The sequence below is a fragment of the Tasmannia lanceolata genome, unplaced genomic scaffold, assembly GCF_043159265.1.
Source record: "Tasmannia lanceolata isolate RefF3 unplaced genomic scaffold, GAP_Taslan_0.1 ptg000020l, whole genome shotgun sequence".
NCBI classification, from domain to species: Eukaryota; Viridiplantae; Streptophyta; class Magnoliopsida; order Canellales; family Winteraceae; genus Tasmannia; species Tasmannia lanceolata.
The window spans coordinates 15,131,250-15,203,338 of record NW_027518697.1 but is presented as its reverse complement, the minus strand read 5'-3'; the positions used below and the strand labels follow the sequence as shown (position 1 = coordinate 15,203,338).

Here is a 72,089-nt window from a genome sequence, read left to right as displayed (position 1 = left end):
TGCATGGAGGGGGGTGTAAGTAACAACCCCACGATTTCATAGGACGATCCAAACCGTTCATTTGTGGGGACACAACGTAAATAGGCTGTACACTGTAAATCATCTTCATAGGATGATCATAACCCTCTTATCTACAGAGGTTTCTATGATGTGCAATCCCTCTACCGATTGGAGGATTACAATCATACTATGAAGTGGGCCCTGTCTACTTTTTTAAAAATATTGGACTTCACGTACACGGCATATAAAATCTGCGTTTCAAGAATCAATAAAGATTCAGCTGGTAATCTTATAGAGAGGAAGCCAATGGGGGAGCCCTTTCACCTCTTTTTTGCAAAGGCGCCCTTCAGTTTAGACTTCCTCTCTTATAGAACTTGGCCAAGTTGCAAAACTCTCTAATATTCTAATAATGATTGCAAAATAAAGGACCCTGTTTGGATTGTAAGAAAAACATTTCTCACTGATATTATTTTCATAGGATTTTTCTTTCTTTCCACGATTTAGAGGGAAATTGTATGAGTATAATTAATTTAGAGGGATATTATCATAAATTTGGTTACAGGTCATTTGAAATGCTACTGAAGGATGCTGACTCCTATTTATAGTGGACCCCACATTTGGTTGATCCAGACCGTACATTTTTTTTTATAGGCAGGCTGGGGTTTGGCAGACCCCCACCAGATGTATTAAACAAGATACATAATTCCTCCCTTCACTATCATGATAAACAATATTTAGTAAAGTGGGAGGTGAAACAAAAATAGGAATATTGATTCCTTTACATAGGCATTCAAACTTACAGAGAAAATCTACTGCAGAATTTTCTTCTCTCCATAGTATGTGAGAGATTTTCCAAACTCAGGAAAAAAATACAGTGGTGTCCACCTATTTGGATGATCTAAACTATTCATTTATTGGTCAATGTGATATGGAGGTCAGGAGGTGGCACCCCAAAAATCTCCTCCATAGGGTGATTCTAACTCTCCAATGTACTTAGTGTAATGGAAAAAAGAAAAAAAGAAACCTCAACAAATACATCTTCACCATCCACATTTCAACAGCTGAAGATATATTAAATTGGATTTTATGATAGTCTACTTGCCATTTTCTTTCAGATAAGGGATATCTAAAAGTAGTTTGAAACTCATCTTCCATCAAAACATTCCCAATTTTGAATCTGACACCCTTGTTTCTTCATTAATTTCCTTGATGAAAATGGCCATTACCCAAGTGACTACACCTACTCGAAAGTGCTCCTTCTGTATTGTGGGCATCAGGCAGTAGAATTGGTATCCTATTCTGATTCCAGTGTTTGGTCATCAAATATTGAATAGAGTCATGGGGCAGCAATGACACCGCGGCAGAATTAAATGGGGAAAAAAAAATGTTAGAATCTATTTCCCACACCAAATGGAGGTATTCTAATTCTGCCCGGATTTTTTAATTATATTTTTTATTGATATTTTTTAATTATATTTTTTATTTCAATTAGTTTTCCATTCTGTAATCAGATTATCAGAATAGAATACCAATTCTGATTCCTGATTCATCGAAGAAATGATCTCAAAAGACATCATTTTCAAGTCCCGTGACTGGGTACTTATGTTAGTGGCAATTATTGATAGAAAGTACAAACATATGTAAAAGACTTTATAGGTAATGTAAAGAATATTGGTACTCCCTTGTTTTAGTAATGTCGCTTCTCTCTTCATCTTTACACTTCTCTAATAAGCATGGGGAAGTGATATATTCGTCTTCTTTTCTCCCCGGGCCACCCCCTCTATTGTATTTATGAGTTAAGACCATGGTTTTAAATTTCGGCGGATTTCGGTCAAGACCGAAACCTAAACGTTCCGAAACCGAAATTGGCAAAATTTACCAAATTTTGTTTCAAATTGTTCCGAAGCCGAAATTGCTGAAATTTTCGATAAAATATTAATTTTTTATTTCTTTACAAAATTTTGGCCAAAATTACCGAAATTTTGGCTCAAAAATCCGACATTTTGGGCACTCCTACCAAATTTCAGCCGAAATTTCAGGATTTTGGCCAAATTTTCAGTTTTGGTGAGGAACGAAATTATACCCGAAACTGAAATTTAAAACCTTGGTTATGACTACTTTTTCTTACACTACAAGGGGGTGGCCCGGTATTAAATCAAGGGAGTGTGATTTTCTAGAATTTAATGTTAAATCACAAACAAAGCACGATGGTACAAGGACACATCTAGTCATAGGTACGTCACATCCAAATATCAAGTGAGATTCAATGGCAATAGGCCTAGGGGTGCAACTCGGGATCGGGTTGAGGCCAACCCTAACCCAACCTGAGCCGTGGGTTGAGGTTGGTCAATTCTAACCTAACCTAACCCAACCTAACCTGAAATCGGGTTGGGTTTAGGTTCACCCATGGCCAAACAAACAGAAAAATACAATAACCCAAAGAAAATCAAGATAAAATTAGAGGAAGGAGCTCAGCCCAAAATTAAATCGAGTTGGCTTTTCCCAACCCATCTTGAGCCCAAATCTAGTTTGATGTGGACGGAAATCACTAAGAATAGTTCGTTTCGTTAGCGTGGAACAACTTTCTTATTTTTAATTTGTATTTTCGTCATTTTATTTGTAGTAATTTTTAGGGCATCAAATCTTGTTCTTTTGGCATAATTTTAGTATTTTTAGAAAGGTTATTCGATTACCTATCTAAAGGTCCCAAGATTACGCAATTTGGACTTGATTTGGCTAATTTATAGACAGTTTTAGGATATGGTGATTTTTATTTATGTTATTTTAGATGGATGGATACGATTAGTTGCTTAAGCCTTAAGTAGGTTTTCTTTTATTATAAATAGATGTTATAAAAGTAATGTAATGGAGTTTGATTATTGAATGAAATTTGCCTTTACGCTTTTGAGTTCTTTTGAGAACTTTTGGTTGCTTGGGTTAGCACCTGCAGGAGTATTTTCTAGTTTCGCTCTGAGAAACTCGATTTCGACGGGCTCAAAGTAAATCACATCCCCTTCGATGGTGATCGAAGTATTCTAATTCCTACGACGGTGTTCGAAGGGCCCCTTTTTTATTTATTTTATCAATCTTGCATCCGCTGCTGCGCCACGAAGAGCGTCCAAATTTTTGGACTGCATCAGACGGTATCAAAGCCAGGTTTCCTTGGGTTGAAGAAAAAGTTGGGTAGTGAAGTTTGCGTGGATTCGTGATGGCTACAGATTATCTTCGATCATTTCAAAGAAGAGTTACTGAATGCCAAGATTGAGAGGTAACACCAGACTTAAAATCGTTTTATTATTACTTAGAGCAGGAAATCATAAATTGGGAATCCGCACCAATTTATGATGAATATTCGGAAGATGGATATTTGATTATTAGTAAAAGTTCAGATCAAGAGTCATTATGTTTTGATGGTGACGAAAAGATCGCCGCATCACTTGAAGCGATGATTGTTGTGCCGCTTGAAATCATGGACAAAGAACCAAGAGAAATTGGATCTGACAATATATTAGGTGAACTAATGGAGTTTGAAGAGATGGGTAAATGAAAAAATAATAAATCAATTTATATTGATCCGTTTTTATTAGATCATACACTCAAGCTTACCGTGGATATTCGTGACTTAAGCCTATTCAAGATCGTGACAGATTATCTATTTGTCTTGAAGATTATGAAGCAGGGTTTGATCCTCGAGGGATTCAATTGATGAATGTTCTTCAACACTTTAAAACTCGAGGACGAATTTTTTTGAACCAGGGGAGTATGATGCACACGGAAATCACCAAGAATAGTTCAGTTCGTTGGCGTGGAACAACTTTCTTATTTTTTAATTTGTATTTTCGTCATTTTATTTGTAGTATTTTTTTAGGGCATCAAATCTTGTTCTTGTGGCATAATTTTGATGTTTTTAGAAAGGTTATTCAATTACCTATCTAAAGAGCCCAAGATTACGCGATTTGGACTTGATTTGGCTAATTTATAAACAGTTTTAGGATATGGTAAGTGTCTATTACGGGATTACTATTTTAGATAAGTTTTACGTTTTATTTATGTTATTCTAGATGGACGACTACGATTAGTTGCTTAAGCCTTAAGTTAGATTTTAGGGTTTCTTTTATTATAAATAGATGTTATGAAAGTAATGTAATGAACTTTGATTATTGAATGAAATTTGCCTTTAGGCTTTTGAGTTCTTTTGAGAACTTTTGGTTGCTTGGATTAGCACCTGCAGGAGTATTTTCTAGTTTCGCTCTGAGAAACTCGACTTCGACGGGATTGAAGTAAATCACATTCCCTCTGACGGTGATTGAAGTATTCTAATTCCTACGATGGTGTTCGAAGGGCCCCTTTTTCATTTATTTTATCAATCTTGCATCCGCTGCTACGCTACGAAAAGCGTCCAGATTTTTGGACTGCATCAAGGTTGAACCCAGATTCGGGTTGAGCCCATCCCAAGTTGCACCCCTAGATAGGCCACCTCGTCCGGTGCTGGGTGCAATATAAATGTGCAGAAACATTACAAATAGTACTCCCTTCCCAGAGTGGTAATTCAAAGAAAAAACACATAAAAGGAGAAAAGAAACCCAGCTTCAACCCGGACCCAAGTTGCACCTCTAAATAGGCCACCTCGTCCGGTGCTGGGTGCAATATAAATGTACAAAAACATTATAAATATTCCCTTCCCGGAGTGGTAATTGAAAGAAAAAACACATAAAAAGATAAAAGAATTGATTTGTAAAGTCCAAGCGTATGATGTTAGAATATTAATCAAAATTTCCCCACTAATCGAATTGTAGTTCCGACCATGATGATCAGATGGGGTCCACAGATGATGTATGCAATTTGACCGTTGAAGACGCTCCCGATGTCGAACACTGAAGTGAACTACCGATCTACCCAAGTCCTTATACTTAGATCATAGTTCAATGGAATCACAAGCGTTTCGTTGGTAGATCGGAGACCTCCCAAAGAAGAACCCTAAAAGCACTTAGTTTCCTTGATTTGCGTTGCTCCCAATAAGCAACCACATAGAGTTAATTTTCCTAATTGTACTAAGTTTCTTGTTAGTGTTTCATTAAAAATATTCTTGTTAGTTTAGGATTCATGATGAGAGTTATACTTAGTTAGCCCAAATATAGTTAAAACATCCAAGACCCCTAATGCATAGGTCATACCAATGTAGGCCACCCTATGGAAACATGTTTCCAATAAGCCATACTTGAGATCAGAAGAGAGCTTGATTGGTCATTCTAATCAAACGAGGGTTCATTATTTGCTATTTTATTTTGACGCAAAATAGGTGTAAAACATATTTTACGCCCATTTTAAAGTAGAAATGGATGTGGATTTTATTTACGCCAATTTATTTCAAAAGAAACAGAGCCCAAGGCAATGTCCGGCGACCATGAATTTTTTTTCATGATAAATTAATTTCTCCATGTGGTGAGAGAGGGGTAGGGTGGATGGCAAAAGGAGAGACGAGAGGGCATGGATAGATAGCGTGGTTTTAAATTTCGGTTTGGTATTGGACTCAACTGAAACCGAAATTCATTAAAAAGATACAAAATTTCATTTTTTCGGGCCAAAATTTCAGCCAAAATCATTGAAATTTCGGCCGAAATTCGATAAAAAATTAAAAAACAGCATTTTAATGAAATTTCGGAGTAGAGAGTGAAAAGAAGCTAAAAGACAATGGAAAATAAATCAAATTTTGGATTGAGTTTTTTGTTTCCCTGTTTTTTCAAGCTTTTCTTACCCTCTTCTCAATCAATCCCTCTCGTATCTACCCCTCTCCCACCCTCCCTCACCATTGGGTAAGCTAATATTCCAAGAAAAAAAAAATTCATGGTAGCCAGACTTGCCCCAAATGATTTGGATCATTGAACAAGTGAGCTTTACTTATATTTCTACGCGCTCATTTTCTTTATCTGAAAAATATGTGCATCCATGGTATAAGAATCCTTAGAAAAGGGAACAATTTCCCAAAATTTCTGTGTCATACTCCAATAAGTACTCATTTATATACGAGAAAAGTACGAAATGTGGGTAGAAGTTTCAAGAAATTACGGATTTCGGGTACGTTTTAAAACAAGCATGAAACACGGGTGATTCTTCAAAACGGGGTGGGGAAAAGACCCCAATACCCTCATAACATCAACAAAAATCTCCTTCAACTTTCTTTTTCATTACTACCCATTAAATTGGCGCGCTTCACAAGGCTTCTTTTGGTTCGTCTGAATGTGTATTTGAACCGACATAACCTGGGGTTCGTTTCTATCTTGGCCGTCGGAAATAACTAGAGACGGATGGATGCTTGACACGTGTTAAAAAACTTTTTGGAACGCAAGCAACTCTATACACAGCTGGTTTGGTTTGGATTTGAAATCCTCTAAGATCTCCACAATGTGAAGGAGAGCTCTACCAAGGAACTCTCGAAATGATGCCACTCACAGCATGGGTGGCGATATAAATGAGATACCTCTTGATTCCGGGACCAGCCCGGAACCAAGATGTACCTATAACAAAGAAGAATCGACATCCAAGGAAATGGGCCCTGGATCCCATACAATACTCTGTTGCAACGGATAACCAGAGATACAAAAGTCCGTGCCTGATGACGAATGGGGAAGGTGTTAAGCGCCCCCAATTCGCCCAAGTGCAAGCACTTGGTCTCTTATGCCATTTTTAATTAATTTTGAAGAGTTTTTGGCTAAAATCATGTGAAATGGGAATGAGTACCCAGAAGAAATGTCTATCTAAGCATGCATGACCCGGGGATGGGCAAAAAAAAAAACATTCAAATCCTAACTCACCGCATCTACTCCTAACCCATCACATCTAGGAAAGCAATAACATCCGCATGCACAGCTACAGCTAAGCAAGTAATAGCAGATATGATAAGCAGAAAAACAGTAAATATCTACAACTAAGCATATGATCATGATAAGTAAGCAAATAAATGTCACAGCTAAGCATGTAAATAAGCATGTGAAACTAAACGCACAAGGAATAAGCAAGCTGAAAGTAAACACACAAGGAACCAAAGACAAACACACGATAAGCTAGAAGATGCAAGGAAAGAAAGGAATCAGAAAATAGACGGTATGCGCAAACCCAAAATGCTAGGGAAAAGAAAATGGGACATACGATAGACTCAGTGAGCGATTCTAAAGGAATCGAGCTCAGTGATCCTGATCCGCTAAAGATCGGACAAGTCTCGCGATCGTCATAGCCTATCGTTGGGCTCAGCGAGGACAATCCCTGTAAAGGGGCCACGCTACGTCGTCGCCCATCCCAAAACCCGATAAAACGTCGGAAAACCGATAAAACCGGCAAACCACGATCAAAATCGGAAATGAAATGAAAAGAAGGCTCCGAGTGACCTGGCAATCACCATCCTTGCCCATTTTGGTTTTTGTATTTTTGGGAAAAGCTTGAAAGATATTTTTAGATGCTGAAATAATTTTTTTGAAGGGTTTAAATGATTTTATTGAAAAGTTTGACTGAACTTGGGACGAAAATCCCAAGCTGCCTACGTACCCTGTGGAAAGGGATCAAGCCAACGTAGTTCGAAACAGCTTTTCGAAAAACGCTTTTGTTGTTCTTTTATGTTTTTGTTGTTTTTGGATTTTTATGTATTTTTTATCCCTTTTGATTGAAAGGGGGTTTGGGCTCAAGAGGTTGCCGTCCGTCATCGCCATAACCCGACGATGTGCTCCCAAAATCGATGGGATCCCGAAATGCAAAGAGAATCCTGAGGAACGTATGAAGAGAAGACCCAAAACTGAGGAAATGAAAGAAACCCCTAACCCTGTAAGAAGCAATGATCCTGAAGAAGACGGAATCCCTAAACCCTCTAGAAAATCCTAGGACAAGAAAGGGGGATAAGAAGGGTAAGGGGCTGGCTCAGGAAACATTCCGTCATCGCCTCCTAAACCTGAGAAAACTCTGAAAATCGACAAAGAACCCTCAAAAATAAAAATTGATAAAATTCTGAACCCGATAAGAGACCTCAACCAAAGCCAAAGTACATCTTGAAAAGGGAGAAGAAAGGGGTATCTGCAAAGGAAGTCTTCTACTTTATTTTGTCTGTGAAAAAGATCCCTTAACTTTAACAACTTGCAATTTACAATCCAAGCTAAAAACCTGATGAAAGTATGGATTAAAATGAGCAATACACATGAAGGCTGTAATGGCTCAAAATTGAAAACAAAAATCAATTTCAAGTAAATGGTTATGGTAAGACATTTGGGAATTTAAACTTAGAAGTTAAGATTCAAATTTTGATAAGCCATTTATAAATTGCAGGCATTAACATTCCATCATGATATAACTACAACCATTCTCTTTTCAATGCAACATCTCATCATGTCTTAGATCCATCAACACTCCATACGAGATTATCATTTTACCTCTAAAATGAATTCTGATGAACCAATTTCTATAGAAAAGACAAGTTCATTGGTGCTGAAATTGATTAGTGCTAATACCACAAGTCTAGGGGCATGGATATGAGCACTATAATGCTTTGATGATCACACTAAATTCACCATGTCCTTTACTATTAGAAGCCATCAGGAGTCATTAAAACTACTTGACCCATTCACATGAGAAATACTAGCTACCATGAAACTGGGAGATGACCAAAGAAGAAACTTCTTCAGTTGCTAGTATTGGGGTCTAGCTACTCGGATCACAGATGCGATCCATTCTTCTAAATTTTAAAATTAAACAAGATATTAACAGAGAGACCCCATACTGCTGATCATTACAAGGAATTTGCACGAACTAAATTTATCAATTCATCTTGATCTACGCTCTAAATGCAAGCTAAAAATGGGGATAAATGTTACCTGAATCACTGTCCGAGATAGAATCAAGATCCATTCTGCGAAATCCCCTCGCCGTTGCCGCAAGAAATGAATGAACAAATGACAAGAGTTTCAACTACAGTGGGGTGGTTAGATCCAAGGTAATTGGGTTTAATGATGATAGGGAATGAAGATGGTGGTTAGATTTAATGAAAAAGAAGGTTTATAACCATGGGGATAGCTGCAAATGGGGAAAATATTGGGAAAGAGAGATGATGTTGGTAGAGGTTTTGAAATGGGTTTCCAAGATCTGTTGGAGAATATGAAGGTGTGAGATGGGTTTCAAGAGGGAAAAGAAATGGCCGGATTCCGACGGACCACCGGAGTCAATGGAGGTCAGAGGTAAATGGGGTTGTGAAGTAAAATAGGGTTTAAAAGGAAGATGGAGGTTGGAAACGATCGTTGATGGTGGTGGTGTTGGCTGATGAGGGATGAGATCGAGGAGAGGTAGAGAAGATGGTCGGCAATGGGTTTGGGGCGAAATGGGTTAGATCTGGTGGGAATAGAAATCAGCACGGAGAAGATGGTGGAGATTTACCCGGAGTTCCGGCAACCTTGCCGGAGGAGAATGGATCTTCTCTCCATGCTTCTCTCTCGGCTCCCTCTCTTTCTCTATTACCCTCTCGTTGTTTTCTTTTTTTTTCGAAAATGGGGATAGTGGTGGTGGAGGGAGTGATGGATGGTTGGAGGTTGAAAAAGGTGATGGGGTTTGTAAATAAAAAAACAAAGATGGGTTTGATGGTGGCGGCAATGGAGGGGTCGGCTGGAGGAGTAGTGGCTGGAGAAGAGGGGTTAGATGGGTTTGCGAAGGGTGGTGGTGATTGGATGGTTCGGATTTCAAAGAGGGTTTGGTGGTGGTTTGAATGAAGAAGAAGGTGGGTTTGGATTAGAAAATGGTGGCTGTGAAGAAGATGGAATGGTGTAAATGGGTTTCGGTTTTGGAGGTGGTGGTTGGAGAAGGGTGGAAGAGGAAGAGGGTTTGGGTTGGTTTGGTCGGATTCCAGCAAGCTTGCCGGAATCAATGGAGATGGTGGTCGGTGGTGGATGAAAGATGATGGTGGGTTTGCCGAATTCCGGTGGGCTTGCCGGAGAAGGATGGATATCTTGGGTTTGGGTAAGAGAAATGGTGGTTGGGAATGGAAATGGGTTAGAGATGGTGGTCGGTGGAAAATGGAGGTGGTGGCAATGGAGGCCGGAAAATGGAAGGAAGATGGCCGCTCCCCTCTCCCTTTCCATTCTCTCTTGCGGTTGCAAAAATGAGGTCTCCTCCTTTTTTCAGAAAATGGGATCCTCCCCAAACCCTAATTCGATGGGGGGTTTTGTAAAGGGAGGTGATAGATTTGCACCCCCCATTCTCCCTGGTACAGCCCCTCTCAAGGGTATTATGACCACTCTTTTTAACCCTATAGGGAGTGGTTCGGGTAAAAAAATGGGCATGGGGATCAGGGCTCGATTTTTTTAGAACTTTGAAATTCGGATCTGGTACTTTATTCAACTTCGGGAATTCAATCGATTTCAAGAACTTATTTGATTTCAGAATCTTATTCGATTTTGAGGGCTCTAGGGTCCGGTCGAAATGGGGTGTCTACAAATGCCCCTCTTTGGCAGAGGGCACTTGTCGCACGAATGCCAAAGCTGAAGAGACAACACATTTTGATCGGCCCGAAATTTCGAATGAAAAGATACAAAATGTATTGGATTTTTTATTGAATGGCAATTCGGACTTTGAACAATCAGGCGGAGCCCACACGCACTGAAAAAAGAATTTTTAGTTAGGCGGGACCTTCACTCACTAACAAACGGGAGGTTTGGTTAGGTGGAACCTTCACACGCTAACCACAGGGAAGCTTTGTTATGCGGAATCCTCACGCAGTAATCAAAAGGGAAAGCTTTGTTATGCGGAACCCTCACGCAGTAACAAGCGATGGAAATTTGTTATGTGGAACCCTCACACAGTAACAAAAGGTGGAATTTTAATTAGGTGGAACCCTCACGCACTAATCAAAAGGGAAAGCTTTGTTATGCAGAACCCTCACGCAGTAATAGGCAATGGAAATTTGTTATGTGGAACTCTCTCTCTCTCTATATATATATATATATATATATATGTGTGTGTGTGTAGAGAGAGAGATGTGTCATCCCTCCCAATATATATATATATATAGAGAGAGAGAGAGAGAACATTTTCTACACACTTGTGTAGGTAAGTTACCTACACACTACCTTAAAATACAGTGGGGGCCCACATTGTTTGGGTGATCCAAACAATTCATTTGAATGGTCCTCACATAGATAGGGTGTCCACAAAAAATCAGATCCATAGGATCATCCTAACCATTCAAACTATGGAGGCAAAAAATGGACTAATTTGTGAAGGTTTATACACGTCCATTTTACCTCCACAAATCGTAGGGTTGGGATAATCCTATGGATCTAATTTTTTGTGGACACCCTATCTATGTGAGGACCATTCAAATGAATTGTTTGGATCACCCAAACAATGTGGGCCTCCACTGTATTTTAAGGTAGTGTGTAGGTAACTTACCTACACATGTGTGTAGCAAATGTTCTCTCATATATATATATATATATATATATATATATATATATATATATATATATATATATATATATATATAGGCGGAACCCTCACACACTAATCAAAAGGGAAAGCTTTGTTATGCGGAACCCTCACGCAGTAACAAGCGATGGAAATTTGTTATGTGGAACCCTCACACGGTAACAAAAGGTGGAATTTAATTAGGCGGAACCCTCACGCACTAATCAAAAGGGAAAGCTTTGTTAGCGGAACCCTCACGCAGTAACAAGCAATGGAAATTTGATCGAGGAGTAAGACTCTTATGAAAAGATTGATACTCTCCTGCTTTTGATTGATTGATTGATTTGGATTGATTTCTTTGGAGATTACTTTGTCTCTCCAAAGAAGCGGAAACTTTTTTTTTCTTTTTTTTTATACGCTTGCTAGATTGATTGATTGATTTGGATCGATTGATTGATTCAGATTGATCCCCTTAAGAATTGCTTTGTCTCTTGCCGAGAAAAAGGGAGTGCGAGTTCCTTTCTGAGGACGGGACTCACATGATTTGCTGAGGACAGGACTCACATGTCTCTCGCCAGCCTGTGGACCCAGATCCCGAGGACGGTGGGCGAGGGACACGAGATCCCCCGTCAGTCCTCTAAGATCTCCACAATGTGAAGGAGAGCTCTACCAAGGAACTCTCGAAATGATGCCACTTACAGCATGGGTGGCGATATAAATGAGATACCTCTCGATTCAAGGACCAGCCCGGAACCAAGATGTACCTATAACAAAGAAGAGTCGTCATCCAAGGAAATGGGCCTTGGATCCCATGAAATACTCTGTTGCAACGGATAACCAGAGATACAAAAGTCCGTGCCTGATGACGAATGGGGAAGGTGTTAAGCTCCTCCAATTCGCCCAAGTGCAAGCACCTGGTCTCTTATGCCATTTTCAATTAATTTTGAAGAGTTTTGGGCTAAAATCATGTGAAATGGGAACGAGTATCCCCGAGAAAACGTCTATCTAAGCATGCATGACTCGGGGATGGGCGAAAGAAAATAAACATCCAAATCCTAACTCACACCATCTAATCCTAACCCATCACATCTAGGAAAGCAGTAACATCTGCACGCACAGCTACAACTAAGCAGATAATCAAGATAAGATGAATAAATGCTACAACTAAGCAGGTGAGAGGACAGATAAGCACAGCAGTAAACTACCAAAGCAATAGAATAAACACACTAGCATGCGAGCCTATGTAAGAGATAATGAAAATAATAATCAATCTCATGCTATGAAAGTAAGTAAGCTAACAGTAGCACATAAGAAGTCAAAGATAAACACACAATGAGCTAAAAGATACAGGGGAAGAAATGAATCGGAAAATACATGAGGACCAAGAATGCCAGGGAAAAGAAAGGGGAGCGAACGATAGGCTCAGGGAGCGATTCTAATGAATCAAGCACAGCGATCCTGATCCGCTAAATATCGGATAAGTCTCACAATTGTCATAGCCTCTCGTTGGGCTCAGCGAGGACAATCCCTGTGAAGGGGCCACCCTACGTCGTCGCCCGTCCCAAAACCCGATAAAACGTCGGAAAACCGATAAAATCGAAAAACCACGATCGAAATCGGTAATAGAATGAAAAGCAGGCTCCGAGTGACCTGGCAATCATCATCCTTGCCCATTTTGATTTTTTGTTTTGAAAGGTTTGAAAGATTTTTTAGAAAATGTTTGAATGATTTTTTGAAGGGTTTAAATGATTTTATTGAAAAGTTTGAAGGGTTTAAATGATTTTATTGAAAAGTTTGACTGAACTTTGGATGAAGATCCCATGCTGCCTACATACCCTGTGAAAAGGGATCAAGCCAACGTAATTCGAAATAGCTTTTCGAAAAACGCTTTTGTTGTTTTTTTATGTTTTTGTTGTTTTTGGATTTTTATGTATTTTTTATCCCTTTTGATTGAAAGGGGGTTTTAATTTCGAGGTTTCGGCTTAATTTCATTCAGGAATTTACTCGATTTCAGAAATTTATTCGATTTTGGGAAAAATGGTCTGGTCAAAATGGGGTGTCTACACCAATATGCATAAACGGTCGGATCCACGACACGTGAACATAAATATGGAACGGTGGCGTCTTCTAATAATACCGCCTCTTTGTATGAGATTCTGCCGACGTACCCCATTATTTACGCTGGCGTACACCCTATTTCCGCTTACACCATATTTCCGTCGATGTACACATTAATATTCTAGCAGTGTACTAGATACATTTGGAACACATGTTTGAACCCAGAAAATCCGGCAGCGTACTCTAGAATCCAGCAACGTTCTAAGCCAAAAGAGATGTGAGAAATAATCTATAATTATAATATAGCAGGATGGGGTTTCACTGTTCACGCTGACGTGGACAGCCTCGCCATCCGGCTATTATCATATGTGGCATCAATATTTTTTTAAATCGTATATACAAAAAGGTAATTTGAAAAGGATTCTATTTTTACTATCCTTCTAAATTGGTAGTAAGAAGAATAATTTAGCAAAAAATCAGCCTGAGATAATATAATGTGGGATCATTATTTTTGGGTTGCAACTTGCAAGTGTATGCACTGTTGTCCACCCCTTACTAATGGAATAGGAAGGAGATTATTTTGCAAAAAAATCAGCCGTTATTGACGGAATAGGGAAGGAGGATTTTTTGCCTAGAATAGAGGGAGTCCATCAAAACGTCTCTCCCAAACCGAATGGTTTTACTCATCAGAGATAGAAATGAAAAAACCTCCTGTTTAGATAGATAAATCTAAGAAGATCTTTACACCTCTCCCTCACCCTCATATTTAGATAGATAAATCTAAGAAATATTTACACCTCTCTCTCTCTCTCTCTCTCTCTCTCTCTCTCTCTCTCTCTCTCTCCATCAATAACCCTTTTACTGTACAACACGCCCTAAAATTTCGGTAAATCCGCAAAAAAAATCAACCATCTTCACATCCATAAGATTAAGGCACACAAAAACCAACACTTCAATAGTCTTGAGAGTATAGATCAAGGAGATAAAATCATCTGATCTTGTAATACTCGGTAAAAATAACAGTTATTATGCATAAAAACTATTCACACGTTACTATTCCCCTTAGTTTTTCCTATTAATCGAGCAGCCGGGAAGAGAAAAGGAAGAAGAAGAAAGAGAAGAGATGAAAAGAATGAGAGAAAGAAAAGGGAGGAAGAGAGGGAGAAGAAGGAAAAGGCTAGGAAAATCACTTCTCCCTGATCGTTGTCATCTTCAAGGTCAAGCATCTTCAAATTCCCACTTCTCAGGTTTGATAAGGCAGGTGATAGCTAGACTCGACTGGTATCTTTTCTTAATGAAAGTGATGGGGATATGATTATATGTTATTTTATTCAGATATTTTTTATCCGTTTTACTTCGAATATTCATTGTTTACATTTGAAAAATATCAAATCATATTTGTTTCAAAATGATGAAATGTGTTTCATTATGGAAAAATGAGATGAAATGTTGGATTTCATATGCACGAAAAGTTTGAACGAAAATGAGAAATGAAAGAAATGGAAGAGGTAAATGTGTGATAGTCTCTCTCGTGTGACGTATTTGTACCTCTGAGCCATCGACTTACCCAAAGGCGGAAGCGGGCCAAGTCCAAAGTGGACAATACGATGGTGAGACGGATCGTTACAGGAAACTTCAGAAATAGAAACAGTTGAAAACTATTGGGCTTTAAATAGTTTGTTTTACTATCTTGTTAAATTGTTTCTATAAAAAATCCTATTAGTATTTGTTTTAAATTCACATTATGTTCTATACAAAATACTGCATATTTTTTATAGAAATGTCTCTTATTATTGATTTCAGTTATCTGTAGAAACTTCTATATACCTGCTCTCCTAACCCACTTTTTCCCACCAGGATTTGAAAATTTGAATGCGGGAGTATTTGTCAATAATGAACATTAGTTATGAGAAGTGTAAAAGCAACTTGAGGAAATACGGAAATGATGAACCTAGTCAATCTCCTCAGATGTAAAAAGGTTTTCAGTATGTCATACTTGGGATTTTTTGTAAATTCAGGATGTACTTTAACCTTCCGCCGCGTAATTACAGAAATAAATATTTTTATTGCCCGTAGCGATCCGTGCAGTAAAAATCCGGGTCGTTACAGATCTCAATAGTCTTGGGAGTATAGATCAAGGTGATAGAATCATCTGATCAAGGTGGGGCAACAAAATTGGGCTAGACATGTTTGGCCGCTGGATCAATGGACATGGTCATTTCCCCATGGCCCACGTAACATGATGCCTAATTTAGGGATATGATGATCCAAACCGTCCATTTTTTGGGCCACACTGTAAATGGGTTGTTCCCCAAATAATCATTTCCATAGGTTGACCCTAGCCCTCGGATCTAGAGGAACTGCTTATTATGGAAACATCTATATATGGGTTGGGTTCATCCTATTGAGATAAATTTTGGGGCCCAACCTATTTACGTTTGGGCCCAACCTATTGAGATGAATTTTTAAATTATTATATAATGAGATATATTTCAACCTGTGCATTTGCACAGGTCATCCCACTTGTGAAATTTTACTTTAAAGATAATGATTGACTTTTGGTTGTGAATTTGTCAGGAAGGGCAACATACGAGGACTCTGATAATGTCAGAAGGGCACTGGGGTCTTTTTCCACCTAATTTTGAAGAATCGCCTGTTTTTTATGCTTGTTTTAAAAAGACCCGAAATCCGTAATTTCTTGAAACTATTACTCACATTCCGTACTTTTCTCTTTATATCCACAGATCTTTCTCTCAATATTTCTTAACAATACAAGAACAAGCTTTAGTAGACTTATAACCCCAACTTAAGTAGATAATAAGTGAGCCTCCATAGTAGTCCCCCAAGACACTTAAACACTCATTTCTAATGGCCCTTTTCTGCGAAAGTCCCTACCAAATCCCTATTATCAGTAGCCTTCAATAGCCTTTTGACAATTGGTTAAACAATGTAAAACAGCCCCATTGACAAAACTTGGTCGTGTGGATATCAGTAGCCTTCAATAGCCTTGTTTTAATGAGATTTTATATCGTGAGTGCACGTGGAGTCCAGTATTTTCCATAAAGCAAGTGTGGCCCACTTCACAAGATGATCCAAACCATTCATTTGTTGGGTCATAAGGAAAATAGGCTGTGCCCACTTCACAGGATGATCCAAACCGTTCATTTGTTGGGCCATAACGTAAATAGGCTGTACCCAGTAGATCATCTCCATAGGATGACCCTAAGACTCCGATCTATAGGGGTTACACTCCGATCTATAGAGTTTTCTACAATGCGCAGTCCCTCCACAGATAAGAGGTTTAGGATCATCCTGTGGAGATGGCCTAAGGGATACAACCTGTTTTCCTTGTGGCCCAACAAATGAACGGTTTGGATCATCCTGTGAAGTGGGCCACACCGTACTTTCTGAAAAATACTGGACTCCGGACGCACTCACCGTATAAAATCTCTATTTTAATATATCATTCATAAGAAACGCCATCAACCACAGCATCTCACATATCATGGACATGAAGATCATTATCTAACTAAAAGACCAAAAGATTCTCATCATGAACTCTCTCTCTCTCTCTACATCATCATAACTACCATTATCATCATCATTATCAAATCCTTAATCATGATTATAGTGGTAGAGAGAGAGAGGCCAACAACTCCAAATCCCTAATCTTGTTTAATTATAGAACCTTCAAACGAGAAAGAGGGAAAGTAAGAAATAAAAATATAGAAGTTGTGCACTGGTATCGATATTAGATATGGTGTATGATCTTTCATGTCTTCCTTCTTTACCTAAAAGCCAATCTAGTGGATCATTTTCCAAAACCTCTCTCTCCCCATGATATTCGTTTTGTCCCATATCATTTTTTTGTCTCACCCCACTTCAATGCACTATCATTTGTGTTTTGTTCCCTAATAACATTATTTATGGTCTATTACATAGATAATGACACAACGAAAAGGTTCAAATGGGACAGTTGCTGAAATATTCTTTGTTTTCTTAGTCAGGCCTTCCAGTTGTGAAGTCTTCTTGTGGGTCAAATAATGCTAATTGCTTTAACACTAATATGAGTTTTTATGGGATGACAAGGGATCGTTTTGGAAGGGTTTCATAGTTCAAGAGCTATACTTTTGTACCAAAAAGGTTAAAGTAAGGATCAATTGATTAGATTTTCTTAATTTTGTTGTTCACAATTCTTAAGCCCGCCTGTTTGTTTTGGATTTGAGAATTGTATTTTAGCCCAAAACTGATTATTGGAATCAAATTTCCACATAACTTTGGGTCTAGGGATTGAGCCGCTTGCTTAATAGTCAAGGCTTGGTTCTTCAACCTGGTGGTGGGAGGTTCAATCCCAGCTTACCTACCGAAAAATTGGAACTTTGAGTCCACTAATCAGTTTTGGGCAAAATCGATTCTCAACAAAAAGGTTAAAATATTGATCAATTTAATTAGATTTTCGTAAGTTCTGTTGTAAATAATCAGTGTAGTGGTTGAGAAGAAGATAAGAAGATGCTTCAAGGCGCGTAAACGCTCTCCTTAAGACGATATTCGCCCCCCACCAGTAGTGTGCAAAGGGGACTACAAACTCGCCTCCAAGATACAATGAAGCCCGGTTCCAAACCGATTGCTTGACGACATTCTGCACTGAACGAAATCTAGCCTGAATCACCTTTGAATATTTCAAGTAATTGAGACCCAAGTGTTCTATTTCTACAGAAAACAGAATACTTAAAGAAAACTTCTAAAATAGTAAAAACATAAACTTTGTAGGGTTTAGAGAGAGAGAATTGTGCTAGAAATAGCAATTTTGGGTATGACAAAGTAGAAATCCGAATTATGTATAGAATGAGTATTTTCTACTGTTTTTATAGAGCTTCTGGTGGCTTTTCCCGTTGGAAAACACCCTTTCTGGACATTCTTTCAGCGGGTTTGAATTCTGACCATTAGATCGTGTCTAATCGCGACTCTACGGATCAGATCAATCCTAGAGTGACAGTTGGCTTTTATAAAAACCCTTCCAACTTCGAACCGTTAGATTGCCCATCCATGGTGCAGATCGCACCCTTTGGGCCTTTGACCAATGAGTAGATGGGACACCATCCAACGGTCATCTTCCACTAACCGTTACACTACGATCCGACGCTTCGGATCGCACCCGCTCACGCACTATCCATTTGAGCCCCTAGGCCTGCTGGGCCAACCGTTGGGCCTGAACTCAGGCCCAACCCGACCGAACCATTCGGTCTACCCACTTGACCGATCCAAGTCGATCTTGATCCAACTGTACGGATCAAATCAGGAAAAATGAAAGGCTCCAATCACTCCTCGTTACGATGCAAAGTGCGCCTAAAAAAAAGCCAATATAGCGCTCATTGCCCAAGCCGCGCGCGTGTGTGCGAACAGTGTGTTGTACCGTCCCGCAGTTCAACCCAAGGCTAAGACCCATTATGCACCATAATAAAGTAGAGAAAAGAGTAAAGCTTTATAAGCCAATCTTTTTCTTTCTTATGAGTCGGTACGTGACTATCTTTTTCACACTACTTTTTCACTCTTCTCTTTCTCTTGCAAAAAACAACTCTTTCGAAAGAAAAGTTTTTCCTTTTCCAAAACACACTTAGAAAACATTTTCCAAACACCGTCTTTTGACAAAAAAAAAAAAAGATTTTGAAAATCAAAATCTAACAAGTTCATTGTTTACAATGCTAAAGGCCCCATTTGTTTTGGATTTTGAATTGGTTTTTAGTCCAAAACTGATTATTAGATTCAAAATTGGACATAAGTTTGAGTCCAATAATCAGTTTCGGACAATATCAATTCTCAAAATCCAAAACAAATACGCCTTCGCGGCATAATACACAGGTTGGTTAATATGCTTTTGTGTAACATTTCGAAGGTATTGTAGGGATTAAGGAATTAGAATCAGGATTGTTTGTATAACAAATCAGAATATTTTTGCATATTAGGGATTTATTTGTAAAAAATCCACAAAACAATTGAAAACAGCTTATTCCCATTTTGAGGCACAAACCAAATTCCATGGCAAAAATTACTACTATACACATAATTGGATAACAATTGCGCCAACATGACTCTCTCATAGTTGTTCTTGCCTATGCATATCTTTATGCTATTATTAGGCCCTATCTGTTTTGGATTTTGAGAATTGATTATGAGTCCAAAACTAATTATTATTGGACTCAAATTTTGGGCCCTATTTGTTTTGGATTACAGGAAATGATTTTGATCATTTTTGGATCAAAATCATTTCTTGTACTAAATAAACCAGGTCCTGGGAGGCCAAAAAGCGCACGCGAAACAACATAAAACATAATAAAATTTAAATTTTATAATTTTGTTAGGGGTTGAGAGAGGGTTGTAGCAGTCTATCCTCTCCATTCCCAACTTAAGGAATATATTTTAATTAGCCCCCTTAAAAAAGTAGGTTAGGCACTATTTATAGAGATTTTCTATGGCGTGTGCGCATGGAGTCTAGTAATTTTCGAAAAGATCAATGGACCCACTTCAGAGGATGATCCTATCCATTCATTTGTTGGCCCACAATGTAAATATGCTCTACCCATAAATCATCTCCATAGGATCCCATGAAGTAGGCCCAGAGTAATTTTCAAAAATTACTAGACATATAAGATCTCCTGTTTATATACAGTATAGATAAAGAGATTAGTTAGTTATTTAGACCAAAATTATGCATTAACCACCCCCTAGTTTTGGTGACGTCCGCATCCTCTCACTCATTTTGGTACAGTGAGGCACAACTCATCAGATTTGTACCAACCAATCCTAAAAATAAAGAAAGAGGTGGAAGATACCAAAAAGAGGCTGAAAATATCAACTTCCATTTAGTTAACACAGAGTTTCCTCTTTCATAATTAAATCATCCACCTGAAAATCTTATCTAAGTAAATATTTATACCATTTATTCCCAAAATACCCCCAAATTCATAAAAGACCCAACTCCCCACATATATCAATGAGAGAGGGTTAAAAGGGGAATATGAGGAAAAAATATATAAAAGCACGTGACTAGACGATGAGCGCACGTGATGAGAGTCGTCACATTAGGACGTGGGTGTGAAAGCGCAAAACAAAAGCCGAAATCACAGAGACAGACAGAAACAGCCGACGCCACGGTCTTATAGTCCAATTTATCAAAGCACGAGATATTGATATATATCGTGATATAACCCAATTGATGCAACTCTGTTTTAATTCAGGTTGACCCATCATTGTGTTGGGTTCGAGTCAAAAAAAACATCTTAGACCAGTAAAAATCCGGTCTAGACTTGTGTTGGGTTCGAGTCTAAAATTGTTAAGTCTCGATACAAAAATTGGGTTTGGTTCAACTTTAGCTTCACTCTATTTGAGAACCTAAACCCAACGTGCATTATGTATGTACAAGGATTTTGGTTATAACAAGTGGCCAGAGTTTGGCTATTGATCATAAAATAAAACATGAGAATATAGGCAGTTTAGGGGTGTCAACGGACCCACTTCGGATCGGATCCACCTATTTCCTAGTCATAGTTCATTCGGATCCTTTTTTGGATCCTACTTCATGAGTCTGGGTTTTGATCCATTTCTATCAGACCGTCCATTGAAGTGCCCTAGGTTCTACTTACATTGTACATAATTAGAGCTTGGGGTTACAATAAGAAACAGGTAGAAGAGAGAGAACCAAAAAGAGAGAGGATGTAATAAATAACAAGGTTAGGGTTGGAGTTGTCCCCACTTCGAGTCAACCCGAGTTTGCACCCCACGACATGACCATCAACCCTTCAAAAACTAGGGGTGCAACCCGGGTCGGGTTGAGGACAACCCTAACCCAACCTGAGATAACATTCCCTCAACCCTAACCTAGGGGTGCAACTCGGGTCGATTTTCCGGAATTCGGGTTGAGCTTTTACCTTAAAATCAAGTCGGGTTCGGGTTGTTTCCAATTCATTTTTTAGCAAAAGTTCGACCCCGACCCGACCCAAGTTGCACACTGTCCTAACCCAACCCTACCCTATATTTCTCAACCCTAACCCAACCTATCTAACCTGAAAGTGGGATGGGTTGAGTGGGGTCGGTTCGGGTTCACCTTGGGCCAAAACAGAAAAAATACACTGGCCCAAGAGAAATCAAGACAAAATTAGAGGACAGAGGTCGGGGTCCGGTCAGGTTGGGCTGCCAAGGCCTCAATTCTAACCCAAACCCGACCGGAGGAAATGCCAACCCAACCCAACCCGAGCCAAAATCGAGTTGAACCTGGAGGGTTTGGGTTGAGCCCGACCCAAGTTGCACCCCTATCAAAAACCCCTTTCCGAAAATGACCGTTGCATTCGAACCGTACTCAACAAAACATATCGCGAGAATTTGAAAAATACGTCAACACAGACGTACTGTCTGAAAACAAAGGAGGATAGTATGATAGTAGTGGTGGTGGTAAGAGTAAGAGTAAGAGTTAAAAAAGAATGGAGAAGAGAAAAGAAGAAGATCCCATTTTCTAATATAAAAAACAGTTAGATCTCTCCCTCTTTTCTCCTCCTTTTCCCTGTTACACAGAGGCAAATAGAGAGAGAGAGAGACAGAAGAAAAGAAAGAAAAATCCCTTCTCCATTTCTTCTTCCCATTTTTCCCCTTTTCAAATTTTTTCCTTCCTCACAAAAATAAAGGGAGAAGCAACAGAGTATATATCTTTCAATCAAAATCTGTGATGGGTTGTTGTGAATCCTCTTTCCTTACAGAAACCCATCCAGAAAAACACCACCAAAATCAAAACCACCAAAACCCTCCTTTCAATCACCCTCCACCTACAGGATCCGATTCAGAATTAGGGTTTTCTGGGGTCCCACCTTTTTCAGAGTTCTCTCTATCTGACCTAAAATCAGCCACTAATAACTTCAGCTCAGACTTTATAGTCTCAGAATCTGGTGAAAAAGCCCCCAATCTTGTCTACAAAGGCCGCCTTCAGAATCGTCGATGGATCGCTGTTAAGAAATTCACCAAGATGGCTTGGCCTGATCCCAAACAGTTTGCAGTTAGGTTTTAATCCATAAAAATTTAGGGTTTTACTTTTTAGGGTTTTTGTTTTGTGGGTTTTTAATTTTTAGGGTTTTTGGTGTTGGGTTTTTCAGGAGGAGGCTTGGGGTGTTGGGAAATTGCGGCATCGGAGGCTCGCGAATTTGATTGGGTATTGCTGTGATGGTGATGAGAGATTGCTTGTCGCCGAGTACATGCCCAATGATACTCTTGCAAAACATCTCTTTCATTGTATGTTACTGTCTGTTCTTTTTTGTCTACATGTGGGGTTTTTTTTTTTTAAATTCTGGTTTGATTTGGTTGATGCTAATCTTCTCTGTATTGATTATGGGATTAGGGTAAAAATTGAGTATTTCAGGTCTCTAGACTTAGCATGTGTCAATTATGCTTTTTTTTAATGGTTGCATGTGTCAATTATGCTATCTTGATAAAATTGAGTATTTAGGATTTCTATGCTTAGGATGTGTCAATTTAGAGAATTTGAACAAAATACAGTTTTTACTCTAAAGAAGTATATATCAGTTCCAAATTTAAAGGCTTTTCTGTTGTTTGCCTGGCATCTGTCTATGTTGAGTCTTGGCATGGCGAGAACAGCTAAACAAATGGGTTACAGATGCCCTCAAGGTTAGAAAGCTGTGTAGAGATGGTTGAATGGCAGTGGCTTGGTCCTTCCACCATCAACTAAATGGTCCCACTTTGTCTTTATGAAAAAGGGTCGGCTTACACTAAACCTTATCTTAATTCTACAATTTGGCTGCCTTGTTTGGTTGCAATATAGGATGAGTTAAGAGATAACATATCAGGAGGGTATGTGTCTTGGTTGACCCCCTTCTTAATATATTCATCATCTTTCAATAATAAAAAAAGTTATCTTGGTTGGGTTAGTGCCTTCTAATATCAATTTTATTGCCATTTTATATGATTTTGTGGTTTCTTTCCCTCCAATGAAAGTTGATTTTTTCTTGCCCTCCAATGAGAGTTGGCTTTTTCTTGCCCTCCAATGTATAGTTGGCCTGCTCTCACCACTTTTTCATCAATGCTGGTTATCTCACCATTATGCTCATATGGGAGCAGAAATTACTTACATGTTGGAGTTCCCTTGCTCACAATGATTGGCCTTTTGACTGTTGGTAACTTATAGGGGATTGGTTTATTTCTCTACAGAGTCCAAAATAAGTGTTATCACTTTGACATGCTTGGTTCTTGATTTGAGGGTGGATTATTGCACTTTGATTGTTCACAATGAATTGCCATTGTGTAGACTGTGCTTTGATCTATTTTCCTTTAGCATAGTCACTAGACTCCCAGCCTATTGTCATCTGACCCGATTGTGGGCACAACCAAATGGAGGTGTTGGTGAGCTTGGAAAGGAAGAGTTTCGATTCCAAGAGCTGTAGGAGAGTTTTTTCTTTCTTTTCTTGATAATACTAGGTTTACTGTTTCTAATTTACCTATCCTCGAACTTGGTTTTTGTTATGTAACCAGTCGTAGATGATGGACTTGAAACCAATCTCCAAGCTAGATAATCAGAACTTGCATACTTTTCTAGCAATTGCTCTTGAAGTTTTATGTATTTACACATCCATGCTCTCCAACACACACTTGAACATGCTACCTTGCTGTTCAGCTTCCAAGAGCCACTTAGATTACTGCTTAACTTGACTTGCTTACTATAACTTTCCTACTATTCTAATAAGAGACCATGCTTTTAAGGGTTGTTTCTTACCCATATGTGCCTTCAAAGCTAAGAAAAGTTGCTATAGCAATTTCTGTGAAGTTGTGATACCAAATTCATTGTTCTTCTTTCTTTACAGGGGAAAATCAAACTATTGAATGGGCCATGCGTTTAAGAGTTGCTCTCAATATTGCCGAAGCCTTAGATTATTGTAGTAATGAAGGCCGGCCATTGTATCATGACCTGAATGCCTATAGGGTTCTCTTTGATGAGGTGATAAAGTTCATGTTTTCCTAAATTTTGTTTATTTTCTCATTATTATGTATTAACTTTAGAATATTTAGTTTTGCGTCAAGTAAGATGTTAATCTAATTTAGATTAGTTATTTCATTAGATGGGAGAAGCTATGCATGATAATCCATTTGTTTGCCCATGTACTGATATGGTCTTCAACTAGCATTCTCCTCTTCAACAACGATATGATTTTTCATTCTTCTTTATATGCTAATATCTGCATAATGATGACACAAAAAAACTATTGTGAAAGAGGGGTAGAAAATAGATAAACTGTAACTCTGTCCTTCATTTGTTGACTTTAAATGATGGTTTCATTTAATCTTCATCCTGCAAGGATGAATTGTCCATTTTGTTGTTTATTGAGGGTGCATACGTAACAACTTTAATTTTTGTGATTGTAAGTGCTATAATGAAATTTATGAGCTCTATCATCGAGTGTCATTCTGCTTCTGGCTTTCTTACATGGTTGATGAATCGGGTTGATGAATCTCTAGTAGTTCTTAAATTTTTTATGTTGAAAGTCTCGACCATTTATCCATCTTGAGTTTGGTAGGTGTAAAATTACTTTTCCTTATTGAGTTACCTTTTTGATCTTTTTATTATTTCCCCTATATTGTTTCTTCTTCTTCACCCCGACATAGCATCAACGTTTGCTACCCCATTGCATCTTCCGTTGTCCTTCCCTTGATCTAAAATCCTAATGCTGGGTCTCGAAACCAATCTCATAGATCTAAGACACTAAACCTTAAACTTAATTAACAAAGCTGCTAATTGTATGGTGGTTCTTCAAAAAGAAAAAGAAGAAGTGTATGGGGATTTTCAATCCCTTAAAGGCTCTTGATTTGAAAATTGCGGCATTTATTAATGCAATAAGAACAACAGTGACAGCATAAAGTTAGTCTCATCAATCATTGAAAATCTTGTTGAACCATGATGGCCTTCCGTTGCTCCTATTGCTCTTGTGGGAATTCAGTTTCTATATGCCATGAGTGGGACTTGGGAGGACACCAAATATTTGCGACACAATTGGTTGGTGGAATCTACACTCAACCACCACGAGTCGAGTTGTGCAACTCTATCCCCTGGAAATAGGAGGACTTCTTTCTTTGTAGTCCTTATGAATGCCCCACCACATTCTTCCAGATGTTGCTTCCCATTGAATTACTCTGTTCATTTCATCCAAATTGTCTACAGAGTGGATACAATTTTTGATAGAACTACCATTACCATTCTTCGCTTCTGCACACCTTTCTATAAGCTCCCCCTGTCCACATAAGGGCAGGAGGATTCCATCTTATGCCAAGCTTCTTTTAGGTGAATAATCATAACTATCTAATCTTATGTTTCAAAACTTGGACCTGGACAAGAACTCGGCCACAATAAAAGTTGACTCAGATGAGTCAATGATTGATGCGGTCAATTTTTCATTTACTCAGGTAAGTCTAAGGAGTTTTAATTGACTTGGTCGGAAAAAACTCGAACTCGAACTCGAACGAGATCTCGGCCAAGGTAAAAGGGAGTCGACTTGGGTGAGCTGAGGATTGACGGGGGAGTTTCTAAGCAGTGATCGATTGTGGGCATGGGCAACTCACTCAAAGATGGCTGGAAGTCAAGTTCATGTTATGTATCACAGATATCTCATCCAAAAGTATGGACATCAACTGACTAGCTTTGGAAGTATATAGTTAGCAAAGATTAGTCGTGCAAAAGTAACCACCCTGAGGTGATAATTGATTTTAATAGAAAATCAAGGTGCAATCCTATCCATTCCCAGTTAAAGTTTCATAATAAGAACATGTTATGAAATTTGCCTGTTCAAGGAATTTCAGTCGATTTTCATTCAAATCAAGTGCTTTTGGAACATATATGGATCACAACACCTATTCTAAGGATTGAGAGCAAGTACGGGGTCTTCTCTTGAAACTAGATCTCTGATGATAAGTTCAGAAGCAGTGGTTTGGCTCTATGGAAGGATATCGTAAGTTAAAAGCATAGTTTCAACGGGAGGATCAAGTTCAAAGTCTATAAAGGAGACCTGGTCAAGTTTTGGATCAACAGATGGTTTTCTGAGGTGTTGTTGACAGAGATTTTCCCTGATCGTTGCATGGTGGCTGCTGATAAGGAGTTTTTGTGGAGGATGTTCTATTGAGTTGAAGGGAGGATCTCTTGGAAGCTTAAATGCGGGCAGGAGTTTTTGATAAGAGATTGATTTTTGATAAGAGATCGATCAGTTTTCTATGCTCTTGGACATTCTTTTTTTAAATGGCAATGCTCTTGGATATTCTTCACTCGTAGTACATCAAGATTACAGGCAAAGACAAAATGGTTTGGATCTGGAGCAATTCTGGTAGATCTTTGGCATCAAGTCTTTTTATCACCACATTGTCCCAGCCTACTTTCTTCTCATCTATTTAGAGTTTGGCACATCTAAGGCACCTTTAAGAATTCACACTTCTGGGCGGATTGCCTTCCGTGATACGATATTGACGGTTGATCAGTGCGCCTTATGTGTGGAAGCAGGCGAGTCTGTGAACCACTTATTTCTTCATTGCAGGATAGCCATAGATGTCTGGGACCGCATCCGGAGGAGATTCGGGGTGTTGTGGGTGTTTCCTTCCAGGCTCCCTGATCCTCGAGATTGATGGCCCTTTACTTTGTGGCCTAGAAAATGGAGGCTTATATGGAGAGTGGGGTCGCTAGCCACCGTCCAGGTCCTATGGAAGGAAAAGAATGCCTGCATTTTTTAAAATGTTGTCAAAAGTCTGTATTTCATCTACTTGAAGGCCATATCACTCACTATCTCTTGGGTGAAGATCATCCTTGACTTTAAGTTATTAACGACTTCTGATCTTAGACGGTGTTGGAGGGAGAATTACTCAATCAAATAGAGGGCCGAGGTGCTTACCCCTAGGTGGATCCCTCCTGGTCGGAGGGAGCTGAGGTGCCCACCCCTAGGTGGATCCCTCCTGGTAGATTGATAGTAGAGGGAGGTTCCCTCAACGTCATTAGGTGGCTGGTTGGGAGCCGACCTTACACGTGAAGGTTCACAAAGAAATTCAGGATCTAGTAGAGGGGTACCCTATCCGATTTCAGCATGTTAGAAGGTTGACCAGTTGTGATGCGGACCGGTTAGCTTGGACGGGTGTGGATAGGGCTCTATTGGAGATCTTTGACTTTCTTACGATTTGAGTTTTTTCTTTTAGCATGGTTTGCTTTGTAGCTTGCATGTTTATCACTTGTATTGACCATCTTGATTATGGTTTTTCCTGTCCTTTTCTTTAATATATTTCTCTATCAGTAAAAAAAAAAGCTTCCTAAAAACTAATAAATAAGCATCACTCATGAATTTGGTCCACATCATCGTATAGTTGTTTCTTAGGCAATGATTCACAGAGTAAAAGCTCATTTATGTAGTAGTGGTTGGATTAAAAATCCACATATTATGAAATATGGTGGTATTGCACACACCATGCCTATGTTTTCTGTTTAATCCCTTAGGATTCTTGGGTGCTAGAGGGTTACATAATTTCTACTCTTTTTTTTTTCATTTTTTTGAGGTTGACTCATTGTATGTGTATGCATATTTGTGCATAAGATGCATCAAATCAACAAATTATGACGATGACTGTTTTGTTTAAGGTTAGTTAGAGTGAAAGTAGAAGACAAGTTAGGATCATAGTTTCGAAACTCCCCCACGTTGTCGTAGACTCTCCCAAGTCTACCTTTGCTACGTTCTAGTCCATGTGTGCATTTTTTTTTTGAATGGTATCCATGTGTGCATTTTGCCCTACGAAGTTAATCAAAACTCCTTTGACTCTCCCGAGTTATGACTGCATCAACAGATTGCTAAGCCGCATCAACCGAGTACTTGACCGCGTCGTGCCGAGTCGACTAGGATTTGCCTTGGCCTAGTTCTGACTTGCATTACTTTTAAAAAAAAGAAGTTCTGACTTGCATCTGCTTTTTGAAACACTGGGATAGGCTCATAATGTTGTCATCATGTCTAGTACTTGTTTCTACCTAGACTTCATGTTTAAGTTCTTGAATGTTTCGTTAGATGTTGTGACGGAGAGTGCAACACTTGGAAGCTCATCTTTGGGTTTCTCATGGTTCGTCCCAGATGATCTGTTCTTTGCGGAGCATGCAATTGTAAGTTGTGCTTAAGAAGGGTGCTGGATTCCACATATCAGAAATTTGTCCAGAGGTGCTATAATGCAAATTTTATGTTGCTGAAATCTGAAATTGGTGGGTTTCTATTTCTTCCATGCATATGTTATGTGTGTGCTGTTGCATCAGTTTGTTTTGTTGTGTCAAAGCAGTTAATGACAGTCTCGGTTGAGAGTGGCCGTATTATATAGCCACTGTGGGGGTATTTCTGCCTTTTCTATGTAACCCCCCCCCCCCCCCCCCCCCCCTCTCTCTCTCTCTCTCTCACACACACACACACACACACACACACACATAATATTTTCGTGTGGGAGAGGGATACACAACTCTCTCCGATCTCTTCTCCACTTCTTCTCTTGTTCTCTACATCTCTTCTCTCCTCATGGAAGATAGGATACTTTTAACAGTCTCCATTTTATGTATAGGGCAGCTGTTGCTTCAGTTGTAGCTGCAGACAAGTCATTATGGATTCTTGCATGTATTTTAAGTTCTTCCAGGTGCATCAGCGAGTTCCTGTGACTTTGTGAAGAGTACTTCGGATGAATGAGGATCTTCTTATCACGGTGGGGGGCAGTTGGGGTTTTTCTGTAAAACCTTCTCCATGCTGGACAATTTTGTTTGACATTCTTTAGTGGCTTCAGAGGAATCAGCTTTACAACTTTGCTTAAGCTATTATTAGAATTGTTGATTGAACGGTGCGGATCATTTGTTGGGGAAACATGAAGGTTTCAAAAATTTTACCTTTCTTTTCAAGAAGACCGTTAGAAAAAGATAAAAAAACATGAGGATCCCGAATAAAACGCAACTTGAGCAAGTCTTCATTCGCATGGTCTTGTGTAGTAACTTCTATTATTACCATAGTTTTAAAACTCTCCTGCATCTGCATTGACTCACCCGAGTCGACTTCCTTTTACATTGGCAGTGTTCCGCGTTTCGCCGCATCATTGTTACACGTTTTGTCCTACATAGTCAATAAAAACCCCCTTGACTCTCCCGAATTATGACCGCGGCAACCGAGTACTCGACCGCATCATGCCGAGTCTCGACTAAGATTTTCTTCGGCCGTGTTCCATGCCGTGTCTGCATATTAAACACTGATTATTACTAAATGGGAGTAACGTGTTTGACAATTAAATACTTAACGCTATAACTAGAATTCTTTACGAACTTATTGGGAAGATAATATGGTTTGAAGAAAGTAAGAATAGAAGTTCTTGATGTGGTTTATGTTATCCAGCCTCGTACGCCTAGACTTTTAATAATGCTGTCTCACTCTTCTTATCAATAGCGCATCAGAAGCTCCTGTGTACAATCATAGTCTTAAATTTCCACCGTAACCAACACAAAACGACTGAAATGCTTCTGTTTCCATCCCCGTCGATACACATCGATCCCGAAACGCATAGCGAAATCAAAACCGTAATTGGTATATTTTACCAATATGTGTTACATAATTATATTTATATAAATTGTATACGAAATTTTGTATATGTATTGCGTTATTATAAACATTACATGTGAAATGTGGTATGTACTGAATTACTAACATGCGGGGCACCGCATGCCAGTAGGGTCTAGGTATATTTAGATTGGAAAGCAAGTAAAATTATTGGGCAGTTGACTTGAATAGAAGTGAGGAGGGTCACTATCTCCTTTTTCACCAAAGGACTAGGAATGAAATGAGACCTGTTCAGATTGTGGATCACAGTTTCAACCTGCCTGGATACCATGTGAAAATCCATTTGAGATTTCCGTAACCATGTAATAAAAAGTACCCTTGTTTTGTTGAATCTCAGAAGCTCTACTAGTAATTATACTAACAAAATATATTTCCTTGTTCTTGTTTGCACATTCTTAAATTCCTGGATGTTGTATCGGCCCTTTAATTTTTAAACAAAGAACAGAAATTTTAACCTTTTCTCCAAAAGATGCTGCTTACAGTATCTCTATGGTGTAGTTAACTGTCAAGTGGTATTTAACATGGAACTGAGCATGATGATTTTCATTTGTCCTTGCAGGTTGGCGATCCACGACTTTCTTGTTTTGGACTAATGAAAAACAGCAGGGATGGGAAAAGTTATAGTACAAATCTGGCTTATACACCTCCTGAGTATCTACGAAATGGTACCGGCTTTTCTTCTAAGACAAATTTTAAATGTTTTCAGGTCATGACTCTCGTCTTATTTTATGGATCCTTTGCTTGCTAGGAGATTATATTGCGTTTGAATATGAGCTAATTGTGCTAAGTATTAAACATTTAGCTCCTTTGTTCTCAGTCTGGCGTTCAATCTATTAATCAGGATTGTTCTTTTTTTTTTTTTGCATTCTTCCTTTTCAGCGACACATATGGTTCTTTTTTTTGAAATGGACACATATGGTTCTTTCTTCTTCCTTTTTTTATTTTTTGTTTTTTCCTCCTCCTCATAATACTTTTCGGTGTATCCTTGTGCTGAAATGTATTCATATTATTGCAAGTTGTATATGCACATCATTCTGATTCAGTGTTTCTAAACGCGGCCGAAGAAAATCCTAGTCGACCCGGCACGAGTTGAGTACTCGGTTGACATGGCTGGGTACTCGGTTAGCGTGGTCATAACTCAGGAGAGTCAAAGGAGCTTTTATTGACTTTGTAGGGCAAAACACGGAACGTGGCCACGATAAAAGGGAGTCGACTCGGGGGGTCCACGATGACGCGGGGGAGTTTTGAAACTATGCTCTGATTGACTTGAACACAAGTTCTTGTACAATATAGAAAAAGGGATGCTGTCATTTACGTAAAGATGATATACTTCCATTTAGAAGAACAACTATTAATGCCTCCTATTGTATAACTTTTTCTCAATACTCAAAAAAAAGTTGTAGAACCTTTTCTTTTTTATGTGCACAAATCAGACTTCCATTAGGGATGTACTTCTTTAGGTAAGTATTTTTGTTCAACACACCCTACCTATTGCAAGAAACCTTGTATCTTGGAAGTTGGAACATATTCTTAAGGTGTGCAATATATCTATTTTCAAGGCTCATGATGCAGGACAATACCTAATTTAGGGAAAATCCTACACTCCTAATGGGATTAAGACTTTAGGACAATTTAGGGCTTACGTGGAAAATTAAAAGAACACTTAACAACTTACCTAGGGCCGAATTAACGCCTAATTAATCTATGGGCAGCAGCAATAATGAGACTTAAATAACATAAATAATTGTAAAGATTGTAATTAAGCATGAACTAAACCTTATTCAAATCAATCAAAGTGATAAAGATTCGTAAGATGAATTGATAATAGAAAGATTAGTCCGAAACTAGGCCTACGCATGCAACCAATTAAAAGAACTAAAAGTTAATCTAAGTACCAATGAAATAGATGTCACACAAGCATGAAAATAATAATATCTAATGAAGAAAAACAAAAAAAATGTCTAGCAGCAGTAAAAGGCTCAAAACGGTTCAGTTTTGGGTTGTAGGGGTATTTTGGTAATTTGGCAGTTCTGGGATTTTGGTTTAATATTGCTGTCCAAATCTTATGTTAAGGTTTAGAAGGTAAAAGAAAGGTTAATCTCGGGTTTAGGCTCTGATTTGATCGTAAGTTTAAGCTATGGAATTTCGGGCTTGAAAATGGTGCAAATTTTCAATAAAGCTCAAAAGGGATTTAAAGTTAAGGTTCTTGGGTTTTTAGGTTGAGGTTTAATCATAAAAACAATCCCTCAAAATCTCATAACAAGATCTTGGAGAACAAGAGAGATCTATGGATTTTGGGTTTTCTAGTTTTAGGGTTCAAGAACAAAGAAAATAGAAAATCTGTTTTACTAACTTTGTTTGTGTTGATTTAATTGAAGAAATAGAAGATAATAGATGAGAGGAGATGAGAGAAGAATGGCTCCAAGCCACCAAGAGGAGAAGAGAAGAAGAAGTCAAGCCACAATAGCTCTCACAAAAGATTCTCAATTCTATTCAATATTCCAAAAGTCTCTTACATTGCTTTCATATGATTATTTATAAGAAAAGAAACCTTAGAAGATAACTTAAAGTTAAAAACTAATCTCAACCATTCATCTAATCCAAAGTAAACTAAGTAAAGATAAAAAACTTACCTAAAATAGTAATCCCGTAATAGACCTTTATCACTTCCTAAAAACACTCATAACTTGCTCAAAACACATCCAAATCATGTGATCTTGGGCTCATTAGATAGGTAATTGAAAAACGTTTGTAATAATACAAAAAGCACCAAACGGATGAGATTTGATGCCTAAAAAGCAGGCTACAAATAAAATGACGAAAATAGAAAGTAAATAATTTAAAAAAAGGCGACAATGTCTGTGACCCACGCTAGAGTCCCCGCCATCAGTCTCGTCCACGTCTACGCTTGTAAATCTTGAATCCACGCCCATTGTTGATGTCCCCATCAGTTTCCCTTGGAGATTCGCTCAGTTCTTTGATGAGATCCATGATAGAATTGATGGTTCGTCAATCATTTTCATGCATGTCAGAAGATCAGCCTATAGTATTGCAAATCGTCTAGCTAGGGAAGGAGTAGAAAAGCAGGGATTGGAGTTTGTTTGTTTTTCTGCCTCATTGATTTGGGGATCTTGTTGTATTTTCTTCTATTCTCTCTTTGCTTTTGGTTTTCTTTTTATTCTTTGGGTTGACTCCCTCAGTAGTCCCTTTTGCTTGTGAATGAAGTTTTGTACCTTTCAAAAAAAAAGAAGGAACCCTTCTTTTCTCCTGAAGATAGTAATCCCGATTTGTACCTTGCAAATCGTCTACACACTTTTTGATGAACTGCTGTGAAATATCAGCAAATTTCAACCTTTTTAGAGGAAAAATGGGCTCTGGTGTGGCAAACACTGGTTTCCAATCTATCATATTCTGTAGATTTCTTCCATTTCAGCAGGTTTTCTGTATAATTATTGAAATGCCTGATCCCCATGATGAAAACCACATATTCAGAATCAGCTGTATTTCATATGGAAAATGGATGATGCCACTATTACAATTGAGTTTAATGATGCCTTGTATTTTTCTCATCCGTATCCCAGACAGTATTCTTATTCTAATTTATCATATGCTGGATTTTGTGAGCTCTATTTGTATAATCTTTCATCCCATTTTGTGTTTCACGTTATCTCTTTGAACATATCTATCTTGATATGTAGTGCTAATCTTTTATCATGAAATTACTTAAGATTGTACTTGGTAGGCATTTTGTTCATCATTCTCTTGGAAGAAGGGCTGATAAACTAACTACACTTTTTTAGTTAGATCTTTGCGTCCTCACACCTCGGTTCCCATGGTATAGTTTGCATAATGGGACAAGTGTTCCATGCCACAACGCTGACTCTCTTTTTTTATTTTTTTTATTTTGTTATCTTTGAATACTACACCAATCTGCTGTCATCATTATATCTTTCTTGTAGGAAGGGTTACTCCTGAAAGTGTAATATTCAGCTTTGGCACAGTCCTCTTGGATCTTCTCAGTGGAAAGCACATCCCTCCAAGTCATGTAAGTCTTCTTATCTAATACACACACATAAATATACATATACATCTCTCTCTCTCTCTCTCTCTATATATATATATATATATATATATATATATATATATATATGAGAGAACATTTCCTATACACTTGTGTAGGTAAGTTACCTACACACTACCTTAAAATACAGTGGGGGCCCACATTGTTTGGGTGATCCAAACAATTCATTTGAATGGTCCTCACATAGATAGGGTGTCCACAAAAAATCAGATCCATAGGATCATCCCAACCCTACGATTTGTGGAGGTAAAATGGACGTGTATAAACCTTCACAAATTAGTCCATTTTTTGCCTCCATAGTTTGAATGGTTAGGATGATCCTATGGATCTGATTTTTTGTGGACACCCTATCTATGTGAGGACCATTCAAATGAATTGTTTGGATCACCCAAACAATGTGGGCCCCCACTGTATTTTAAGGTAGTGTGTAGGTAACTTACCTACACAAGTGTGTAGGAAATGTTCTCTCTCTCTCTCTCTCTCTCTCTCTCTCTATATATATATATATATATATATATATATATATATATATATATATGAGAAAAGTGTAAAATATATAAGGAAAGTGTTTCTAGTTGGTCGGCTAGAGAACCCTCTCTAGTCCGCCGACCAAAAACACAGTGGGCCCATGTTGTTTGGATGATCCAAAGCATTCATTTGATGGGCCCTGGCATAGATAGGGTGTGCCCAAAAAATCAGCGCCATAGGATCATCCTAGCCCTTCGATTTGTGGAGGTTAAAAATGGACAGTAGAGGTTAAAAACACAGTGAGCCATGTTGTTTTGATGACCCAAAGCATCCATTTGATGTGCCTTGACATAGATAGGATGTGCCTAAAAAATCGTCTCCATAGGATCATCCTAACCCTTCGATTTATGGAGGTTAAAATGGACGTGTATGAACTCCACAAATCTATCCATTTTTAACCTTCACAAATCAAAGGGTTAGGATGATCCTATGCGGCTTATTTGTTGGGCACACCCTATCTATGCCAGGGCCTATCAAACGAATGTTTTGGATTATCCAAATAATGTGGGCCCATTGTGTTTTTTGGTCGGCGGACTAGAGAAGGTTCTCTAGCCGACCGACTAGAAACACTTTCCTCTCTCTCTCTCTCTCTCTATATATATATATATATATATCACAATCCTTTTCCTCATATATATATATATATATATCACCATAAGTTTAGTGAGCTTAAGCTCACCAACACTTTCCTCATATATATATATATATATATATATATATATATATATATATATATATATATATACCCAATTGAAGTAAATTAACAAAGCATAGAAGTTAAACAAATCTCCTATTATATGCATGTGAATGTGCTTTCACATACTTGCCTGTATTGAGCATTTGGATTTGTAGAGTTTTTTTTAAACTATTTTTACTTTTAAATACACCCTTGCATAATCAACAAGAGAATAGTTGCTTGATTAACAGCTTTCTGTTTCTTTTCATGAATTCATGGAAGCTTCATAGCATAAAAATTGCATGCAATTCCAGTTACAGTTTCTGTATTTCTTTTGGCTTTTGCTTCATTGACTGCTTTTGTGTGTTTTCTTATTTTAGCTCCTCAAGTTCTTCTTCTCTCTCTCTCTCTCTCTCTCTCTCTCTCTCTCTCTCTCCATGACATCTTGAGCTCAAAGTTTTATAACTGCTGAATATTATCTTTCAGAAGAGGGCGTTATCATGGAAATTAATTTTGAATTCCAAATCTGCGTATTGTTATTTGTGATTTTTCATATAGAAATGACACATGAATGTCATGCTTCCACCAATTTCTTAGGACTTCTATTTGGCCAAAGAATTTGCCATTGGCAAAAGTGGGTCATTTTTTGTGCGAGCCAACAATTGATCTGGGAGAGTTGGAATGATTATTTGGTGGATTAGTCAGGGACAAAATTGGGTCCACTTTGTCTGATGATTGAGCAGGTGTTATTCGTTTTTTGACACCCTCTTCAGCTGAGGCGTTTACTCTTCCTTCAACACATGAAAAAGTTAAATCTTTTTTTTTTAATTTGAATATTATGAAAAAGTTAATCTCTCTCAACAAAATCATGTTTCACATTTGCTACGTGAGCTAATCTCCACAAACCAGGACTCCTCTAAAGGGCTTAAATAATCACATCAGATGAGTACCTTTGAACCAACACTCTCTCGAAACTCCTTAATTAACTAAGACCCCAATAAAGAGCACAAGCTTGTGTTTCATTGAAATCCTTGAGAGCTAATGGACCGGAATAGGCTATCAAAATCTCACATTTGTAATTATAGCTCTCCTCACAACTTGCAGGACTTGGATTCCCCACCCAACTTTATCAAGATTTAGTCTCAGATCTCATCACATCAAGACGTGGCTTCCATCTTGTGCGTTTCTTAATTCTTATAGTTGGTTATTTAGTTACAAATAATATTCTTGTCTCCTCGGGAGATCTGGAGTTGAGTTCACCCAAAATTTGTCCCTTACTAATTCCCTAATGATTATGATTTGAGAAATGATAAATGCATCCCTTTGCTTTACTTGGGACAGGCACCTCTGGTGTATCTATGACGTCAGAGGGGCTTATTTACTTCATGTGAGAGGGATTCAAGGGGCCTGATTGCATCGTACACTGAAGTTGGCTATCCCATGTAAAGAAAAGGGGCAGAATTATCATTTCCCTTGTGATTTGTGACCTCTCATATCTGCTAATGACTCGTCCTCAAAGGTTCTTCTTTCTCCCAACACCACCAAAAGCACCACATAAAGAGTTGCGACCAAAGAACGCTACATTTGTCTCCATATAGCTTGGTTCCCCATTGACCAAAGAGGTGGATGATGGATTCCTGAACACACGTGATACCATACTACTTTTGTACTGCAGCCCAAGCCCTTCTAGTTACATTACAATGGATGGAAAGGTCCTGATCTGCTTCCTCCTTTTGCCTACAAACTAAGCCTGCATTCTAAAATTTATTATTTTTTCTTTAAAACATTTATTTTAGAATCTTGGATTTCCTCAAAATTGTAGATGGGAGATGAGAGAAGGAGACCAGCCGTCGTTTTCTGATTTCTCACCCTTATTTCCATTAGCGAGAGAGTAGGAGATCATCCTGTGTTTCTAGGTTTTACAAATCTCAGGATGGGGGAGAGATTTCTTAAACATGGATTTCTTACTTAAAATCCAAGATTCTAAAGAGAAGCGAAATAGACGGTCTCCTTCTTCTCGTGTCTCCCATTCAGGATTTTGAGGGGGCATATTGGGATATATTCTATCCAGATTTGGCATAAGCTAGGTGTTCCCTTCATCCTTACCAGAGGTTATTCGGTGTTGGAGTGCGGTGCCATGGAAAAGGAAAGGTAAGACCTTATGCTGTGTATGTCTGCTAGCAACATGGTGGGTTATTTGGAAGGAGAGGAATTCAAGAGTATTTGATGGGAAATCGAGGTCACCGTATTGCTTATATATTAAGGTGATAGCGATTTGTATCGGCTTTTGACTTATGGGAAGGGTGGCAAGAGGTATGCCATAGCAGGGAGGCAAGGCCCCAAACGGTTTTAAGATGGGAAAACCCACGTGCCTTATTGTTTAAAGTTTAAAGTGAATTTTGATGGTTCGAGCTTGGGTAATCCAGGTCCATCAGGGTTGGGGGGGGGGGGGGGGGTGGGGGGGGGCTATATCGCAAGGGGGGGTGGGGGGGGGCTATATCGCAATTCTAGTGGTTCTGCTTTATGGGCATTTTCCGTGCCGATTGGGATTTGTTTTGCCACTAAGTTTGAGGTGAGGGCAGTCTACCCAGGGCGCTAAGCAGATGATAGAAATATGATTGATGTGTCCATTGTGGAAGGTGATTCAAAGAATGTGATAAGGTGGCTTGGTGGTTCGTGAGCCCCTCCTTGGAGATTCCTTGGTTTTTTTTATGAGATCTCAGATATTATTTCTGGTTCCTCCATTGTTTTTAGGCATGTGAAGGAGGAGGGGGGGGGGGGGGGTGAATGGGGAAGCGGATCCCCTTGCTAGATCTGGGGTTGGGAGGGTGGGCTTGGAGTGGTTTGATTAGTTATCTACATGATTAGCTTGTACTAGTTTCTTTCGTTCCTTGTATTATTTTGGTGGACTTTTTCGTTTTGCCCTTATTCATTGAATCTTATTTTGCCCCTTCGAAAAAAAAAGGAAAAAAAAGAAGTTCCCCAAGGCTTTGCAATAGTAAATCAAGAGTTGCCTTCCAATACAAGAAGCTGAATGTTGCTAGTAGGCTCAAAAAGAAAAAATTGAAAAGAAGTAAACCTCCTCTGACATTCGGAGCGAATGCAAATAAGAAACGATCAAGTCGTCTTTGAGACCTCTCGTAAAGACTACCCCGATATGTAACCCTTCTCTAAACACATCAACATTTTCAGTATAAACTCCCTTGACTACATCTTATCTATATAGACTCATGAATGCATAACACAAAGTAATTCTACCTTACCACAAATGGTCCTAAAATCAAATACCTACTATTCACTGCCCTAAACCTGATATCCTGCAAAACTCAACTGTTAACACGACAATAGGAAGCCATGCTCCTGTGGTTACACCTCTACCTGAGTCTCCTCTATCCCACCTCCTGTCCCTCTTACCATACTTCTCCGCAAATCATTTTTCCATAATTCCTTCTCCATGCCAACCTTCGAAGCCATTTGGCTAAGAGGGTTTTATTCTATGTCATTAGGTTACTCACTCGTAACCCTTTGTTAGGCAGTACACACCTTCTTCCACGACTCAGAGACTTCTCAAACATTGGTTTTACCTATATCTCAAGTTATAATATCCAATGATAGCAATTAGGCGAGTGGTTGTGGAGATATGGGAAGGAGTTGTCGCAGCTTTGGGCAAAAGTAATTGATAGCAAGCACGGACCGTTAGTGGGCACTTGGGAGTCTGTGGACTGGTTTAGACAGCCTGATACTACCGTGTGGAGAGATATTTTGAAGTTTCTGTATCTATTTCGTGCCGACACTAGACTCATAGTCCATTCTGGTATGATAAGTGGTGCTCTTCCACTCCTTTGATGGAGCTATTTCCAGATTTGTTCGTGGCTTCTTCCTCAAAGGAGGCCCCAGTTAAGAATTTCTTTGAGAGGAGAGAGGGTATGATTGTGTGGTTGCCCGACTTTAGGCTAAACTTCTTTGAGAGGGATCTACGGTCGGTAACCAGGCTTTTTGAGTTATTAGAGGGGTGCTACATAAAAAGGGAGGGATCAAATATAACTTATAAGGGTATGGGTTCGGAATACCTCGGGGGGAGTTCTCCGTCAAATCTTTCTATCATTGCCTTGTGTCTTGTCCTATTGCCCCCAGAGTTACTAGGGTTTGGTCCATCCATGCTCCGCCCTAGGGTATGCATTTTTGGGTGGGCTGCCCTTCGCGATCGGATACAGACTGTGGATTTCTTATGGAAGCGGAAGATGTTGATCATATATCATTGCGCACTTTGCATTGAAGATGGAGAATCAATGGATTATTTATTCATTCACTGTAAGTCAGCTCAAGAGATATGGAGTGCCATCTTGGGTAGATTTGGTATATCTTGAGTGTTCCCAAGACATCTCATAGATTTATTGGATTGTTCGCTAATGACTCCTTGGAGGAAATGCAAGATTTTATGGAACTTCTCCTTCCTTGCAATATTTTGGGTCATTTTGAAAGAAAGGAATGCAAGAATATTCAAGGGATTTACAAAGAGCTTCTCTTATTTATCTACCAAGGTGTTGGCTCTAACCATTGCTTGGGCTAAAGACCCTCCCAAGCTTTAAGTTTGTATTCGTTTTTTATTTATGGAACAAGTGGAAGGAGGTTTGTAATAACTCAGATTTGAGACCTTCGATTGTGCAAGAGTGGGAGCCCATGGTTTACTAAAGCTTAATTTTGATGGTTCTAGTTTAGGAAATCTTGGCCCGACAGGTATATGGGGTGTCCTAAGAGATGATGGGGGATCAGTGAGATGGGCCTTTGCAGACCCCATTGGAGTGGCTGACTCTAATGAGGCAGAGGTACATGCAGTTAACAAAGGTATTAAGTTGTTAGTGGGTGAAGATTTAGATAAAGTTGTGATTGAGGAAGATTCCCTCAATGTAATTTGGTTGTTTGAGCGGTTCCCATGTCTTCCTATGGAGATTGTTGAATTGTTTGATGAGATTAAAGACATTGTTAGCTAGAGGAGGAACACTTCGCTGGGAGGAGGACCGGAAGAAAGGAATTCATACGTTAGAAGAGATGAAGAAAGCATCAAAAGAATACATCCCTACGGAGGAGGAACTCTCCACTTTGAATCTGGACGAGGAGGTATTAGTATGTGAGTTGGTGGGACTTATTCTGGAATTAAAGAAGTCCTCAGCTTAGCTTGTCCCTCCGGGGTGTCTTAGTGATCAAATATGCCTTAGAGACTTTTTGAGGATATTATAAAGGAATTAGGGATAATGATGGTTTTGGGATTGGATGTTATTCCTTGTGCTTGACAATTGGAGGTCTACTTCTGCATTAGAAGTTTTACAATTTACATCACAGGTTTGCTTTGTCCGATGAAGTTATCCTCCTCTGGTTTTAGAGGCTCTTGCTAGGAGATCTAATTTTTGCGAAAGATGTAGCTGATTTTTGTGAAAGATCATTAGTAGGAGAATGCTATGGAACAGTTGAAAGAACTTTTGTATTTTACCTTTTGGTTTTCTTTGAATTGGTCTTGGGTATGCCCATGCAAAAACATGTTAATATTTTGTACTGCAGGATGGGACTTCTGGTCCCGAATGCTTTCAAAATATTAATGACTTTTGTCAACTTTCAAAAAAAAAAAATTAAAGACATTGTTGGCAACTTGAGTATCTCCTTTCGGCATATCAGAAGATCTGCTAATGGCGTGGCGGATAAACTTGCTAGGGATGGGGTTCCCTTGGAGGCATTAGAGCAGTTCGATTTTCTAAGGCCTTGATGCTTTGTCTTTGTCTCGCTTGCTTGTAGTTTGATTATTTGTGTCTCTCTCTGTTGTTTTATCATTTCCATTGCTTGTATTTGACCTTCTCAATCCTCTTTTTTATGAAATTTTTGACCATTGAAAAAAAAAATGTCCAATGATTGGATGGGTGAATATGCATTTTCCCTTCCTAGCGAGAAAAAAGTCATTTTCAGGAAATGGCAACGTTGTTAATTGGTCACCACAATTATTCATCATTCTTGCTAACCATGAAATTGTTTTGGTTGATTATAATTTTTTATTCATCCTTTTTAATCCTTGTATCTTTTATCTTGGGATTTAATTCTTTTTTTTATGACATTATATTATTTCTCTCTTAGCATGTTACATATTTTCTCCAAAAAAATAAAAAAAACAGAAAAGGCTATTTTTCTCAGATTATGTTATATTTTTTGTTTGAGGTGGCAATGCTATCGTTGCCATGTAACTTACATAAACATTCGAAAGCCACTTAATATTGTGAGTCCGATTTTATTGCTACTCTGTTTTAAGGCATTTTGGTGCAAGCACGTAGATTGTTTTTGGATAGTCCAGAGTGGAAAGCCTTACTGTGATGGGAGCTCCCATAAATTTTCCACCATTAACAAAAAAGTGATGGGAGCTCCTTCGGCAATCTAAGTTCATAGACAGTTAAGTGAAATCTGTTAACTAACCAACTTCTCCAAAAGCTTAAGCTTGTAGAGAAAGGCGTTATTTATCTTTTATATTTTAACACTCCCCCACACGTGTGGCCCACTTGGAAAACACGTGGCACATGTGGTCCCACTTTGGGCCGACCAACGCATGTGGATTTTTGCTATCCGGGAGGATTGAACTCGAGACCTTTGGCTCTGATACCATGTTAACTTACCAACTTCTCCAATAGCTTAAGCTTTTGGAGAAGTTGGTAACTTAACAAAATCCAATCCCCAAAATAATTTGATCTATGGAACATCATCATTGTGGTAAAGGTCACAGAGAGGGATGTCATAAGCATCTATTCCGTAATATTGATTTGTGTGTTTGTTTGTTTGTTTTTGGGGTGCGTCCTTCGGCAATCCAAGTTCGTAATGCAGTCAAGTGAAATCCAATCCCCAAAATAATTTGATCTATGGAAAGCATCATTGTCTTAAAAAGGTCACAGAGAGGGAGGTCATAGCGTCTATTCCGTAATATTGATTTGTGTGTTTGTTTGTTTGTTTTTGGCTTGTGCGTGGGTGGTGGGGGTGGTTTGGGGGTTACGGACTTACGGGGAGTTACGGGTTGGGATAGACTGGTAAGGTAGGAAAAGTGTTATGGGATCTGATTGTTGGCTGCACAAGCAAGGCTGAGACTAGGGCCCTTTACTGTGCTTTTGATCTTTAGCTGTCGCCTAGGAGGGAGAATCTTCACTGGGCTACATCAAATAGCCCAAGCCTGTATGGTAGCCAGAGTATAACTGGTGCTGCTGGGATTATGAGGATCTGAATGGTTACATTGCTATGGCCGTGTTCGTTTGAGATTGTGACAATTGATTGTGAGCCCCAAACCGATTATTGGACTCAAAATTATGTTTAATTTTGTCTAATAATTGGTCAGATGCTCACAATCTGTTGTCACAATCTCAAACGAACAGGGCCTATATTTTATTGGTTGCTTCATGATCATCTGTATTCTACATCTCTTTCCCATTCTGTTATGTGTTTTTTTTTTTTTTGAAATGACAGAAGCATATTATGAAAGGGAAGGGGACCGAGATGGACCGCACCCAAAATTACACGGAAAGAAAAAGAAAAAAGAAACAAAATAACAAAAAAACGAAAACAGCATAATCAACTACGGAGGGAGAAAATCGAACCATTCTGTTATGTGTTAAATAAGGGAGATGATAAATGTGCCCCTTTTCATCACTTGGGACACCCAGCAGCAGTGTATCAATGACTGCAGAGGGGCTGATGTACTTCACGTCAGAAGGAATCAACAGATTTGATTGCCACGTACACTGCAGTTGGGTGTCCCATGTGATGAAAGGGGCGCATGTATCATTTCCCTAAAATAAGTTTACCAGTTATGATTCGTTGGCTAAGAAAAGGAAGCATTGAAGGTTTGCATTCTTCAATATTTTGGTACCAACTAGTGGTTTGTCTTCCTCTATGCTCTTACAAGTTCACAGAGATGCAGATAAGATGCCAGGATAAGGTTGTCTAACTTGGACTCAACCTTCCACCTCTCCGTACCTTAATCCCTCTCTACTTTCCTCTTAATTTGTAGCGTAGGGAATACTTCCTCCTTTTGCTTTTCATTTTGTTTTTTTTTATTTGAAGATACGTTGCAATTTTCTTCTTATTGATTGATGTATTTGTTACATTAAAAAGTGTTGGTACCTGCATTGGGAACACAATGCCACATATATGTCACTGAGAATCTCAGTGTAGTAAAATGGTGTTACAAAGTAATCTTATCTCATTCAATATAAGAAAAAGTGATGTTATTTGTCAGAAATAACGAAGTGAGATCTCTAATACTGCGGCCCTTCTTCTGCTTGTATTTTAAGCATGCAAATTTTATTATTTTGTGCAAAAATCCAAGCAAGTGTTTTATTTATTTATTCCTGTCCAGGCATGTATTGGATTTTTTTTCTTTAGTTTTTTGGGGACACATAGTTGTGCAACATCTCCTCACAAAACATTCAAACTCCCATAAATTCGTATAATGAAGGTGACCCAATAGGTCTATCATTTAAACACCCCAGGTCTAAATCCCATCGAAATGATTCCAGTTTATTTATCATTCATCAAATGAGGGTAAGACGAGACAATCCTTTCTTGAACAAATGGACATGAACCTGTAAATCAATTCATATTCCTGCCTTGTTTCATTTTTTTAGTTCTACAAAATTTCCAATCTTCAGGTAAATCATGGTATTCGTTCAGAATATGTTGATGACTCTGAAGGATGTGGTTGGAATTTTGATGTTAATATTCAGCTAGCCCTTTTCTTTCCAAGTTACAGCTTTAGAAAGTGGGTCCTATTTATTCATTTGGTTGTTCTGCCTACATGTAGGCTCTCGATATGATAAGGGGCAAAAACATCCTTCTCCTAATGGATTCACATTTAGAGGGAAACTTCTCAACAGAAGAGGGAACTGTTCTTGTTGGCCTTGCGTCTCGATGTTTGCAATACGAACCTAGGGAACGGCCCAATCCGAAGGACCTTGTTGCAACACTCGCGCCATTACAAACCAAACCGGAGGCAAGTTCTTACATTCAGCTTTCTTGTTGAGGGTTTCTGTTTTCTAAGGATTGTATATGCCTTTAGAACTGCTAAATTTCATATAGCATTTGTCTTTGAACCATTCAAAAAAAAATTAAAAAAAGTATCCGTCTTTGACATGGTGCCATTGTGCTTATTCCTGAACGGTTATCTTTGAAGAGCATCGTTTCTGCTTTCACAAGACCAAGGTTTAAAATTTCGGTTTCAGTGTCGGCAGTGGCTGAAGTGAAATTTCGGCCGACATTCAGTAATTAAAAGGCACTGTTCCAAAATTTCAGCCGAGAAAAAAAAAAGAAAAAAAGAGGAAAAGGATCGTACGCTCGAGTGTACCTAACCTTAGGTACACTCGAGTGCCAAATCACATGGGTCCCACATTTTTTGTGGTCATCTAAACCATTCATTTGCAAGGCCCCATCATAGATAGGGGGCGTACCAAAAATCAGCTCCATAGGATCATCCTAACCCATCCATTTGTGGAGGTCAAAATGGACAGACAGTGTTTGTCCACAAATCTGCCCATTTTGCCCTCCAGTTTTGGAGGGGTTAGGATGATTCAATGGAGCTGATTTTTGGTACACACACTATCTATGATGGGGCCTTGCAAATGAATGGTTTAGATGACCACAAAAAATGTGGCACCCATGTGATTTGGCACTCGAGCGTACATAAGGTTAGGTACACTCGAGCGTACAATCCTTTTCCTCTCTCTCTCTCTCTCTCTCTCTCTATATATATATATATATATATATATATATATATATATATATATATATTTTTTTTTTTTCCTCTCTCTCTCTCTCTCTCTCTCTCTCTCTATATATATATATATATATATATATATATATATATGAGAAAACGGTTTCTACACACAAGTATAGAGAAGTTATCTACACACTAGCTTAAAATACAGTGGGGGCCCACATTGTTTGGGTGATCCAAAGCATTCATTTGATGGGTTCTCACATAGATAGGGTGTGCCCAAAAAATCAGCTTCATAGGATCATTCTAACCCTTCGAACCGTGGAGGCAAAAAATGGACAGATTTGTGAAGGTTTATACATGTCCATTTTACCTCCACAAATCGTAGGGTTGGGATGATCCTATGGAGCTGATTTTTTGTGGACACCCTATCTATGTGAGGGCCAATCAAATGAATGGTTTGGATCACCCAAACAATATGCCCTTGAGTCCTTGACTGTATTTTAAGCTAGTATATATATATGAGAAAACGGTTCCTACACATATGTGTAGAGAGTTCTCTACACACTAGCTTAAAATACAGTGGGGCCCCACATTGTTTGGGTGATCCAAGCCATCCATTTTAAAGGCGCTCACATAGATAGGGTGTCTACAAAAAATCAGATCCATAGGATCATCCCAACCCTACGATTTGTGGAGGTAAAATGGATGTCTTTAAACCTTCACAAATTAGTCCATTTTTTGCCTCCAAAGTTCGAATGGTTAGGATGATCCTATGGATCTGATTTTTTGTGGACACCCTATCTATGAGAGGGCCTTAAAAATGAATGGTTTGGATCACCCAAATAATGTGGCCCTCACTGTATTTTAAGCTAGTGTGTAGATAAGTTATCTACACATATGTGTAGGAACCGTTTTCTATATATATATATATATATATATATAATATATAAATGGCCGAAATTTCGGTTGAAATCTGGGCAGTGTCGGCCCCGGCTGAAATCCGAAATTTTGGCCCCGAACTGTCGCATTTTGGCCGAAATGTTAAACTATGCACAAGATATTCTTGTTTTATCAACTGATGATGGATTGTTGATTTGTGGCAAGCAGGTTCCATCTTATGTGATGCTGGGAATTCCAAAGCATGAGGAAGCGCCACCTACTCCGCAGCGCCCTCTCTCCCCAATGGGCGAAGCCTGTTCCAGGATGGACCTTACAGCCATCCATCAGATCTTAGTGAACACACATTACAGAGACGACGAAGGAACGAATGAGGTACGCCATATTCATTGATCCTGAGAAAGAGATAATATCTCGAACAGGGATAGTCTTGAGAGATGCATAATGGTTTTGTTTTGGATTTGGGTTCAGTTATCTTTCCAGGAATGGACCCAACAAATGAGAGATATGCTGGAGGCAAGGAAACGTGGCGACTTTGCATTCCGTGATAAAGATTTTAAAACTGCCATTGACTGTTACACCCAGGTATGTTATTTAAACTTCTCACATTGCCCTCACACTTGAATTCTTAGGTGCGTGACTGTCAAGACAGTTTTACCTATACTTCATGAATCTAAGGGTGTGTTTGGTTGCACAAAATCCCGGCAGCTGTCGGAATTTTGGTTGGATTTGGGTTACCGTTCCTTGTTTGGTTGCCAATATTGCATTGAACTCCCCAGAGACTCCTTGGGATATATCCAAGGTAATTTTTGCATGTCTGCCGAGGTGGAATTCTTATTCCCGCCTTGTAACTTTCCCACCAAATTTGCCCAAAAAGGTGGAATTTTGCTTGAAATATCTTTGGAATGGTGTTTTCTCTCTCTCCTCTCTCTTCCCTCTTTCTCTCTTCTCTCTATATTGGTAATGACACCCCCTAATTATTCCCCTAGTCTCCGAGTCAATGCCGTGCAGCCAAACACTTCTCCGAGGTAATTCCAGGCAAATCCAATGAACTTCTTCATGTTGACTTCGTATTCCATGACTCTCCTAGTCTATGCCACGCATTGTAACAGACATAATGAACCCAGAAGCAAATCATGTTCTTTGATGTCAAGGAGGAGCGTAGGGGAACTATGGAGTTTGTATAAGCTAGAAAAGTTATACAACTATGGTGTTTTCATTTGGTCTTTCTACTTCTCTCTCATGCAGTTCATAGATGTTGGAACAATGATCTCCCCAACAGTCTACGCGAGGCGTAGTTTGTGCCACCTTCTCTGTGATCAACCAGATGCTGCTCTCAGAGATGGAATGCAAGCTCAATGTGTTTACCCAGATTGGCCCACAGCTTTCTACATGCAGGCAGTGGCCCTTGCAAAGCTAGACATGCACAAGGATGCTGCCGACATGTTGAACGAAGCAGCTGGACTAGAAGAAAAGAGGCAGCGGGGTGGAAGAGGTTCTTGAAGAAAAAGAGTGAATAATAATGGTGCATTGATAACCCCTTACTACTGTTTATGCGAAACATGCCGATTTTTACTGTAATCTGAAGTTGGGATCTTACTTCTCAGCTAAAATGTAATATAGAGAGAACCCTTGTTACATTAATGGATTTGGTTTTTCAATTGATGAAATCTCTGGTCTCAATGTATATGAATGTACAATGAAACAGAAGGGAGGAGCACTGATCACGCCACATATAGCTCGGTCTTGCCGTCGATGAAGGGTTTCACGAATTCTTCCCCACCTGCATTCTCCTTTTCTATTAGGAGCGGAGCGGTGTATCCTATATGTACTCAAGTTTATTCGAAGTATCCCAATGGTGTAACGCCGTAGACTTATTGGGAAAAAGGAGGAAAATCACTTTGTTGACTTATTGGGGAAAAAAGAGAGGAGGAAAATCACTTTGTATCTCTTGGTTTAGAGAAATAAGTGGCTCAGGTCAAAAAAACATGATTCCGAAGGAAGAAAAATCATTCAATTTAAGCCAGGTTGCGAGGCCGGAATAGTAGGTATGAATCATTGTTCAAAGGTGCTGCTAAATGAACAGAGACGTGCTTGGACAGACGTGCGTAGAATTAGGCCAGAGTTTAATCATATGAGAAGGTTAGCAAATGAACATGCTGATAAATTGGCAAAGGAGGGAGCTGAGAAGTGAAGTGGTTGTGATTGGCTCACTATAAGAGGTGAACAATTCAGGATAGCTGTGAGTGAGGGTTTATTTTGGTTGTTATATTTCTGTACCTCGTGGGACGCGTTGTCCCTCCCTTGGACTTCGATGCTTGGTTTTAATAAAATTTCGTTACCTTTCAAAAAAAAAAAAGTGTGGTAGATAATTACGCACAAACCCATGAAGGGATTACCGCCAGGTCTTCCATTGGCAACTTGCCGTATCTTTTTACTGAAACCAATTCTCTCAATCATATGTCACCCCATCCATAGACCTTTATGAAGCAGCTCCGACAGTGGAATAAAGGGGAAAGAGGAAGAATAGAGGTGAAGGAGAAAGAGGGAAGGAAGAAGAAAAAGGGAAAGAAGAAGAGAAATAGAAGAGAACTGTATTCTCAATTCATTAGTTCATACAAATTCTACAGTATGTCCTACACAAGGCCTATATAGGCAATGGAATGAAATTCCATGGAAATAAATGAAAATCCCTAACTCTAAATAATATGGAAAATAAAATTCTCAAAACTAAATACTAAGAAAATAAAAATCCTAAAAAACTAAATAATAAGAAAAAAAATTCTTAAAAAGTCTTAATGGACAAATATGACACTTACTGGGCCTCCAATCCGCAAAAGGCAGTCACATGCTTTTATTCAAATTATCTAGGGGTGCGACTCGGGTCGGGTTGAGGCCAACCCGAGGAACTCATTTTTCCAACCGGACCCGACCCAACCCGATTTCCAACCCGACTGGACCCAACCCGATTTCACCATTTGTTTGATTTCTCCATTTTATTTTTGTATTTCCATCTCATCCTAGTCATTAGATGTTCCCCAACAAGAGGGTTAATTAGGACAACTTTCACCAAGTTTTTTATTTCTTTCTAGATTTGAGTTATATAATGACAAAACAAACATAGGAGTAAAAATTTTCTACATATCGGAATTGGAAATCGGGTTTCGGGTCGGGTCGGGTTGCCTGACACCCCAAGCCGTGACACCCCAAGCTGACCCAACCCGATTTCCAATTCGGGTTGATTTTTCCCAACTCAACCCAACCCGATTTTTAAAAGAACTTAACCCAACCCAACCCAAATTCGGGTTCAACCCGTCGGGTTCGGGTTGAACCCGACCCAAGTTGCACCCCTAAAATTATCACCCCTTCAGCAACCCTGTGTTGGGTAGAGAAATGAGAGAAAAAGAAAAGAAAAGTTATGTATTACAACGTTCATAAAATTGGATCTGATGACTATTTTCTAAAACGTTTTTACTGAATTGAAGGGTCAAGAAGACTTGGATAGATTTGAACACGCAGTTTCCGTAAAGACAGTCAAATGTGTGTACAAAGTGAGAAATCCAAAGAAGGGAGGGGGCCGTCTGGAGTCCCTTTACGGCTTTACCAGTTCAATATTTTACCACCTTACTCCTCTTTTGTTTTTTATATTGTATCTGATTTTTTATGTTCTTTTCTTGCTCTCATGTATCTTGGTCCTCGTCTTTCAATGAAATTTCGGCCATTCAAAAAAATATATATATGGGGCAAGGTTGCACTCAGGAAATGTGAAGAGATTAAAGTAATATGTCACTATTCTTCTTATCTTCCGAAACTAGTGTATTCTTTTCTTCTCAGGCCCACTAATTATTCTTTCAAGAGTGTTCGAGATCTTGTCTTTGCTTATCTCTGTAAGTTCAAACCTGGCTGCAAGAATGGCTGCTTCATCCATCGGGTTTTTTCAGACCGGCTCTAGTGAAGCTCAGGGATCTTGTTGCTACTTTTTTGAAGTCAACTCCTCGGCAAGTGCCTTACCTCTGGAGTTCATCTGTCATCCAGTGAGAAACAATAGAAACACTGTCTAGTTTAGCAGTATAAGAGCAATTCAATAGAGAAATGCAGATAAGTGCTCTCAAATTTGGTTGTGATTATGGATTGAAATTTTCACAAAAACCGATACAAAACAATCAAAATATTCAAAATCCATCGACATCGTAACGCAGACCGAAATCAAAACAGTTACAAAAACTGAAACCGTAAGTATATTAGTGGTATACTATAGCCATATATATTATATACCTATATTTATATAAATTACATGTAAAATATGGAGTATACATTATGTATAAATATGTATATGAATTAAATGTAAAATCAGGTATGTACTGAATTCTAAGACTTAGCATGGTAACACATGTCAGTAGTTGTTTCATATTGTTAAACAATTATGATACATACTGAGATTCTTGAACCATCAATGACTGAATTTGGAATTTGACACTTATTGGGAACATTTCCATCAAACAAAACAGTCGTGAACAGAAGGGAGTTAGAAATGGGCAAGCTTTGAATTTTTACAATGCTTTTCCAGTATAAAGTCATCTCTTCAAGGAGCAAAAGTAAATCACAAAGATTAGCAGCTATGGTGGGAGGCCGCTGCTTCTGTGAAGATGGACCCCGGACCTTCCCCTCGAGAGACTTAGCCTCAGCTCTATTCCTGTGTGGATAAGACTCCCTGGACTTCATTTGAAGTTCTGGACTCAGAATGGTTTAAGCAAAATAGCCAGCAGCCTTGGCAATCCTTTATACATGGACACGCAAAGTGATGCTACCAAGCAAAACTATGCAAGATTTTGTGTAGAGGTCGATGCTAGCGCCGAACTCCCAGATTCCATCAAACTGAGAACTCCCACTAGAACCATATATCAGACAGTGGAATACGACCGGAAGCCCTCTCCTTGCACCACCTGTATGAATTTTAGCCATAGCAATGCCAACTGCCCAAATGAGCTTGATACAAAAACAGGAAGCAAACAAGAGAAAGAATGGCGCCCAGTCCAGCCAAAAATGCTGGATAAGGCTATGGAAGACTCTCAAGAGGCCTCTGACATTGATGATCTTCTGTTCACAACCTCAGAGCAGATTCCTCCGACCACACCTATTCAGACCAGCAATCCATTTGCAACTCTTGCTGAGGAAGAAAGTGATAACCATGACTCAGATGCAATGACAAATGATGAAGAGAGTGAGGAGGACATTGGATCAAAGGACTACTCCGAACCTGAAGAGGTTTCCTCCTCATTAGAATCCTCCTTAGAAAAGGAGGACAATCCAACAAACACAGAAGGTCTCAAAGATTCTCAAAAAAAGAATGTACCCTGGGTGGATGAACGTAATCAAGTCCACTTGATCCCGGTCAAGCATGAGGATAATTGTGAAGAAAAGAATCCAGAACTTGAAGAATCAAATGAATCATGGCGAGAAGTTCACAAGAAAAATTGGCCAAGACACTCACAAAGAGCCCAACATACCCCTACCAAATAAATTTGGGGATTTTATAATTCACAAGTATTGAGCAATTAAATCTCGTAGGCTTAGTGTTTTATGTAATTCACAAGTATTGAGCATTTAGATCTTGTAGGCTTACTGTTTATCGCTCATATGTGCTGAGCCTTGGTTCTACCTTTCTCGCATGTTCCGAGTTAGGGTTGGTTTTGTGCTTATAATTGTATCATCTTTCTCTTTATCAAATAAATCGGTATAGCAGCACAGTGCTTAGAACAGTACAGAATAAACCAATTATTAAGAGAAGTGATGACAATCAATTTGTATATGTAAGACCCTGTTGCGCGCACGAGAGAGAGAGAGAGAGAGAGAGAGAGAGAGAGAGAGAGAGAGAGAGAGAGAGAGAGAGAGAGAGAGAGAGAGAGAGAGAGAGAGAGTCACAAATCAATATTTCCATGCACCCTCTTGGTCTTTTTTTCTTTGAGGAAAAGATAACTATATTGAAAGTGAGAAAATTTACACTAGGTCAGTGGACAAAGCTTGCCCAACATGCACCCTCTAGATCTTATGTTATAGTCATCTACAATATTCTCTTTTAACTTCTCAGAGAAAATCAATCTCTCTCCCCAAAACCAAAGAAAACCCATTATTTTCTTCATACTAATGATCTTTCCAACCACAGAAATCATCATCTACTTTCATCAATATTCTACCAGAAAGAAACCCAGAAAGGTCTCATTAAAATATCTACAGATTGACGTCAGATCATCTCACTGCATGTCTAAAAGTTCAATATATTTGCATATGGAGTCCAGTTATCAAGCCATGGACTACGTAACAAGAAAGGATCCTGCATCCAGTCCAAACTATACTTGGGCAACTGTAACTCGGCCAAGTTCTCTTTCATCCACACCATTGGTTCGGATGACACCTCGTTCTCTTTCTCATTTTTGTTCTGATCAATGGAGATTTCTTCTTTTACATGTGGGTTTGTCAGTAACTTCTCTTGCTCAGAGGATGACACTGAATCCATCGTAGAAATGCTAAATTGAGCCATTCTTAGATCTTCTTCCATGGCTCTCTGCTCAAGCACCCTCAGAGAGGTCGCCTTCCTGTATATCTTGCACAGTACTATGTCTTCCTGCATGGTAAAAATGTGAAACAACCAATTACTCCAAAAGCTTAATCATTTATACATGATCAGCACTCTCCCTTATCTATAATTGCCATGCATATAAGCGTAGGTATATTTGTGATTTTACCAAAGTACTGAGGGTATTCTTGACATAAAATATGTGGCTTATGAAGCTCCTGACATAGGAGTGTTTTTGCAAAAGAAGTCTTCCACTTTGCCTTATTTGCAAAAACAGTGACAATTCACAGTAGTATTCACATTTGAGTGAGTTTTGCAAATCTCCTGAAGCCATCAATTTGTGACTTAGAAAAAGGCCAAAATGTCCTCTGTTTTTTTCAAATGGCAAGACCAAAATGTCCTCATATTTGAAAAGATGAAGATTTCCTCTTAAAAAGACCAAAATACCCATGACGCTCAATGATATATTTTGAAATAAGGTTACGGGAATATTATTTTTCTTGGTTATGGGTGTAAGAAAATGGGCCCCAAAACATCAAAATATGAAGTGTAGGGCCCGTGTGAAGTGGCTAAAAATCAGGAAACAAAATAAAGGAGAATCGGTTAGTTTAGTAAAATTTTGGGTTTACCTTGGGCAATGGGCAGGAATCGGGCATCCGATACTCGTTCATGACCCAGTCGGTTTTGCATCCTTGTGGAGCTCTCCCCTTATAGAAAACCAGTGTCTTCTTCAACCCGATAACCCGTTTCGGATCCTTCACATTCAGTATCCTACGGTCCGACCCGGTTGCCTTCCAAAAACCGTTCTCCGTCGTCCGATTCGGCCTCCCACCATTAGCATGCTTCCTGTCTCTAGGCACAAAGAAGTACCATTCTCTCTCCCCAATTTTCGCCAACCCTGAATATTAATAATAAACCATAACACATGGTTAGTGCTCAGTTTAAGCTTTTTAACCATTCCAACCTACATTAGCAATCCCAAAAAAAATCAAAGAAAAGAAGACAAACAAGGAACAAGACCCACAAAACAGAAATTTACGTCTAGTTTTGAATTTTGATAGCTGAACTCCATCCCTTTCTTACAAAAGAAGTCCTCTATGCTTTATTTGCAAAGACAGCCTTCTAGTTTGACAATTTACAAATAGAGTATCACATTTGAGTGAATTTTGCAAATCCCGTTTGCCATCAAATTGTGACCAACACACCCATGGGAGATTTGTTTAAATCATAAAAAGACCAAAATGTCCTTATATGTGAAAAAGCTAAAATTACCCATTAAAAGACCAAAATACCATACTGCTCAATGATGTGTTTTGAATAACGGTATAGGAATCACTTCTGTATACTTAGCACTCTTGGCCCACGCTATGGATGGGTGTAAAAAAAATGGGCTCCACCCCATCAAAACATGAGGTGTAAAATAGTGGGCCCCACCCTATACATGGGCTCGCATGGAATCAGTGAGACCTATCCCATCAAAACATGAGGTAAAATGGTGGGCCCTGCCTGATGCATGGGTTTGAGTTGAGTTGGTGGGACACACCCTATCAAGACATATTGAACACCACAAGCATTCTGGTCTTTTTACTGAGGTAATTTTCGGCTTTTCACATATAAGGACATTTCGGTCTTTTTATGAATCAGACCAAGATATATACCATGGGTATGTTGGTCACAGATTCATGGCACGATTTGCAAAATTCACTCAAACATGAAGACTCTGCTGGTAATTTGTCAAACTAGAAGACTGTTTTTGCAAATCAAGCAAAGTAGAAGACTTCTTTTTAAAAAAAAAAAACACCCAATGAAAGGAATTTAAAAGAAGATGGTGTTTCCAAGGCCTTGTTCTTTTTGGATTTTGAGTCCAAAACTGATGATTAAAGGACTCAAAATTTAGTGTAATTTTGAGTCTAATAATCAGTCTCAGACAAAAATAAATTCTCAAAATCCAATATTCAAATCCCCATAAGGAAAAAAAAAAAAAAAAAGTTACCAGGCAACTCCCAAGGATCATGACGATAGATGTTGAGGGTGCCAATAATATCAAAATTGAACTTTTTCCCATACAAAACCCCTTTGAGATAGAAATCAAGGAGCTCTTCTTCAGTTGGGTGGAATCTGAAACCAGGGAGATCTAATTCAGATGAATTTGGATTCATGTTTTGTTCTTGTTTCTGTTTCTTTTCTCCTTGTTTTTTCTTTCTTTTTGAGGGGAAGGTGGGGGTGGTTTTTGAAATTTGGACTCACCGTGGTTTATATAAGAGTGGGGGTGGAAGGGCGAAATTACGGTGGAGACTGAAAGGTCCAAGTCTTTCAATAAGTAGGAATTTTAAGTGGTGGGTCCCACGCGGTTGATGGACTGAGGAACGGTATTGTGGACGAAGACGCGCATTATGTAACGACGCGCAATCTTTGGATGGAAAATTAAAGTGGAAATCATGATAACACACTTCCTCGTTTTGGTATGTCCACCCTCTCTTTATTACTTTTATTAATAGGGGTGCAACATGGGTGGGGATCAACCCGAACCCGCGGCTCCGGTTGGGTTAGGATTGGAAAAAGCCAATCCGATTTAATTTTGGTTTGGGTTAGGGTTGAGGCGTATGGCTACCCTGTTAGATTTTGATTTTCAAAATCTTATTTTTTGGTCAAAAGATAGTGTTTGAAAAATGTTTCTAAATGTGTTTTGGAAAAGGAAAAACTTTGCTTTGGAAATAGTTGTTTTTTGCAAGAGAAAGAGAATAGTGCAAAAGTAGTGTGAAAAATATAATCCCGTACCGATTCATAAGAAAGAAAAAGTTGGGTTTATAAAGCTTTACTCTTCTTTGTTATGGTGCACAATGAGTCTTAGCCATGGGTTGAACCGTAGGACGGTGCAACGCACAGTTCGCACACGTGCTTGCGGCATGGGCAATGAGCTATAAGGCGCATAGTGGCGCTTTATTAGGCGCACAAAACAATAGAAAATACTCATTCTATACGTAATTCGGATTTTCTACTTTGGCATACCCAAAATTGTTATTTTCAACACAATTCTCTCTCTCCAAACCTCTACAAAGTTTCTGTTTTTATTGTTTTAGAAGTTCTCTGCAAGTATTCTGTTTTATGCAGAAATAGAACACTTGGGTCTCAATTACTTGAAAAATTCAAAGGTGATTCAGGCTTGATTCCGTTCAGTGTAGAACGTCGTCAAGCAATCAGTTTGGAACCGGGCTTCATTGTATCTTGGAAGCGAGTTCGTGGTCCCCTTTGCACACTACTAGTGGGGGCGAATATCGTCTTAAGGAGAGTGTTTACGCGCCTTGAAGCATCTTCTTATCTTCTTCTCAACCACTTCACGGATTATCTTTCCAACATACCCAACATGACCTCTGTCCTCTAATTCTATTGTGATTTTCAAAGTCTTAGGGTTATATTTTATATTTTCTATTTTCACCAGAGGCTAACCCAACTCAACCCAACGAGATTTGGAAAAAACAAATGGGTTAGACGAGTTGGGTTAGGGTTTAAAGATTTAGAGGTGGGTTGGAGTAGGGTTGACCATCCTTTACCCGAGGCTCAAGTTGGGTTGGGTTAGAGTTGAGGGAATGCAATCGGGTTGGGTTAGTGTTGGCCTCAACCCGACCGAACCCGGCCCTGAGTTGTGCCTCTAACTTTTAAGCACTTCATGACTAATAAAAGAGCTTTGAATGGAGAGATAGGGTGAAGTGAGGATGGAAAATATGACATAAGGGGAAAGACTTCAAATATTTTCAATGGGCTTTTGTTCACTTATGTGACCATGACATAAGATTTCTAATGAATAAGTTTCTTAGCCGAAAAATGATATTTCCGCCCTTTTTCGCCAGCATTTCCTCCTTTGTTTCTCTTTAAAAAAAAGGAATTAATTTTCAAGGGTAAAACCTAGGAGTGTGAAAATGCCGAAAAAAGGAGAATTCTTGGGTCTGACTTGGACCCTTCTTCAGTCCTTCTAATGGACTGTCTGGATGGATGACCAAATTCTTTTGTCGACCACCGGCTGTTGTCTATCGACTCATATTTTAACTCTTAGTTCGTTTTAAATTATTTTGGTTTCTTTCGTTGTATCAGAAGGAATTATGGGGAAACACTGATTAGAATGTACTTGTCCTTGCATGCAAAGAGTGCTCTTCTTTAAAAGAGATTTTATATGCTGTGTGGGCGTGAAGTCGAGTATTTTTTTAGAGGGAAATGATACAGCACACCCATGTTTTAGTAATTACACAAGCCTAGCTTGTCTTTTCTTTTTTTAATTGACTTGTGAGAGTGTTTTGGGAACTGTAATAACCTTTGACAGCTGTTTAAATAACAAAAGTTAGTGCAAATATCAAAACATGGTTGTTCTGATATCATTTCCCTTTTAGAAAATTTTAGAAAAAGTACAATGGAGCTTCATAAGGTGATCCAAACCGTTCATTTGTTGGGTCACACCGTAAATAGACTGTACCCCCATAAATCATCTCTATAGGATGACCCTAACCCTCCAATCTATAGAGGTTTTGAAGTCCCTCTACAGATTGAAGGGTTAAGATCGTCCCAAGGAGATGATTTACGGGTACAACCTATTTACAGCAGGTGTGATCAAACAAATTAATAGTTTAGATCATCCTTTGAAGTGGGCCCCACAGTACTTTGAAAAAAAAATGGAATTCTGCAGGAAACCATTTCGGGGCTTACTTTTGAAGGAGAGGACAGCCACACAGGCTCACTTTTTAGTAGATTTGTCTTATTCATTTAATTCTCTCTTCCAAAAGTAAGCCGCGAATTGGCTTTGTGTGAAATTGCCTAGCAAAATCTCTAAAAATTTTGCTTTAACTATTAATTACCTTAACATTTCCTTTGACTATTACATATCTTACAAATGTAGATGACAGTGACAGGAAGCAAGATGTGCCCCAGCCAGGGAGCTTCTTAAGGGCATTCTCTAAGTACCCAACTCGAGTCGCCGGCCAAGAGGGTCTACCCTAACCCAACCTGTCTAATCCGATTTTTGAAATTGGGCTGGGTTGATTTGACCGGGACAAAAATAGGAAAAGAAACAAAAAAAATATAACACAAAAGATTTTGAAATTCGTGATAAAATTAGGGCGATGAAATAAAAAACTTTATAAAAAAGATAGGAAAAAGACCAAGACCAAGACCAAGACCAAGACCTTGATTCCCTTATTTTTAATTTCATGTCTGCATAGGAATAGATAATAAGTGAGGGCTCTGGTATTTTAATCCCTTATTTTCTTTATTTTGATCCACCATTAATGGTGAGGATGGTGCTTATGGAAATTATTTGGTTTAACATGCGCCATTGTACACATGACACAGTTGTTTGATGATCAAAACCTTGGATCTAATGGACCATGGTGACAATGATCAATGGCTCAATTCTTCCTGGCAAAACCATGGATGGGACGCACCATGATAGACCAGACTTGCGGTGATAATCCCATCTACCACCACGCGGGGCCAGAAAACCATGGACATGTGTTGTCCCAAGGGGCACCTAACCACAGGGATAGAAATCATTGGATATGCTGTTTGGGGATTGGCTATCTTGCTTGGGTAAGTTTATCTTAAAATAGGTTCCTGATATTGGCACTACCATGTTTTAATAATTGCACAAACCCAGCTTGTCTTTTCTTTTTTAAATGACTTCTAAAAGCTTTTTGGGAACTTTACTATCCTTTGATAGCTGTTTGAACTCCAGCCATCGCTAACCTATCGCCCTCCCCGTTAGCCAATCATTTTACATGTCTAAAGGAAATGTGGGCACCCTTCATTCTACAGTAAATCTCATCGAACCAATGCGCGAATCTCTATGGATGAGATACTATTCAAAAGTTTTGTTATAGTAGGGATTGAGCCTCTAGCTCAATGGTAGAGGGTTGTTCTTCAACCAGGAAGTGGGAACCTATTGAACAAAAAAAAAAAAGATTTTCTTATAGTAATATTTTATCCAAGAACAATATTTGAAGTGAACAAAGGATAATCCTAATCAAGGTTAAAGCAAACACCAGCTTGCCATCCCCAACGTGAACAACCCCCCAAAAAAATTCTCTTACATATTATTAGGGTTCTAAGGACCTCTTTGAATTAGAGGAATTTTGTGGAAAAGTTTGGAAAGAAAAAACTTTTATAGGAAATTTCTGTCCAGTCAACTATACGAATATCAGTTTTCAATAAAATCCAAAGAGAAAATAATACGGTTAGGCACTTAGGCCGCATGTAGACATGTACAAAAAGTCCGGAGTCCTTTTGTTTTTTTCTTCTAGAGAATGTTGTTTAGTCTTTTGTCCCATCAATTTTAGTAGAAAAGAATCAGCAAGTCAAGCAGATGCGCGTTCAAGAACAATGTAATGAAGATGATGCCTCCTTTTGGACTTGGAGTCGACGGAAAAGACTCCACTCTAGAGTATATATTCGGCTCTTTTTCTTCCCCCAGACCACCTCCTGCACTACAGGTGGTGGCCCAAGGAAAGAAAAGGGGTCACTTCCCTTGCGTAGTTATATACGGTTTTCTTCTTGGGGACCAAAGAGATCAGTGGAACTTTCCGAGGAATTTCATGGGCATTTGAGAATTGACAGAAATTATGTTTGTCCTTAGGAAGAAGTGGGGTATAGTGGGCCCCACGCCTTTGGATGATCTAAACCATTCATTGGGTGGTCCCGTTGTAAAATAGATGGATCAAAAGTAAAAAGAAATGATGTCACAGAAACCTCCACAAATCAAAGGGTTAGGATCGTGTCCCACGGAGATTTTTTTTTTTTTTTTTTTTAATATCTATAGTTGGGACAAACATATGAATGGTTACGATCATCCAGTCAGATGGGCCACATTGTACTCCACCAATAAGTCAGAGTAGGTCCCACTATTATTTGATCCAAACCGTTCAATTGATCGGTTTGGATCTCTTATGGCACAAAATTCACAGCAATCACGTAAATCTAACGTCCAATCAAGGAAGAAATTATACATGATTGGATGTTGGGATTGGCTGATGGGCGTGATTTTGGGGCTGTAAAAGATCCAAAGCAATGGCTATCAAGTGAACGGTTCAGATCAACGATCGGCAGCGGAGATTGCGGAATCCTAGTCACGTAATTCTTCCCTTGATTGGTGGTGGAAAGCAGACCCACCCACATGCAGCAGGAGAGCTCACATCAAGTGGGTGGGCCCCCTTGTTTGTCACCATGAAAGGGAAGTGTTATATTCTCCCCCTTTTCTTCTTCGGGCCACCCCTTTAGTTAGGGGTGGACATGGTTCGGTTCGGTTCGGTTTTGGGGCATACTCAGAACCGAACCATATATAATTAGTTCCCTAAAATTGGAACCATAACTGAACCGAACCAGAACCATATATAATCGGTTCGGTTTTGGGTTTACCCAACCTTGAATAAAAGCACAACATATGATGAAAAATGCAAGAAAAGAACAGAAAAGAAAAAACCCAATGAGAAAATAGCCTCTGAAATTCACAGAACACAAAAATCTCACGACATATTCACCTTTTCTTCTTTGAAAAACCATGTCAACCCCTCACAGAGAGCCATGCATATTGAAAATCTTAAAACCCTCAATTTCTCATATGGGCATGCAACTAGAAAAGAACTTGAAGAAGATTAAACCCATTGACCTTGAATAAAAGCAGAGCATACCTAGTTTTTCACTTAAAATCGGAGAAGATGAAGGCAAGTTGCAGGTTGCGAGGTTGGAGAGAAGGAGGCGGCGAGAGTGGAAAGCTAGGGTTTCTTTTTTTTAAAAAAAATTTACGATTGTAATTTTTGTTTGTTTTTAACTTTTTACGACTTAAAGTCGAAGCAAATCGGTAACAGGGGGTGAATTAAAATTTTAAAGGCAAAGGAACACGTTAAAGAGGGGTGAATTAAAAGGGGGAGGGATGATTTTATCAAATGCCTAAGTAGGGTCGATTCTCAGTTCCGGGATCCCAAACTCAGAACCGAACAGAATTTCAACCGGTTCCAGATTTTCCGAACCGGAACCGAACCATATATAGCTGGAACCGAACCGAACCAAATGTGCCGGTTCGGCTCGGTTCGGCTCCCTGGTTCGAACCGGAACCATGTCCATCCCTACCTTTAGTGTATTTATGACAACAAGGGGGTCGTTCGGGAAAGTAAAGGGGGCGAATATATCACTTCCCCATGAAAACAATGAAACTTCTTCTACTTTTCCCTTCCAAGAGCTGGTAGTAAGATACACGAATGTCATAGAGCTTCCTAATAGTCCTCATTGCGCCACTTATCAAAACAATTTACTGAACATTTTTATGATAAAAATATGCCCCTACTTAGGTACGCATGGCAAAATGGGACGTAACCCAGACCCAGAAAGTAGATCCAAAAATCACTTCAAAAATTAAGGATCCTAAGGGATATGAGGCGATCATTATGATTTCCTGCCGAGGAGAATCGTCAACCAAACAAAAAAAAACAAAGAAAATAAAACGTTATTAGTCGTTTTGAGCAGAGTTTTTTAATCTTGAGAAAAAATTCCCTTGGGAATTGTTACAAACTGGAATCGGTTTGTAACGTGATTGATCTTCGTTGAGGGAAGATCATCCTCTTGATCCACTCCGAGGGAAGGATCAATCCTCATTTTCCTTTGTGCTCAACGACACAATTTCTAGAATAAGTTATTCATTCCTTCTTGAAAGACGACTCTAAAACTCCTACCAAACCAATCTAGATAATCCTTATCTCTAAGACACATATCCCAACCAAACAACTTACCACAAAGTATAAATTGATTTATTCTTACTAAGTAGGACCCAAGTTGCCACATAACATTCCACCCCCCTTAAAATCAACCTTGTCCTCAAGGTTGGAGATTAGGAGCTCGCTAGTTGGTGAAAAATGTGATCTTGCGCAAGACTTTTTGAAATCTTTTCTCTTTTCATTTTCTTTTTCCTTCTCGAGCCTTTTCTTCTTCTCTTCGTCTTGCAATTAATCATCATTTTGTATATCATCATCAAGGGTTGAAGCAACTCCCTTTTCAAATCAATCTCATCGTGTGGTTCATTGAAGTTCCTTCGTTGTGTTTTTTTTAATGATTGGGATATTGATGCACGGATGATTTTGGATGAAGATCATTTCGATGGCATTGACTAATTTGAGCCAAACAGTAGATTTTTCGGCAATGACCTTTTTCGAATTGACAAGCTGATAAATGCCTTTCTTTTTTGACATTTTCTCTTTTTCTTCTTTGATCTTGGAAGGATATGAATTCATTGAACCTAAAACACCCGTTCCAGAGGGGTCATAAACTTACCTCCACCATTATGGTTTTGGTTATTGGAATATTCATCCTGGCCGTGCGTACGTATAGCCTCCATCTTGTCAAACCTAGCCTCCTGGCCGTATGTGTAGCCATCATCTCGTCAAACTGAGTGTTCATAGCAGAAAACATCTCCTGCATCTCCTTGATCATTCTCTCTTTGTCCCACAGCAAGAGAACGCGCCTTAGCTTCCAACCGTCCGATCGTTAGATCATCCAAGCCTAGCACTGATACCACTTGTTACGAACCCTAATCGGTTTGTAACGTGATTGATCTTCTTTGAGGGAAGATCAGTCTCTTGATCGAGGGAAGTATCAGTCCCCTTTACCGCTTTCTCTAAAACTCCTACCAAACCAATCTAGATAATCCTTATATCTAAGACACCTATCCCAACCAAACTGAGTGGGACCCAAGTAGTCACGTAACAGGAATAGACATAGATGAATGAAATTATAATGAAGAGTATTTTGGTATATTGGCGTAGACATAGATGAATGAAATTATAATGAAGAGTATCTTGGAATATTGGCGCTCTTCATTCGAATATAAGATGCTCCATCAAGTAATTCTATGAAATAAGATAAAGTTGACAAACAAAAGATAAAACTAATTCAGTACAAGCTATCCATAACAAGAGGAAATCAGGAACAAGGTCATTAAAGGTTAGATTCTGCAGCAATCAAACAGCCCCGTAATGTCCATTTTCTATCCTAAAAGTGCTTTTCCCTATTCATTTTCTATCTAGCTGAGGATTATCACAAGTGGTGAGGTTTTTGGATCACGGCCCATCTACAACAACATGCACTAGATTGACAACTAATATTACTTATTGTTGGTGCAAAAATCATATACTCATATAATAGAGAAACTATACTTCGGCCAAAGATTTTTGAACGCCTATCCAACTAGTGAAGATACACCATGAATTCGAGTAGTGTGCGAACTACAATCAAAAGACACTTGACAATTCATTTAGTGCAAAGAGAAAAGAAATTCACCAAAGAACATGACCAAAGAATACCTTCTTTGAGGCAATGTCAATTGATGTATTTAGTGTACACAATTGAATTGCAGAAAGAATAAAGGTAAGAGAAGTGAACAAAGTTCCAAATTACTTCTAGATAAAAGAAAAAGATACAAGGTGTATGTTGATGTTCGGAGAGAGCTTGAAATTCTTCTCCTCCTTTATTTATACACTTTGGTTTGGCCTAATAGTTGTTGAGCAACCATTTTGTAACTGCTCTTCCAATCAACATGTGATCTTTCTTTCAAATTTTGAACTTGATCCTTTTGCAATCAACATGTGATCTTTCTTTCAAATTTGAATGTTAGGGTGTATTCACTAACAAACGTGCCAAGTGTACTGGATTAGAGATACTATCACCATAAAAAGGATAAAAAAAATGCCCTATTCTGGATACTTTCCCAAACTATTCTCATGATAGTCCTTTTCAGCTGTGAATTTTCCAGATACAAACCTTTTTTTACTGTCTGACTTTATTCTCAAACCAAGAGTAAAAGGAAAGTACAGAAATGGGAATCTGTATTCCTTTCCTTCTAATTCTATATTAAGTACATCCAAACACTGTTTGGATCTAGGGAAAAAATTATGAAAAAAAAATTCCATAGAAAACAATGTTGCATGGAAAAATACCAAGTCTGGTATATTTGCAATTTTCCTTGAAAGCAGGGAAATTTTTCATCTTAAAAACATTCAAACTGTGAGGCACTTGAGGTTGTTGGGCTTAAACCTACAAGGCAAGCACAACAAGAAAGCTAAGTTCACAAACACACACACACACACACACAAGAAGCACAAAGAGGCAAGTAGTAATCTTTATTGTTTAATCTCAAAGAAGTTACTACAGGACAGTGCCAAAGGCTAAACCTCCTTAGGGGACCCGGTCACCCATTGACTAGAAAGGAATACCTGCTAGCAGGGGCGGAGCCAGGACCTATATGTGCCTTCACCCCTGCCTACTAGGGTATGCACTAGCAAGCAGCACTCGATAGCCAAGCAATCTCAAAAGCATTTGGCTGGAATCATGCAACCACCACTACATTTGGCCGGACTCAAGCAACAACCACTATATTTTTCTTGGTTTAATATCTCTTGTTCTTGTAATCAACAGAACCCTGGAAGACTTTTTCTGGTTGGAAAATGCATTAATATAAAGAGTATGGTAGCAGTGATGGTGCTGTGCAGAGGAGACAAATTAGGCATCTGCCACTCGTGTGTTGTACCTCCTGCAAATAATTTTGAATATCAGAAGCATTACCCTCCAAATTAAAAAACAAAGAAGATATGGTGCCTGAAAAAAATCATGTGTCTGTGATATGCCATGACCAGCTCTGATCTTCTTGGTGTAAACAAAGAAGTAAGAAATGGAACTTGTTGGCAGATGGTTACAACTTACAAGATCACATTATACAAAGAAGGACCCACATCCACATCACAAGCTCTGATTACACAGACATGAGGAAGACAAGATCCTCCTTATCTCTTCATCTTTTCTTTGTATCTGTTTCTATAAGAGGACCCAAATAGCTAGAGCAATACATCATCTTCATCCTTTCTTCAAACTCGTAAAGGGTCTTTCTCTTAAGAAACTAAAATGGTTTTCTCTTCTGCATTGCCTCAAGGGCCTAGCCATATTCGTTCCATTAGCATGCCTTCAAGGTCCCATCCTCTTGTGTCCAAAGTTGAAGAAGAAATCACAAAGCTAAAGACTTGGGTGAATTTATCAGCATCAGGGAGGACTACTTTGAAAGCAGATAAAATTTGCATTGGTTTAGGTGGACTAAAGGATTTGTACTGTTGCATTGAGGATCTTCTTCAATTACCACTCACCCAACAAGTCCTCATCCACCATGAACAAGAGAAATGGGCAGAGAAAGTGTTGGATGGATCCCTTAGATTGTTGGACTTGTGTGGAACCACAAGGGATCTTTTGTTGCATATGAAGGAATGCGTGAAAGACCTTCAATTGGCTATCCGTAGAAGAAGAGGCGGAGATTCGAGCATCAAAAGCAAAGTTGATGCTTACATTTTCTCTAGAAAGAAGGCGAAGAAGGAAATTGGAAAACACATTGAATTATTGAAGCGTATGGATAAAAAATATGTATCCTCTACTCTATTAGATCAGGACCAGCATTTCGCAACGGTTGTTAGAGTTCTAATAGAAGTAAAGGTAATTACAATCTCCATATTTAAATCCATGTTGTTCTTCATGTCTGCGTCGAGGCCTAATAGAAAGCAGAGTAAATGGTCAGTGGTTTCCAAACTGATGAACAAGGCAAAAGTTTCATGTGAGGAGAGGCAAGAGGATAAGAGCGAGGTGGAGAATGTCGATGTTGCACTCTTTCTACTCTCTCGGCGCATTTCGAGCAAAGATGGAGAGATGGAGATGGTGAAAAATGCACAAAAAAGGTTGAAGGATTTGGAGGTTAGAGTTGAAGGTTTGGAAGCTGGATTAGAGTGCATGTTTAGGCACTTAATTCAAACCAGAGTTAGTTTCCTCAACATCCTCAGCCACTAGACATCCTGTTAACCTTTTTCTACTTGTCGATCCCATCATTTGATGTCTGAATTATGAAGGATTTTCTGATGGGTTTCAGTTGCGAAACATCGATGTTTATACATGAATATCAATGTATAGTATACAATTCCAATACAAATCCAGATGGTCTAAATATTTCTGAAATTTATTGTCTAATTATGCATTGATGTTGCAGAGGATTGATCTATAATACGAACAAATGAATATAATGTTTGATTATACTCTTTAATGAATGATGGAATCTATGTTCGACATTGCTCCTCTCAGTTAGTCTACAATTCATTCATGGAGGAAATAGACTATCCATAATACAACTTTACTCATGGTCTAGCACGAAGAATTAGGTTTTTTACATGGTGGTACTTTTCTTTGGTCATTTCATTAGCTTTTCCTAATCATGGGGACTTTTCTGTCTCTCTTTCTACAAAGAAATTTTCATAGACTCAGAAAAAACATGAATGATCAAAATATTGAGTTAAAATAAGCTTTGACCGCATTGAAGAAATAGCGAAAGTGAGAACCATTCATTTGATATTGGTCATTAGATAGACTGCCATCCTGCTATTTTTTGCAGGCTAATCAGAAATTTATTATTCAGAAGGAAAAAATGGCAACAACGCAAAACCGAGACAGGAAAAGAAGAGATAAGAAGCAATCAAGTCGACACAAATCAAGCCTCAGGCTGAAATACAGAGGCAGATTCTGTTATTTTTTGCTATGTAAGCTGAAATTTACCAAGAAAAAAGGGGAAAAAACAAGGCAACAACCCAAAACAGAGAAGGGAAAAGATGGTGTCTTTAGTTTCAAATCTGATAGTTCTTCAGGAAAGATTGGTATTTTGCTTCCTTCTATCTAACCTGTTGGAAATTGTAATACTATTCATTCTGATTTGTTTGATGCTATCAGAAGCCTTGCCACTGACAAATCCTTAAGAAAATTTTGGAACTCCACATTCATATACCGCGTTCCAAAATCTTCAAGTGTATTCAATTAGATAGCTAGGATTATCCGATGTGAGTTGTTTTTGTGGCTCTAACTGTTCTTGTTGCTGATTTCTTGATGAATGGTATGGATCACGTCACATGTTCCAGCCGTGCAGACGCACGGGGACTGTTTTTCATCTAAATTATTAGAACACACAAGTGGCATATGGATCCATGTCTCCTCCACACTCTATCACACTGTCTAAACCCTCTCTTTATAAACAACTCAATAAAGGCAATATAAGTACTAAACAGATTTCAAATAGTTTAAAAATGCAATTGCCAACACCAAAACTTTTTCTTTCATGGCTTGTCTCCACCTAAGGAACCATGAACCATTAACTCCCAAATAAACAAATTCAAAAGATTATGGGGCCTGAAAAAATCATATGAACATGATTTTCATGCCTGGCTCTAATCTCTTGGGAGTAAAGAAATAGATAGCAATAAAGTTTGTTGGCAGAGGGGTCACACCTCACAAGATCACCTTATAAAAAGGAAGACCCACATTGACAACACATGCTTGATAACAGACATGAGAGGGACAAGATTCTGCTTGTCTCTTTGTCTTCCCTACAGCTTTTTCTATATAAGAAGATTCAAAGAGCTAGAACAACATATCACCATTATCTTCATTTCTTCAAGCTAGAAGAGGGTCTTTCTCGTTAGTGAGCAAAGGTGTTTTCTTCACCTGAAATGCCTGAAAAACCTTACCATGTTCGCTCCATTATCATGCCCTCCAAGTCCCATCCCTTTACATTCAATGTTGAAGAAGAGATCAACAATCTAAAGACATGGGAAATGTCGCCAATGTCTTATTTGACAATTGAGAAGATTTGCATTGGTTTAGGTGGCCTCAAGGATCTATATGACTGTGTTAATGATCTTCTTCAATTGCCATTCACCCAAAAAGTACTTTCCCACCATCAACTAGGGAAATGTGTAGAGGAGGTCCTGGATGGGTCACTTAGATTGTTGGACATATGTGGCGCCATGAGGGATAATTTGTTGTGAATGAAGGAAAATGGGGAAGAAATTCAGTGGACTCTTCGTCGAAGAAGAGGCGCAGAGTTGGGCTGTGAAAGCAAGGTCAAAGTATACATTTCCTCTATGAAGAAGGTGAAGAAGGAACTTGGAAAGCGTCTTGAATCAGTGAAGAGTATGAATGATAAATGCAAGTTCTCTTCTCTCTCTGATCAAGACCTGCATTTGTCAATGGTGGTTAGGCTGTTAAAACAAGTAAGGGAGATCACCATTTCAATCTTTCAATCCATATTCTATTTCATTTATGCACCAAAGACAAAGCAAAGGCCAAGTAAATGGTTGTTGGTTTCAAAACTGATGGACAAGGGGAAAGTAACATGTGAGGGAGAAGAAGAGGATAAGAGTGACGTGGAGACTAAAGATGGTGCACTCTTTGCCCTCTTGACATACATTTCAAGCAAAGATAGTAAGATGGAGATGGCACAAAATTCACAGAAAAGGTTGAAGGAGTTGGACCTCAGAATCAAAGGTCTTGGAGATGGATTGGAGTGTTTGTTTAGGAGCTTAATTCAAACCAGAGTCAATCTCCTCAACATCTTCACCCACTAGAGATGTTGTCAGCCCCTTCTAACCCTCGACCCCATCATTGGAATCCACATTTTAAAGGATTTTCTGATGGGCTTCAATTTCCAAACATCAATGTTTGTAAATGGTTGTAACTTGTAATGTATGACATTATTTCAATATAAATCCAAATATTCAACTATATGCGCTTTTGCAATTTTATGGTCTAATTATGAATAAATATTACAAGGATAGGCTAATGATTGGTGGAATTTGTCTTGGATTAACTTTTCATAATCATGGAGATTTTTCACTTTATTTCTTTAATCTTTTTTATAAATTTTTTGTATATCGAGAAAAAGCATGAAAATGTTGATTGAAATTTATGTTCTCTTTGAAGAATTGGGACATGTGAGACACTTTCTAACGATGTATAACTCACTAGAAAGATTGCCATACTTTGACTCATTAGAAAAAAAAAATGTCATTCTTAGTCATTCTTTGACTAACTAGAAAGAAGTTTGTGTTACTTTGTGATAAAATGGTTGAATCATGGCCTGTATGGCCTAATTGAGATAGATAAGCTGCAGTCGAATTTCTTCGCCGAGGATAGCAAGATCAAGAAGGAATGTTGTCTCAATACTGCTATCACCCACAACAAGCTTAGTCAAGGGTATCATAAAAAATGTACTCCAACTCAAAGCGACCAATATCGAAAATAGTGAAAGATCACACTAAGATCCAAGAAAAATCGAATTCAAATAGCTGGGAATATATGCAAAGTCATCCCGGAGGAGACAAGAATATTATGTTGTTCCCCTCATGTGAGGTATATTTAACATTACATAGTACTTCTTTTCTTGTCTCGGTATTTAATGATTCTAATCCAGTGCAAACTCACACATGTACGTGTTCCAGACCATTAATCCACTAAGCACCAACATGGATGTGTTGTATCCCATAAAGCAAACCAATTGGAAGAGCCCGAGCATTGTGTTTGGATGGATTTTACCCTCTGAATGTGACTATTCGTCGGACTTTTCATAATTATTCATTGTCACTTCTAAAATTTATGTTATTAGATGGGAGACTTTTGAGGGAAGAAACCCAACCACATAGGCCCATCAAATCAATGGTCAAGTTGCTAGGATTTTTCTAATGATCAGATCAAACCCCCTCGAAAATTTATTAGTCTTCTTAATGATAGGTTGTCTCTGGATCACTTGGGATTCTAATTGCTAGTTTTTTGCTAGAATTTCTTCAGCCTTTTCAGTTGTTGAGGTTGTCTGTTTCGAGGCGAGAACGGGTTTTGTCCTTGTGGTTTTCTTCATTGTTTAGTAAAATTTGGGTCTATCCCTTGGCCTTTTCTAACAAAAAAAATTGAATGGTCAAAGATCATATTGGCATGTACTACATGTGCCAGCCTAGCTTACCTAAAATTATAAGAAACAAGTTAAGATGCACGAGTGGCAAATGCCTCCATGTCTTCTCAACAGACCACCAACTCTGCCAGCATACTCTTCACAATTGAATGAAGTTCATACATGCTTTGAAAAATTAATATGGAATACAAGTCTAGTTCAAAGCTTAAATTGCCAAATGCCAGTTTTAATGGGTTACCGGAATTTTTTTGATTCTTGGGACTTTTGTGGAATTTCCACAGGAAACCCACGTTTGGTTGGTGGGCCCAAAATAATTCCAGGAACCAAAATAACCCTGCATGAAACCCCAGGAAGGAAAAAAAAACTCCCAGGAACCAAAAATAAGCTTGTAGAAGAATTTTTTTTCTTCCCAACAGTTCAAGCAACCAAACAAAGAATTTTTTTTTCCCACCATAGTCTGGTCAACCAAATATGGGATTTTTATTTTACCAGGATACTCGCAGGGAGTTTTTTTTCCCACCAATCTCCTGGGAAGTTTTTTGTTCCACAAAAATCCAAAGAACCAAAAAAATTCCGGCAACCAAACGGGGTTACAAGATATCCATATACTAAGGTAGACCCGCATGCCTGATTATATAGACATAAGGAGGCCAAGATTCTCCTTGTCTCTTCATCTTCTCTATAGCTGCTGCTATAAGAGAAGAGCCAAAGAGCTAGAACAACATATCCTCATCTTCCTTTCTTCAATCTAGAAAAGGGTCTGTCTGATAAGAAAGAAAATATGTTTTTCTCTTCTCCAATGCCTGAAAAACCTTGCCATGTTCTCTCCATTAGCATGCCCACCCGATCCCATCTCTTTGTGTCCAAAGTCCAAGAAGAGATCGAAAAGCTAAAGACTTGGGAGACATTACCAAAATCATCGTCCACGATTTGCATTGGTTTGAGTGGTCTCAAGGACTTGTACAATTGCGTCGAGGATCTTCTTCAACTTCCCCTCACTCAACAAGTCCTCTTCACCCATCAACAAGAGAAATGGATGGAGGAAATGTTGGATGGATCAGTTAGATTATTAGACATGTGTGGCATCACAAGGGACATTCTAATTCAGATGAAGGGACAAGTGGTAGACCTTAATTCGGCTCTTCGTAGAAGTTCAAATGTCGAAGGCATAATTGGAGCATACATTTGCTAAAGAAAGAAGGTGAAAAAGGAAATTGCAAAGCAACTTGAATCATTGAAGTGTATGGGCAGTAAATTCACCTTCCCTCCACTCTTAGATCAAGACCAGCATTTATTAATGGTGGTTGGAGTCTTAAAAGAAGTAAGAGCAATCACTATTTACATCTTGCAATCCATCTTGGCCATAATGTATGAACCAACGCCAAAGAAAAAGCTTAGTAAATGGTCATTAATTTCAAAATTGATGCACAAAGGGCAAGAAACATGTGACAGTGAAAAAGACAGAAGCATGGTGGAGAGCGCCGATATGGCACTCTTAGCTCTCAATGGGCTCATTTCAAGCAAAGATGGGAAGGTAGAGTGTCTACAAATGGCACAAAAACAGTTGGAGATATTTGAAGTTAGCATTAGAAGTCTGGAAGGTGGATTGGATTGCTTGTTTAGGAGCTTAATCCAAACCAGAGTCAGTCTCCTCAACATCCTCACCGGCTCGACATCTTGCTAACCCTTTCCCACCCTCAGACCCATCGTTGGCATCCACATTTTAAAGGGTTAGCCGACGTGTTTCACTTGCCAAATAGACATGTTTGTACATGAATGGAAATATATAAAATTTCAGTCCGGATCAAATATTCAACTCTTTGGGTTTTTCTTGTTGTTGTCAAATTATGCATTGATGTTTGACTAATTGGGAAGTTAAAATGGTCTGAAACAGTCTATAATCCTAACAAGAGTATCTACAGCCACATGATAGCTAGGTGAACTGGTCTGGCTTGGATTTGTCCGCTGACATTCCTCCTCTCTATTCATTCATTTTTAGTCAAAGATGAAATGAAATAGCATTTCATTCGCATCGAACCACATGATAAGAGTGATGTGGAGAGCATTGATTTTATAATCTTTGCTCTCTCTGTACATACTTTTCAAGCAAAGATGTTATGATAGATCTGGCACAAAAGGCACAAAAAAGGTTGCAGGGGTTGGATCTAAGCATAAAAGGCCTTGAAGATGGATTGGAGAGCATGTGTAGTCTCTTAATCCAAACCAGAGTCAGTCTCCCCAACATCTTCACCCACTAGACATGTTTTTAGCCCTTTCTACATCTCAAACCCATCATTGGCATCCACATTTTAAATGATTTAATGATGGGCTTCAATTGCCAAACATCAATGTGTGTGCATGGTTTAAATGTATAACATCGTATTTCAAAATAAATCCAAATATTCAACTATATGCGCTTTTGCAATTTTATTGCCTAATTATACATTAATATTATAGGCTAAATATTGGTGGAATTTGTCTCGTATTATCTTTTCATAATCATAGAGATTTTTTTCCTTTCTCTTTTATCTTTTGATACAATTTTCACATATCAAGAAAAAACATGAATATGTTATGGGACGTGTGATACCTGCTCTAACAATAAATATAACTCAATAGAAAGATTGTCATTCTTTGAATCATTAGAAAGAAATTCCTGTCACTTTGTGGCCCACTGGTTGGCTCATGGCCT

General features: G+C 38.7%; 5 protein-coding genes across 5 annotated transcripts; 4 read left to right on the top strand and 1 right to left on the bottom strand.

Moving 5' to 3' along the window:
* Positions 1–21,933: 21,933 nt before the first annotated feature.
* On the top strand, positions 21,934–47,726 carry LOC143854017 (serine/threonine-protein kinase BSK1-like). Its single transcript, XM_077363722.1, has 9 exons — positions 21,934–22,528; positions 22,626–22,761; positions 24,345–24,478; positions 30,688–30,793; positions 34,088–34,173; positions 44,235–44,423; positions 46,254–46,418; positions 46,515–46,628; positions 47,292–47,726. Exons 1-9 carry the CDS (start codon positions 22,205–22,207, stop codon positions 47,544–47,546), a joined length of 1,509 nt encoding a protein of 502 aa, XP_077219837.1. The 5' UTR covers positions 21,934–22,204; the 3' UTR covers positions 47,547–47,726.
* A 4,254-nt stretch (positions 47,727–51,980) lies between these two features.
* On the bottom strand, positions 51,981–54,860 carry LOC143854596 (NAC domain-containing protein 6-like). Its single transcript, XM_077364638.1, has 3 exons — positions 54,611–54,860; positions 53,247–53,515; positions 51,981–52,665 (listed from the first exon to the last, which is right to left on the bottom strand). Exons 1-3 carry the CDS (start codon positions 54,774–54,776, stop codon positions 52,306–52,308), a joined length of 795 nt encoding a protein of 264 aa, XP_077220753.1. The 5' UTR covers positions 54,777–54,860; the 3' UTR covers positions 51,981–52,305.
* A 9,679-nt stretch (positions 54,861–64,539) lies between these two features.
* Positions 64,540–65,463, top strand: LOC143853798 (uncharacterized). Its single transcript, XM_077363529.1, has one exon. The coding sequence runs from the start codon at positions 64,540–64,542 to the stop codon at positions 65,461–65,463; it is 924 nt and encodes a 307-aa protein (XP_077219644.1).
* Positions 65,464–67,293: 1,830 nt separating this feature from the next.
* On the top strand, positions 67,294–68,060 carry LOC143853871 (uncharacterized). Its single transcript, XM_077363574.1, has one exon. The coding sequence runs from the start codon at positions 67,482–67,484 to the stop codon at positions 68,058–68,060; it is 579 nt and encodes a 192-aa protein (XP_077219689.1). The 5' UTR covers positions 67,294–67,481.
* A 2,136-nt stretch (positions 68,061–70,196) lies between these two features.
* On the top strand, positions 70,197–70,589 carry LOC143853797 (uncharacterized). The gene has a single exon (XM_077363528.1). It carries the CDS (start codon positions 70,197–70,199, stop codon positions 70,587–70,589), a length of 393 nt encoding a protein of 130 aa, XP_077219643.1.
* Positions 70,590–72,089: the final 1,500 nt, after the last annotated feature.

Excerpts from the sequence above, each read along its gene's own strand:
- LOC143853798 (XM_077363529.1), top strand. The coding sequence starts at position 64,540 with ATGGTTTTCTCTTCTGCATTGCCTCAAGGGCCTAGCCATATTCGTTCC.
- LOC143854596 (XM_077364638.1), bottom strand. The coding sequence starts at position 54,776 with ATGAATCCAAATTCATCTGAATTAGATCTCCCTGGTTTCAGATTCCAC. Across the intron at positions 53,516-54,610 it reads TGATCCTTGGGAGTTGCCTG|GGTTGGCGAAAATTGGGGAG; the intron begins GTAACTTTTTTT and ends ATTAATATTCAG. Across the intron at positions 52,666-53,246 it reads ATTCCTGCCCATTGCCCAAG|GAAGACATAGTACTGTGCAA; the intron begins GTAAACCCAAAA and ends TTTACCATGCAG.
- LOC143853871 (XM_077363574.1), top strand. The coding sequence starts at position 67,482 with ATGAAGGAAAATGGGGAAGAAATTCAGTGGACTCTTCGTCGAAGAAGA.
- LOC143853797 (XM_077363528.1), top strand. The coding sequence starts at position 70,197 with ATGCCTGAAAAACCTTGCCATGTTCTCTCCATTAGCATGCCCACCCGA.
- LOC143854017 (XM_077363722.1), top strand. The coding sequence starts at position 22,205 with ATGGGTTGTTGTGAATCCTCTTTCCTTACAGAAACCCATCCAGAAAAA. Across the intron at positions 22,529-22,625 it reads CTGATCCCAAACAGTTTGCA|GAGGAGGCTTGGGGTGTTGG; the intron begins GTTAGGTTTTAA and ends TGGGTTTTTCAG. Across the intron at positions 30,794-34,087 it reads TCCTGAGTATCTACGAAATG|GAAGGGTTACTCCTGAAAGT; the intron begins GTACCGGCTTTT and ends TCTTTCTTGTAG.